General features: G+C 48.2%; 2 protein-coding genes across 10 annotated transcripts; one reads left to right on the top strand and one right to left on the bottom strand.

Moving 5' to 3' along the window:
* Positions 1-29,463: 29,463 nt before the first annotated feature.
* Positions 29,464-32,746, bottom strand: rnf114 (ring finger protein 114). Its single transcript, XM_084681188.1, has 6 exons — positions 32,546-32,746; positions 31,912-32,062; positions 31,717-31,823; positions 31,355-31,469; positions 30,080-30,187; positions 29,464-29,566 (listed from the first exon to the last, which is right to left on the bottom strand). Exons 1-6 carry the CDS (start codon positions 32,680-32,682, stop codon positions 29,501-29,503), a joined length of 684 nt encoding a protein of 227 aa, XP_084537314.1. The 5' UTR covers positions 32,683-32,746; the 3' UTR covers positions 29,464-29,500.
* Positions 32,747-33,919: 1,173 nt separating this feature from the next.
* spata2 (spermatogenesis associated 2) lies at positions 33,920-52,224 on the top strand. 9 transcript variants are annotated; one of them, XR_014732065.1, is made up of 11 exons: positions 41,432-41,890; positions 42,201-42,269; positions 42,426-42,478; positions 42,578-42,828; positions 42,925-43,115; positions 43,201-43,309; positions 43,912-44,012; positions 44,466-45,336; positions 48,606-48,764; positions 49,336-49,485; positions 49,613-52,224. XR_014732065.1 is itself a non-coding variant. In XM_084680259.1 (4 exons), exons 2-3 carry the CDS (start codon positions 35,890-35,892, stop codon positions 37,835-37,837), a joined length of 1,656 nt encoding a protein of 551 aa, XP_084536385.1. In that variant the 5' UTR covers positions 33,932-34,379; positions 35,406-35,889; the 3' UTR covers positions 37,838-37,842; positions 38,107-41,144. The 9 variants fall into 9 exon arrangements, 2 of the variants coding, with proteins under 2 accessions (XP_084536385.1, XP_084536383.1); XR_014732070.1 differs by having other exon boundaries at positions 43,912-45,336; positions 49,613-49,664; positions 49,807-52,224; XR_014732067.1 differs by lacking the exon at positions 41,432-41,890 and adding an exon at positions 33,920-34,379 and having other exon boundaries at positions 43,912-45,336.
* Positions 52,225-59,926: the final 7,702 nt, after the last annotated feature.

Raw genomic sequence — 59,926 nt, 5'->3', positions numbered from 1 at the left:
GCACTCACCTACAGTAGACATCAATAAACATACACAGACTCCTCGGCAGATACATGTAAACACACACACACCCAAACATAATAGGCACACACACATATGATAGATCTACACCCATTCAAACACATGCACACACACACGCGCGCGCACAAACGGGGACAAGATACCAATAAGCCGTGGTTCTTCCTATCCCCTACTCACTGTCTGAGGGGATGGTGGTCATTTGTGTTAACATCATAGCATTAGTTAGAAGATGAATTGGGAAGTGGTGCGTTACCGTCGGTGTCAGTTGCAATTCTTTTCGGGGTTCTCAGCATGAGAACCTGAGATGAGAACCTGAGATGATCCTCAGAACAGAGGAACATGTGGATCAACACGCAGTCACCACGTGTTCACCTCATCGTTTTGTAGGATCTTCCTCTGTAACACACCCCTTTCCCACCCCCCCACCCCTCTCTCTCTCTCTCTCTCTCTCTCCTTTTCTCTTTTTTGTACTCCCTCTATCTTTCTCTCTTCTGCCTTTCTCTCCTTTCCCCCCTTGCTTCCCCTCTCCCCACTGCCCTCCCCCTCTCCCCTCTCTCGGGCTATTCCTCCCTCTCTTTTTTTCCACTCCATCTTTCTCTCTCCCCCCTCTCTCCACTCCACCCCTTCCCCCCCTCCTCCCCCTCTACCCCCCCCCCCCCTCTCTCTCTCTCTAACCCGTGCAGACAGTAGCGGGGTCTTGTCGGGGTGATTCATCTCTGTCAGGCTGCTAAAATGATAACGCCAATTAAAGCGGAGGAGTAATTGCCCTCCGCTGCCTCTGGTCTCTGGTCCTGGCAGCCCCCCCCCCCTCTGGGCCCCCTCGAACAGGAACGAGAGCTGGGGCCCCCGAGGACCCTTGGAGGGGCGGGTAGTGGGGCTGGGTTGGGGGGCGGGGGTGTTGGGAGCTGGGTCTAGGGGGAGGATTGGGGGAACGATGGGGGTGTAAGGCACAGGGGGGAGGGGCGGTGATTTGTAACTTTTAACCTCCACTGATCACCGATGGCCTTGACAAGGGGAGAGGGGGTGGGAAATCAAACACACACACACACACACACTAGCTTACATAGACAGACTTCACACGCATGCACACTCACTCACGCCGAGGCACTTAAAGTCGCGCACGACTGGACACACGCACACGTGTACACGATTCCATGCAACACACACACACACACACACACACAGGCGTACAGTCAAGGTCGCAGGAACAGGACTTATGGCATGCTGACTCCCACTGTCAGGAGGCTAACAGGAGGTGAAAACACCCTACAGCACTGAACTGTGACATGGTTAGCTCAGCTACACAACTAGCTAACAGTAGAAGTCCCTTCGTCGATTCGAAGTCCATTTGTGTTACATTCTGTTGTAGGATGTTGTAGAGTCATACTTTAATATGTGGTGTAAGATGATTGAAACAATTCTTAATATGTTTATAGTCTGAACATTTCAGATTTTCAAGCTTACCCTCCCACACACACACACACACACACACAGTGCAGGCTAACTATGAGGCCTCTGTAACATACAGACCAGCTAGCAGCAATGACAGCCCACACGCCACAGCACACTTTTGACACAAACTGCACGCGTGTGTGTTTGTGTGTGTGTGAGAAAGAGAGTATGTGTCATAGCGGCCGTGCTCTGTGTGAGTGCGTGGGCGGAGGGGTAACCAAGGCCAGAACGCGTGGGTGGGCATTAGCAGCGCCGTTGTCGCTAACTCGAACCACATGCTGATCTGTGACATGTCGTGTGGAGACCAGAGCACAGCCCTGAACCCCTTTGCCCCCTCCCCCAAGTCCCTCAGTCCCTCCAGAACACACGCGTGGGGGATCCGGAAGTTTCCGGTGGGCGTTGGCAATATGGAGGCCACCTGTCCATCAGAGGATCTGCTGAAACCAGGACCACACCGTTCAGAGTGTCCCATCATCTGTTAGCGCCTTCATCCACTGCTGTACTGTGGAGGGTGTGTGAGTGTGTGTGTGAGATTGTGTATCAGAGTGTGTGTGTGTGTGTGTGGAGTCAGTGTAGGCCTCACAGCAGGAGAGCAGCAGAGAAGTTTCAATAACGCCTCAATGAGCAGCGCTGCAAGAGTAATGACGGTGCTAGCCGCAACCTGACAATAATCTGCTGTAATTTCATAGACACAATTTATGCCCGCCACCCACCAAACGGTTTCAATATGTTCTGCATTATGAACCGCCCCTTCCCACTCAGCGGAAAAATAACAACAACAATAATAACAATAATAAAAAGGGGGGAAGCGAACATCGATCGTTCCGCGTTGAAGGCCCTCCGCGGTGTGTAGCGCCTTAGCGTAGCAACGTCCAGCGCTAACGTTGACTTATTGCGAAGGAGAGCGGCGCCAAATCCATAATTAGACTCCTTTTGTTGCCCCCGTTGTTGTTGAAAATGTAATTATGAAAGATGAAACACAGCCTTCAATGAGATGGCTGTGAAATAGCATAATTAATATGGGCTTTTGCGAGAACAATCCCCGCTTTACGGGGGCCCCCGCGACGGCCGTGAAATTAATTAAGTGTGCCAGGATTTATGGTCCACACTCGGAAATGAAGAGAATTAATCGCAGGCTGAAGATGGATGGTTGCTTGAAAATGATGACGCCCAGAGCCCTGAGAGGGGGCTGTAACTGCTTTAGGGGGGCAATGTTCAGACCTGGGGGGCCCTGACACGATTACACACCCCCAACCAGCAGATGAGGCAAGGTTTGGATGGTAGAACTAAAAAAAAAAAGAAACTAGAAAAAAAACATGTTTGGCCAAGTTTGGATTGCGAAATTGGTTCCCACCTCGGTCCCACCTGCGCCTAACCAGCACGCCCCAACAGACTTAAACCGTGTGTGGCTCCACAATGGAGGGAGTCGTGTCTTTGTTTAAATATCAATTAGCAGTGAGATTGAGAAGGTGCCTGCGTAAGAGAACCACGGTGAGTTGTGCGTGGGTTTTTTTTCTCTCTCTGTCTTACATGTCGTATCCTAGCACTCCTGTCTCGTTCTCCCTCAGCGGGTTTGTCTTACAAGAAATACCCAACCAGCAACCACGTGTAAATAGTTCAATCCTAACAGGATGGCTGGCCTGTTAGCAAGCTAAACTGCTCCAAAAAGGACAAAAATCCCCAAACTGCAGAGGCCTCCAGGCACAACCGTATCTGGAACCTGATTCATTTCATCCACAGCACCGTTGTTCCATCTTCATCAGCAAAGCCAGAAACTGTCTGGCTCATGTTTTATTTTCCACCAATAACCACACCTATCATATCGAGTATAAAAAAGGGTAAAGTGATTCAAATGAAAACGATCCATTTTGTTGCTTTAATGTTGCGGATTCTTTTGCCTGAGAACATGTGTAAGTTGTAGGTCTGTGGCCTCGCATGATTGCACCAGGAGGAATGTATCACTTGAACCCAGCCTGTTAGCTGATAGCCGAGTATCGCACATGGGTCCCAACTCATTATATTTCTCCTCGCTACAGCTATCCAAACTGTGCTGTCCTACTGGCCCCCCATGTCCGGTCTCTCTCTCTCTCTCTCTCTCTCCCTCTCCCTCTCTCTCTCTCTCTCTCTCTCTCTCTCTCTCTCTCTCTCTTTCTCTCTCTCTCTCTGTCTCTCTCTCTCTCTCTCTCTCTCACTCACACACACACACACACACACACACACAGAACAGATTATTACCAGTGACCTACTCTGCCCTGAGAGACCAGACAACCTCTAATCCCGCCAATACCCTGCTCCCTGTGTTTGTGTGGGTGCGTACGTCTATGTGTATATGCATGTGTGTGTGTATGTACACTCATACCTCTGTTGTTGTAACGGACAGCTAATTACCCACCTCCCCTATCCCTGGACAGCGCCAGAGAGTCTGGGACAGGAGGCTGTGGAAGCTGGGCTCTTCTCGGTGGTAATTAGCCCGACACACACTCACGCTCACATTCACACACACAAGATAAATGAAGGCTAGGTGGGTGTCTGTTGTTGGACAGTTGATTGGGTAGGTACTAAAGGGGGCGTCCGGGGTCTCCAGAGCATGTCCGTTCGGATAATTATAGTGTGTGAGTGTGTGTGTGTGTGTGTGCGTGAGCGCTTGTGTGCGCCAAGGCGTGTGTTTGCGTAAGGGCGCTCACACACTCCCACTGTGGAAGAGCCCTCGGCCCAAATTGCCGTCTCTGGTCTCATTGTCAGAGTGATTATGAAATATTGTTTAATTTGCCGGGCGGTGGAGTCTGTGGTGATTTTGATGAATCGGGCCTTTTATTTTTTCATTCACTTTATTGTCCTGTGGTTAGGAACAGTGTATTGGGACCAGCATTTGTGCGTTGGGTGTGTGTGTGTGTGTGTTGTGCGTGAGTTTTCGGGAACGTTTGTTGTGAAGAAATACTTAATGAAACAGAAATATTTTCATACGCTCAGCTTGGAGGCGAGCAGCGAACCTGTCTGGTGCCGGTATAGAGACACTCCCAGCGTTGTGGAGAGAGGATGAATGAGAGCACTGTCAGTTCGCCACTGAAAATCAAAGAACTATCCTGGTCCTGCACTCGCTGTCCAGTACAAAGAGACGTTTTGTTGAGTGGTTTGCGTAGTTTCTGTCGTTTGTGTCGTTTCTTGCTGTGCCTGGAATTTGTGGAATGCGTGCAGTTTCTGCATTTGTGTCGTTTTGGTCAGGGCGTGGAATTTGTATCGTTTGTGCGTGAGCTGTACGGCAAGAAAAGGAAAGAGGAGGCAACTGGCAGACACTACATTAGTCCGCGGTGACGTGTGGAGTAGATCATTGAAATCATCAAAAGCTCATATGCATTCTGCTGTCCCACTGATCCATACTCAGTAGACGGGGCGGGGCGGGGCGGGGCGGGGCGGGGCGTGGCGGGGAGGGGGAGGCAGTGGAGGGGGGTGAGGGTGGACAGGTTCAGAGGGTAGGGTGGGGGTGCCGAATGATGGGAAGGAGAGTTGAGAGGGATAGGCATGAAGACAGGAGAGAGAGAGAGAGAGAGAGAGAGAGAGAGAGAGAGAGAGAGAGAGAGAAGGCAGGGAGAGAGATAGACAAAGAGAGAGAGGGAGGGAGCTATGAAGAAGAGGTGGAGTGAGGGAGAGGGAGAGAGAGGTTGGGAGGTAGGGAGAGGAAAGAGGGAGAAGAGAGGCGGACGGAGAGACAGCGCGAGGGAGATATGAGACAGCGAGGCAGAGCAGAGGCCCACTCTAATTGATTATATGGCTATCGACAGGGACCCAGAAAAACAGGCACTCACTTTCCCCTTGATTGAATTAAACACCTTTTATGGGACAAATCGATTGGGCGGAGATGATGGGGGGGAGCGGAGGGGGGGGGGGGGGGGGGGAGGTTGAAGGAGGCCGGGAGGAGAGATGCAAGCATTATGATATGTAGAGGTAAGATCTGTCTTTGGGGTCTGCGCCATACTGCCAACACACACACACACACACACAGGCAAGCGAGAGGTCCGATGCCACGTTGTAATTCAGGCAAATCAATGCTTTTAAAGCATTTAGCCATGCCTAGTAATGAAGTACTGTCAAAATAGGCCTGCCCAGCAATATATGTGGTGGGCCAGCATCAATCATCATTACAGGTCCCGGTCATGACAGAGGAGAGGGCTGGTGGACGGATGAGCGGACTCTACACCTCCATTCTCTCGTTTTATAGTTTGATCAAAGATGAATAGTAAAAAGGCATTAGATGTAGCCAGCGTCAGAGCCAAGGAAGCGTTACTAGCCAACAAACGTCAATACTCGGGCCAAGCCGGGACGCACACAGAGGACAGCCAGTCAGGGGAAGGGTGAGGGGCATCTCCCGTCCGGAGTGATTTGCACCCCTCTCTTCCTGGCCATCTGGGCGCGCAGGAAAATGTAGGGAACTGGAGAAGAAGAAAAAGACAAATGGGTCGTTCAAAGTTTGGGGGGGGGGGGGGGGGGGGGGGGGGAGTGCAGCCCAGACCGTGAGAAGATTGAGGTGGAGGTCGGCCATTTTCCCTTGGACCTATCAAACCCGGGGTGATGCAGATGCAGGATAGACGAGCGTTGACGTCACGAACCGCAAACAAGTAAGGTAATCAATACAAGATGATCCGTTTATAACCAGTTTCTTAATTAGGACACACCGATCTGATCCACCCCCGCCCCCCCCCCCCCCCCCACACACACACACACACACACACAGAAATGTATTGGCTTACATAGACTCCCAATATCTAGTTAGCCTACTATGACCTCACTTGCCCACAGAAAGCCTCCTTTGACCCCCACCCCCCCAACCAAGAGTGACCATTCCTAAGGATACCCACACACATCCCCACTCACACGGCACAGACACACACACACACACACATGGTTGTCCATTGGATTAAGGGTCCACTATGACCTCATTTAGTTGCTATGTCCCCCCCCCCCCCCCCCCTCAGTTGACCCTCCCCCACCCCCCCCCCAGTCCCGCGAGGGGGGCTGGGGAGGGGCTCGGCCAATCAAAGACACACTCCGACACCCCGCCAGAACCATTTCAACTGTCTAATGAGGGTTGTGTAACACTAATAAAAACCATTAAAGAGCATTTAAGGAGAGCGGAGGGGTATCGGGTGCAGGCTCGTGGGTAATCGTGTCATGGCCTATTAGTATTCAAGTGCGCTTTGTTGTTTTTTCCATCAGGGCTGCGTTCACAAGCGCCCCAGGTAGGCGGAGGGGGACCGACGTGTTCCTGGGATCGTCGGTGCCCGAGGAGAACAGCTTTAGAATCCGTCTCGTAAAGACCACTCTCATCTCCAACTGTGGATGGCAAGGAGTTACAGGGGGGATGTGAATAAATAAGCAAATATTGGAGTGTGTTGAGGGGGAAAAAAGTGACTTGACAGTATTACACAGGCACTCTGTTTAATACCCAGCCATAATGCCACCGGGGGAACAGACCCAAGACTTTACTCTCTTTTATTGGTCATTCACTGGGATTATGGACACATCTCCTCCATTACCTCAGAGAGAGAGAGAGAAGCAGGAGTCCTGCTCCCTGGGGAATGGCAACACACACACACACACTCAGGCGAGTGTAATACAGAATTGGAGCACACTTGCGCGCGCGCATGCAAACTTGCACGCACGCACACGCACGCACACACACAGAGCATGATGAACACAGGTCTCTATGAACCCTTTTACCAGCAAGATAATGAAATCAATATTGCATATAAATAAATGGCCCCAAAACAGATCCATGATGAAGTGTCGAGGAGACTTTAGATCACTGAGGCTGTCTGGGAGGCCAAACCTGGCTGTATATCTGTCTGGCCCTGGTCCTGCCCCCCCCCCCTCCTCTCTCTCTCTCTCTCTCTCTCTCTCTCTCTCTCTCTCTCTCTCTCTCTCTCTCTCTCTCTCTCTCTCTCTCTCTATCTCTCACATTGTCTCGTTCTTGCCCTGTCTGCATCTCGTTATCTTGCTAGGTATCTCTCTGTCTCTCTCTTTTTCTCTGTAACTGGTGGGCACCTGGCAGTTTTGACTGCCTGAAAATCTGGATAAGAGCATCTGCTAAATGACTAAATGTGAAAATGCTTAAAAAAAAACAAAATCCCTGTCTCTCTTTCTCTCTCCCTCTTTCTCTAGTTATTTCATTCTCTCTCTCTCTTTCTCTCAGGGTCTTCTTTGAGGTAAAGCAACCCGTTTATTATGAGCACATGGTGGCCACTTTCTCACACACACACACCTTCAATCAAGAGACGAGGGGTTCATGCCACGTCACCTGCACACACACACAGACCCAGACACAAACACACACACACAAGGAGACACACATCTGTACACTCGTCTGAGTCTTGACAGCAGTGATGTGATGAGGTTGATGGATGGGAGAAACAGAGGGAGGAACTGGACAGATGAATTGGATTTGTCCAGTTTGGGGACGTGGCGGGGCGGAGGCGGGGACACGCCGGAGCGCGGCTTCAAACGCCTCGGACGCCCGTCTCCAAGTAAATCAATTACAGATCGATAAGGCTTTTCAATTTGCATGAATCAAACATCTCAGACGCTCCACGTTCTGCCCTCCTCCTCTCATCCCCCCTGACCGACTGTCTCTCTCTCTCTCTCTCTCTCTCTCTCTCTCTCTCCCTCTCTACCTCCCTCTCTCTCCCTTGCTGTCGTCCTATTCTGTCGCGCTCTCGTTTTGACCTGTGACAGAAATGAAAAGCCAAGCTCCTCACCTTCCTCTCTCCTCCACACTGCCCCCACCCCTCCCCCCCACTCAGCCCCACCCTGGTGTGACATTGCCCCGTGCCATTTCCAAATCTCTTGGGACCTGGATCCTCCACCAGTTCACTCAGGCTCACCTGTGCATCAGAGCAGGCTTCAGGCGACCTTCCCAGGGTAAGGTAATGGCTTGATGTAAACGCAACCCTTGTTTGTTGCAAATACCAGGTCTGGGTCAAATACATGCAAGACATCACTCAGTATTTCGCATATATTTAGCATATTTGGGGGGGGACTCCATATTTGGGAATCAGATGGCTGGGCGGTGAGGGAGTTCGGGTTAGTAATCTGAAGGTCGTGGATCGATTCCCTGCTGTGCCAAATTACGTTGTGTGGGCAAGGCACTGCACCCTACTTGCCTTGGGGGGAATGTCCCTGTACTTACTGTAAGTCGCTCTGGATAAGAGCGTCTGCTAAATATAAAATCTATTTGAATATGATATATGCCATTGTTAAATGTAATACTTTATTATTAAGTATTTGAGGTGTGTTCAATTTTCTTCATTTATTGTATTTCCTTTTTCTTTGGATAGTTTTCTGTTGATTATGCACATCGGTGCAGCGACTTATTGAGAAAAAGAGATGAAGATATTATTCCCTCACAGGGGAACCAACACAGCTGTCACTCAGTGGTCCGTCCTAATGTAGATTCATGTCCCTGCTTCCTGGTTTGCTGGTGAGGCAACAAAACACACACGTGTCACTTCCTCCAGACGAGGCAGAAAACTGCGACGCGTGCCGAGGAAAAAAGGCTCGTTTTCGTTGAACGCCTCGACGAAATCATCAGCCAAAATGCGTGTTCAAACGCTTGTCATTTAAAGAGATTCAAGATACATGAGCAGCGAAACACGAGCGGGAAGGGGGGGGGGGGGGGTTAGCAGCTGCCTGTCGGTGTCACTTCTGAGAATGAGTCCCAACAAATCTTGTTGTTTTATGTCGGCCATCGCTGGGCACCTCCGTAGCGTGCCTCTAGTCATTAGAGCTGATACTTAGTGATTGACACCCAGTTAAAGTGCACCTTCGGTGCGTCGCTTATCACGACCCGCACACATACACACACACACTTGTACACGCATGAATATTTACTCACTAAAACACACACACACACACAGACACACACCCTCTTAAACCCCAATGTGGGCATAAATTTCTCCAGCTGTGAACTCCTAAGACAAATAGCCAATAAAAGTGCCAGGGGTGTTCAGACACACGCATTTCTGACACAATCAAATCAATTTCCTCTAAGTAGCCATGAACATGTTCTCTCTTAAAAGGCGTGAGAGGGCTCCCATTACTGCGAGCCCCTGGCCTCCTCCTGTCCGCTCCCCCACCCCCCACCCCCCAAGGCCTCCCCAGGGGTCAGCGCCACGGCCTAATCTGTCTCCCCAACCCTGGACCATTCATCTCCACCACTTAGAGGAATATCAGGGACAGAGCTGCGTTTAGGCCCTTCTCATCACAGGACAAGCCCCATTAATCAGTTCCGGGCAGATCAGTGACAAAAGGAGGGGGTGGGGGTGGATGAAGGTCCTGGGAGCAGCTCTACTCTAGGGCCCAGGCTGCCCTCTGGGCCTGTGGAGGTCTGGGGCATCAGGACAGATCAGGCCCGGGCAGACAAGGACTTCCGTTGTGGTGGTGTCGCGTCATTAATAATCCGCGTTGCGGACTTGGGAATACGGGACGGAACGACCAACGTCGGTCCATCTCTGTCCTGTCCTCTCCACTGCTCCCTCTCTTTCTCTCTCCTCCTCCCTCTGCCCCCCCTCCCCATTCTAATGCAGCTACAGGAGAGACTCCAAGGGGGGGGGGGGGGGGGTACTGAGACCACAATTAACGTTGCTGTCCCCACCCATGGAGTTGGTTTGTAATTGTAATTGCCCATAACTGCTACTTGCATATAAACATCATGTAGAATCCCCCCCACCCCAACCCCTGTGCCCTGACGCCCCCATCCGTCACCCACCCACACACACACACACACACACACACACACGACCCCCTACTCCACCCTTCCATCTCTGTCTGCTAAACCTTGGACCCCCAAGCTTACACTCATGGGAGTTGACACTTGTCTGCTTGCAAATCCAGTTAATATTCAATGCCTCATTAAAGATTAAAGAAGGATCAGGAGCTGTAAAAAAAGAAAAAAAGAAGAAGAAGAAATGAGTAAAATCACCCACATATGAGAACACCAAATCCTCGCCTTTACCTTCAGTTGTTCTTTATGAGGGGAGATTTGTCCCTGTGGCTCCCCTGGTCCTACTTCGGCCCAGCGAGGGGTCTTCAAACCGGGGTGGAGGGGACCGCCTCCACCGTGACCAGCCCGGGTCATAAACGCAGCCAATCATGCCTGGGATTGCCCCCCTGAGAGAGTGGTTCATTTCCACTGCTGAAATATTCAGGAGTTGGAGTGTGCCCTGAGAGACTGGGACCGGGGGGGGGGGGGAGGGAGGGGGGAGGGAGGGGGGAGGGAGGGAGGGAGTTCCAACTGCCTTGCACTATGTATGGAGCATGGGGGAAAGAGGGCTGTAATGGGTGGAGAAAGGCAGTGATGTTATTGGGTGGGACTGGGGGAGTTCCAGATCGGCCTATTAAGAGAGAAATAAATGCAGACACACACAAACACAGACGCTTGTCCCGTGAGGTTTCACAGAGGTGCCATTGGGCCTCGTCCTCCCAACAGGCTTTCTCTGACATGTTTCTATCTCTCTCTCTCTCTCTCTCTCTCTCTCTCTCTCTCTCTCTCTCTCTCTCTCTCTCTCTCACATTCACTCTTTCTCCCTCTCTTTTACAATCACCATTTCTCCCTCTTTCTTTCATTCTTTGTTCCTGTCTTTCTCTCTTTCTCTGTGTCTGTATGACCTGCTTAACCCCCCTCCCCCCCAGTTTCCCAGGAGTCTCCTACCCCCAACCCCCCCCCCCCCCCCCCCCCCCCGGTACAAACACAATTTCCGTAATGTCATTTACACGGCGGAGCAAGGGGACAGAGTCCCGGCTGTCACCATGGCCTCAACACCGCGCCAGGAAACACCAACCGACACATGACGGATTCTTCGGTTTGTACAAATGGACAGCTTCCCCTCGGCTCTTACCCCCACACACATGCACACACACACGGACGCCCTCCCCCACCAACCCCTCCATCTCTTTACCTCCACCCCCGCCCATCCCCTCATCCACCCTTCTCTGCCCTTCGTCGTGTCTCCCTTCCTCCACCCCTGTCTAACCCCCATACCCCGACAGTTACACGCCCCTGCCACCGAACACACACACACACACCACCACTGTGAGTGGCCTCTCTGCCCTCCCTCCATCCTTCCCCATGGCAGGCTGGGTTCAGACGTGGATGCATTATTAAAGTGTGTGTGTGTGTGTGTGTGTGAGTGTGTGTGTGCGAGGGGTCAAGTCATCTCGTCACGTCTAATCAAGTCATGTGGGCGTGAGGCCCTGGGTGTGGGGAGCGAGGACTCATTCATAGATAGGGAGGAGAGAGAGGATGAGGGGAGAGAGAGGACCTCATCCATGGATAGGGAGGAGAGAGAGGATGAGGGAGAGAGAGGACCTCATCCATGGATAGGGAGGAGAGAGAGGATGGGGGAGAGAGAGAGGACCTCATCCATGGATAGGGAGGAGAGAGAGGATGGGGGGAGAGAGAGAGGACCTCATCCATGGATAGGGAGGAGAGAGAGGATGGGGAGAGAGAGAGGACCTCATCCATGGATAGGCAGGAGAGAGAGGATGAGGGGAGAGAGTAGCTCATCCATGGATAGGGAGGAGAGAGAGGATGGGGAGAGAGAGAGGACCTCATCCATGGATAGGGAGGAGAGAGAGGATGAGGGGAGAGAGAGAGGACCTCATCCATGGATAGGGAGGAGAGAGAGGATGAGGGGAGAGAGGGGACAGCAGTCAGTTCTCATCTTTTCTCCTCTACTTCCTTTTCCTCTGACTCACTGCCTTGTATACACATTCACGCACGCATACGCCAAAAACATACTGCATGCAGAATGTGTGCCGTTTCCTAATTCTCTAAAAGGAAAAACAAATTGGACTCCTTTTTTTGTATGGCAGTGTGGTTTAAATTAAGGGATTAACGTTTTTTCTCTCTCTCTCTCCCTTCGCCCACCTAAATAGAACTATGATCTTGCTTTTCTTCCTGGGGTTTCCTCGGTCAACTGACTCTGTTCATAAACAAGTCCCTCTCAATCAGCCAGCCAATCAGTGACGCTGACCAGGCCAGTGAGCAGCAACACACAACCTCTCTGGTTGTGGTCATATCCCTACGCCAGTTTAATGGTATCATGACAGAGTAGACCGCCATGGGATATTAAATTTCCAGCACCCACTGTTAGCTCTGTTAGAGAAGGGGCTTTGCCAAATTCCATCAAAGTGTGCAACTGTGTATTAAATGACTGTTTAGGGTGCAGCCATCATTTTTCAAGCTATAACCACGGTTTGTGGTGTGTGTGCGTGTGTGTGTGTGAGCCCAAGGCCAAGCCTCCCACTATCACTCGGAACCACCATTGCTATTGATCGACTGAAAGTGTGTTGACACCTGTTATTGATAGTTGCAGAGTCAGATGGGGGCAGTGAGGAGGGGGTAGGGGTGGGGTGGGGTTAGGGGAAGAGGGGAAGAGGGTGTAGGGGCGCAGTGAGGAGGGAATTAGGGGGTACAGAGAGGAGGGAGTCGGGGCTGCGAAGGACAACTCAGTTCATAAGGGTTCGTATGGTTGCTTTCCTTTTTTTTTCTTTTTTTTGGGGGGGTTGGAGGGGTGGGCGGGGGGGGTTGGTTTATGACGCGTGGCTAGATGTACACACAAGCCGGTATCGGAGGGACTCTGCCCACATGGGCGACACCCAGACAGGCAGCCAGACCTGGACGCGGGGCCTGGACGCGGGGCCTGGACGCGGGGGCCTGGGCTGGGGGGCCTGGGCTCGGGGGATCTGGGCTGGGGGGCCTGGGCTTGGGGGCACAGTGGGCGGTGGCCAAGACAGATCCAGGGTTGATTCCCGAAAAAAAAGAAAGACACAAAAAAGATTCCATGTGGGTTCTCCCGTAAGGAAAGAATGGAGCCCTGAACACCACTGGGTCCCTCAGTGAGTGGGAAGATGGGAAGCAAGAGAGAGAGAGAGAGAGAGACAGAGAGAGAGAGAGAGAGAGAGAGAGAGAGAGAGAGAGAGAGAGAGAGAGAGAGAGAGAGCTGGTTAAAGTTTAACTAGCCCCATCCTGTTCTCTTCACCCTCCGTCAGCCAGCCAGACAGACCCCCTCCTCCCACCCCCCCGTTAGGGACAGCAGTGATGGATAGCCCTTGTCATTGTGCCCTGTGTGGGGACTGGGCTGGACAGGGAGCGGGGCTCCTTGTTCATCTGACCCTTCCAGCCATAGTGGACATTATGACAACCCACCACCACCCCCCACCCCACCATCCCCCCCCTACACCCCCACCTCTTCTGAAGGGAAAAAATACAAACGAGAAAGGAAGAAGAACACATGGCGTGTAACTAAACTGAACCGCCCACGCCGAGCGACCTGGGCCTCCTCTCCCCTCCTTTATTTTTGATTGGGTCTGTTTTCCACCCTGCACCCTGCCCCCCCCCCCCCCCCCCCAAGCGCAATAACCCCCTCTATCGGAATGCCTCAGAGGCCGTGTGTGTGTGCGTGTGTGGTGAGGTGAAATAAACACAGAGAAAGTCAGAGAGAAAGCTGGAGGGAAAGAGACAGAGAGGCAGAGAGAGAGAGAGAGAGAGAGAGAGAGAGAGGGTGGGGGGGTAGGAGAGAGAGAGAGGGGGGAAGGAGAGAGAGAGAGTCGGCAGCTGTGGAGAGTGACAGGGCCCGGTGTAGATGAGTGATGATGGGAGGAGAGCGGCTGGTATTGACCAGTGATCAGTCACATAGCCGTGGTCACTCTCACTCACTCCGTCTCTCGCTCCTTCTCTCCGTTTCTCTCTCTCTCTCCGGGGCTTGCTTGCTCTCTCGTTTTCTCTCTGTTGAACTGCAAAGCTCACTCTCTCTCTCTCTCTCACTCTCTTTCACTCTCTCTCACTCTCTCTCACTTCATCTCACCCTCTCTCTCACTCTCTCGCACTCAATCTCACTCTCTCTCATTCTTTCTCATTCTTTCTCACTGTCTCTCACTCTCTCTCACTCTCTCTCACTCTTTCTGTGTCTTTCTCTCTTTAGCTCTCTCTTTCACCTTTTGCTCTTTCTGTAGCTCACCATCTACTCACATGGATCACTTACATTTTAGTACAATATACAGCATGTATTGCATGTATCATGTATCACCTTATTCCAAAACAAATTCAACAACATCTGGCCAAAAACTCGATCACAAAATGTCAACGTAATTGTCGACGTAATCAGAGACAATAACCTGCTCCAGATGTGTTGTTCCTTGTAGCTTCGGGCGCTGGTCTCCTCAGCCCCTGACTTCCCTGGGGCCACGACGGACGTGCTCATCGTTTGGGTGGAAGCCAGTTGTCACATGACCCCCGAAGACAGAAAGCCGAACGTTCATTTGCCCGCGCCGCCTCCCCTCCAGTCGGAGCCAGCTTCCCTGAGGGAGGGTCGGCCAAGTTCATTTCCCCCCGCGTCGTTAAGGGAAACCCGGGTGTCACGGCCCTCACGAGCAAGCGTAATGGAGCGGAGGAGAAGAGGTCGATTTTAGCATTTGTGGAAAGATCACCGACTCACTCCCCCCCCCCCCCCACACACACACACACACTCTCTGCCCTGGCAATACTGGGGTCATGTCCAACCATCTGGGAATGGACTGGACTTGGGGGGGGGGGGGGCTTTGAGTGAGGGGGTGGGGGCCCGTGGGTGAGAGCCCCCCATGTGCAGACGTGTGTGTGAGTGAGTGAGTGTGGTGGGCGACACACACACGTGCGCGCAGCACCACTCGCAGCAGCTGACTGGAAGAATATGTTTGCGTGGGGACGGGTCCGCCAAGACACATCCATCACCGGGATCCAAACAGGGCTCGCGCCGCGCTGACACGGGGTTAACAACTTGACACAGAGTTGGGCGTGGCCTGCGGGGGGGGGGGGGGGGGGGGGGATGATGATGTGAGCGTGTTTGTGATGGGGACGCGAGGTCCAAGCGCTCCTCGCGACGCTGTTTCCTTTTTTTTCGCCGCAGCGTGGGACGTGCGATGTGCACCCGGAGGAAGAACAATGCTTCCTCCGCCGGACAGAGAACTTCAGACGGACGTGTTTGTTCTAGATCGTCACACCTCCGTCCTGGCTCCCTGCTCGAACCGGACCCCAGGAGAAAAGCACGGGCAGAGGTCCTTTCTTGACCCGAGCAGAACTTCAAGAGAGAACCACTCGATCCAAAAAGGAAAAAGAGACATTACATTTACATTTAGCAGGCGCTCTTATCCAGAGCGACTCACAGTAAGTGCAGGGACATTCCCCCCGAGGCAAGTAGGGTGCAGTGCCTTGCCCTAGGACACAACGTCATTTGGCACGGCCGGATATCGAACTGGCAACCTTCAGATTACCAGCCCGATTCCCTAACCGCTCAGCCGCCTGACCCCCGACATAGATTGGGTCTGACCGGTGGAGGAGAAGACACCAGAGGTGGGATGGAGGGATGAACCGATGAGTGAAGAAGGTGTGATGGTGTGGATGGAGCCGGGGGGGGGGGGGGGGCTGATGGAGACACAGGGGAAATGTAGCGTAATCCCAGCCCGGGCGCTGTTGTCAGGTGGGGTTTTTAACAGAGGGGCCATTTTAATTGCACTTAAAGCAGAATGGCAGAACATCAATCTTGATGAGTGGATCTGCATCACCGTTCTCCCAAGCCAATCTATCACCATCCAGGCCGGATAACTCCAGACACCCCCCCCCCACACACACACACACACACAATATACACCCCTCCCCAACCCATCTGCACGTTTCCCATCATATACTAGTACGAACACACACTTTTACAACTCGCATGCTGTCGCATGTTTAAACCCCCGACTGCACTAGTTTCCATTGCAGAAAATGATGGTGCTGTAACACAAAGAGGCATTTAACGGAAGGCTGGTGGCTGGCGTGTGTGTGTGCGTGTGTGTGTGTGCGTGCCTGTGTGTGTGTGTGTGTGTGTGTGTGCGTGTGCGTATGTGTGTGTGTGTGCGCGTGTGTGTGTGTGTGTGTAAGGTGTGCTGGAGGCCCAGTCTGTGCCTGTCAGGGTCACAACTGAAGATGTCAGCAAGCAGAGATGGAGGTGTTTTCACACTCTGCCTGCTAATACCACAGCCCAGTGTGAACCACCCCCTCACCCCCTCACCCCCTCACCCCCTCACCCCCTCACCCCCTCATCCCCACCCCACCCAGTGTGAAAACTTGTTTAGAAAAGTACGTGCTAAACTCCTCCTTCAGAGTCAATGGGCCTGTGAAACCAGAGTGTTTCTCAAATCTGACATGGTGAGACGGCGCTGTGGTCCAGCAATTTGTGGGACTCCCGCTAGCCGCTAACCGCTACGTTACAAATCTAGAATGTTCCTATAGGACCTGAGTGAGGACACAGAAACACAGAAAGTTTTGATTCTTATTCATCATACCATGCTTCATTTAGAGGTATGCCACAGCACAAAGGCCACTGTCCCATGGAATAAGATCAACTAAAACAAGTTAGTAGGGTATTTCATTTAAAAGCGTTTCTGGGTCACAAGATGATTAGCCTCGTCAGTGTTCAGAGAGAAACTCCTCCTCCAGCGGTGTGGTGTGTGTGCGTGTATACATGTGAGCATGTGTGTGTACGCGTGTGTGTGTATGTGTGTGTGAGCCTGTGTGTGTGAGGGGGAGCATTCACCAGTGCCATGAAGTATCCCCAGTCCTAATGATCCCTTATTAATGCCTCCACTCCGGGCCCCCCCTGCTTCTGTCTGCATTAGCAAGGATAATAAATGGGACTCTGGCTCCACAAACATCAACTTTTCATGACCCACATAACCAACCTTGTCAAATAAGGATGTGCTTAGCGCTCACGGTGGTGACAGGGGGCTGGGGGGGGGAGGGGGGTCAGAGAGAGGGAGAGGGGACGGCAGGATGGAGTGAAGGGTGCCATGAAAGAAAAGTGCACACCGTCGGGCAAGGTAAGAGCCAAATGAAGGACAATCCGGGAAGTCATTATCCGATTCCTTCTCGGGGATGAGATATCTGGGAAATGCCTCAGAGTTTGGGAGCAAAAGGGAGAGGGGGGTGTGGGGGGGGCTTGGAGGACCGAGGGAGGAGAACCGGGAGCAGGATGAGGGGAGGGAGGGAGGGGGGGATGTGGGAGGATGGGAGTGACCAGGGGGCTGCTCTGCTAAGCCGGGGATGAATGGGGAGGCAAGATTGAGTGGACAGCCTGAGAGGGCCCGGCTGAAAGGCGGCTCTCTCCGCGACATGATAACTTTGATCCACTCTGTCGCCACACACCCGTCAGCAGTATTGCCCGGCGAGTTAATGCTTCACTCGGCTCCCAGCGTGAGGACGTCACCCCCCCCCCCCCCCTCCCACCCCTCCTCCAAACCCTCCGCCCACTCCGCGCCCGTCCTCTGTTGAGCCGTCCGCCGACTGTACGCGATCAGCGAGGCCCAACGCTCCGCGGCGGGGGTGAGGAAGCCGTTTTTTTGGAGCCGATCTGGAAACCCGTCCGGGGCGCCGCGGAGACGTCGGCGTCTCGAAGCGCCGTCGACTCCGAGTCCGCCGTCTCTGAAATCCAATTTCAATTACGGACGAGGGGAAGAACGATATACAATGAACGAAAAGGCCGTTATCGTAATCTGCTCATCTGGATTCTTTCTGTGTTTTTTTCCTATCAATCGTGGATGGCATTGTCCCGTTCTGATTGTAACAAGACATGGTGCGCCACATTGCCTCCCTGACTGATAACTGAATCTGGAGGGAAATATGTTTGACACGTTGCTTTTGTTCTGGCTCATTAACTAATGGGCCAAGTATGGCGAGATCAGATTAACAGTAATTAAAATGACAAAAAACAGGCCGACAGTCTTAATGCCCCCATAATGACGGCCTAAATGTAGCTGAATGCCACCCCCGCCCCCGCCTCCTTTTCCCTCCCTCTCTCTCCCTCTGTATCCCTGCCTCCTCTCATCTCTTTCTCTCTCTCTCTCGGGGGGCTCCGCTGTGGGTACGCAATCATTAACCTGGCCCTGTGAGTGTGATTTGCTGATGGAACACTTTGCCATTGTCCTTCCTGTCATCGACAGGAAGTCCCCGTTTCCCCCTGCCGTCGTGGCCGAGGAGGGAAGGGTGACGGGCGACGGCGGCGACGCCACACCTCGCCCTCGCCGGCTTTCCCTCCCTTTTTCCTCTCGTCCACTCGGCGCCATTCGCTCCCGATAGTCTCTCGCTGGTCGCTCGCCCCCTCCCTCCACCTCCACCCTTGTGTTTTCAACGGTGGCCATTAAACATTGATAAACGGATCGACGCCGAAGATTCCAGATAGGAGCCAGGTTGAATGAAATGCATTGTCATCGTGTGTGCATGAGCAGAACATCATAGAATGAATACTCTGAGGGACAAACTCAAAGAACAGAAACATACTGTATGGCGTGTGTGTGTATATTGGTGTGTGTGTGTGTGTGTGTGTGTGTGTGTGAGCACATGATTGAGTGGTCGTGCTCTGTCACTACCAGTATAGAGTTGACGCTTCCTTTACATGGCAGATGCAAGGCTCCAGTGATGTATCAGAGTCAGCCAAAACCATTGATCAGTCCCAGGGTTAATCATTGCTCGGGCAGCCCAGAGGAGAGGGACTGCATGGGGAGTGGCAGGTTAGGAAAGTAGGAGGCTTCACCGCAGGAGGCCCCAGGACTCCAGTGGGCTACAGTGTGAAGGAATGTTGCAGGGGGGGGGATCTGTTTGTCTGTGTTACTGGATCTACAAGACGAACTCGCATCGTCAGTCTATCATGTCTCTCTCTCTCTCTCTTCCTCTCTTTCTTCGCCTCTTCTCTCTCTCTCTGTTCGTCTCTCTTCTCTCTTTCTCTCTTTCATCTCCTCTGTCTCTCTTCATCTGTTCCCTACTCTCTGTTTCCGCTTATCTCTCTCCAACTCTCATCATCAGTCTATCATCTCTCTCTCTCTCTCTCTCTCTCTCTCTCTCTCTCTCTCTCTCTCTCTCTCTCTCTCTCTCTCTGTCTCTCTCTCTCTCTCGCCCACCTTCTCTCTGTCTGACCGGCCATCGGCTGTTTACGAGAGTCCCCAGAGCGTGCACGCCGCGAGAGAGCGTTTCCGGTGCGGACTGGTGCGCGTGTGGTGTGTGTGTGTGTGTGGGGGGGGGGCGGGGGGGGGGGGGGGCGGGGGGTCGACCGGGAGCAGCAGCTATGTAATCCCCTTGAATGGACAGACATCCGAAAAGCGTGCAACGTGAATCCGGATCTGCGATGTGTCTACTCAGCAGGGCCCATTCAGCCCCCCTGAGCCAGGGAGTTAATAATTCAAAAGAGAGCAGGAGAAAAGAGAGCAGGAGAAAGAGAGGGGGGGGGGGGGGGGGGGGATTCGCCTGAGTGACAACAGAAAGAGAGGGAGGGGGGAGACGGAGGGAGCGCCAGAGAGAGATATAAGCATGGCGGGGGAGTGAGGGAGTGATAAAGGAAGCGGGGGAGATAATGCAGGATGTAGAACAGGGCGGGGGGGGGGGGATTGTTATGACTGTTCATTGTGACGTCACTTTTCAAATGATCTGCCGTGTGTTCGCCCTGTTGGATGGACCATCTCGTTCTTTTTTTCTCTCCAGCTGAATACAGTCGTGCAGCACACACAGTGGATATTCCTGTTGCTCACTTTGACCAAATCATCATTTGTCGCTTGTGTGGTTTCACAGAACGGACCAATGGCAGCCCAGCATAGGCTCAGCAGTGAGGTGAACCTGTTCACTGTGTAAAGGAAGACCTCAGACCCGGGGGAAACTCATGATGGGATTTGTTACTGATGCAGAATCTAACTGCTGACCTTTCCCTATGACAATATGCGTTTCTCTCTCTCTCTCTCTCTCTCTCTCTCTCTCTCTCTCCCTCTCTCTCTCTCTCTCCCTCTCTCTCTCTCTCTCTCTCTCTCTCTCTCTCTCTCTCTCCCTCCCTCCCTCCCTCCCTCCCTCCCTCTCCCTTTCTCTCCCTCTCTCTCCCTCTCTCTCTCTCTCTCTCTCTCTCTCTCTCTCTCTCTCCCTCTCTCTCTCTGTCTTTTCTTCATGCCCTTCAGGCCCATCCTCAGTAGCTACACAGTCTCTTACACTTTCCCCCCCACTTTCACCTCAACGAGCAGCAATGCCTCCATAGACTCTGGCTTCCTCTCCTCCTCTCCTCCTCTCCTCCTCTCCTCCCCTCTTCCTCCCCAGTCCCCTACACCCCATCATCTTCCTCCAGCACTTCAGAGGCCCGGAGGCTCCTCTCCCCAGAGGGCTGGAGGGGATCTGGATGGGGATTTCGGGGCCTCACATATTGGGAACGGAAAGTCACCGACGTCATTGAGAAGCATAAAGGGCCATGGGGATTACGAAACAAGTAACAACAACAAAAAACGGCTGCCCCCCCCCCCTCTCTCTCTCTCTCTCTCTCTCTCTTCTTGCTCTCTCTCTCTCCCTTCTTGCTCTCTCTCTTCTCTCAGGAGGGAGGAGGAGCAGAGCAACGAAAGTCTCCCGTCATTCCAAGAATCTGCTGATGGCGCACATGCATATACACAAGTTCGGAGGGACAAAACCGGCCCTGTCAGGCTGATAGAGCCATCACTGGCTGCCTTTCATCCTGGGTTTAGTCCAGGGGCATCCCCCCTTTCACCTAGCCTCTGCCCCCCGACACTTGGCAGGCAGGAGTGGTTAATGTTTAGCCGGGCGGCGGTGACAAGACTGACAGTCCTCGTCTGTCTGAGAAGAGAGGATGACAGAGGGGGAGGCCATCTAAATGATGCCACTTATGGGGAGGGGGGGGGGGGATGGGAGGTTCAAATAGTTGCACGGGATGGGTGGAGGGGGAAGACAGCTGGCTATGTCGCTCCCCTCTTCCTCTCCCGTCCCGCCTTGGCGCGCGGTGCGAAAGGTGACATCGCCGCGCCGCGAGGAGTGACGCCGTTGTCATCTGCACGTCGCAAGCTCCCCCCCCCGCCCCCCTCCCCCCCCCAGCCCCTCCCCCCACCCCCCTCAGCCTCCTCCTTTACCTCCCCGTCCATCCCCGTCATCCGTCCACCAACGCATGTCCCCACCCCCACCCATCCCCAAACCCACCCCCACACCCCCAGCTCCCCACCCCACCCCACCCTGGGCTCTCCCAGTCAGCAGTTTGATTCAGTACCTGCTGGCTGGTTACTCATTGAGCCGCGGATGCTGAGGAGGTGGCTGGAGGCCTGCTGCTGCTGCTGCTGAGGCTGGCAGGGGAGGGGCTGGCAGGGCCCGGGCGCGTGACTGACAGATGTGCATGTGTCGTCCTTTCCGCTCCTGTAAGAAGGCAGAACCAACAGAAAGCCCCGGAACCCCACAAAGCACAGGAAGTGCTGGTAGGGGAGGCCCAGTAGCTCGAATGTGAATGGACCACTCCAGGGGTAGTTAATAAACGGGAAACGTTGTTGGACAGGAAACAAAATGACAAACCAATGAAGAAGCTTCTCCATGTAGTGACATTCGAGCTTCCTATTTTCCTACGGTCCTAGAAGTTGCCGAAGTAGATACTGATAATCATTTGTTAATAGATCTTGTAATTGTTTGAAGAAAAAAAATGTATTGGATTGTGCTGCTTGAATTTTATCTGGAGAAAAAAATGGTCCCTGAAAAAGGGAATGGAATAATTTAGCTGATATTCCAAATGAAACTTGTGACAAACTCAATAACCATGCGTATATTTTGAACATATTTGCATGCGACCATAGTGGCTCAATGTAGGGCCTGTGTTGTTCTAATCATACTTCCAATCAATCCTGGTTTACTGGATACGCTTCTTGTGTAAAACCACCTTCTACCACCTTGTTCGCCTCCTCGAAACATTATCGCCGTAAAGCGTGCTTACACTGTCACAATCTATCCAAAACCACATGATGTGTTTAATAATGTGTGGCACTCAGTGCACAACCTCAACACAGACTGTTCTGGAAACAGGGACACATCACAAACAGGGTTTCACCAGGAAGCTTTTAACGAGCACAGAGTCCACAGGCGACAAGAACACGGGAGGCAGCGCGCGTCACTTCGACACGCGGCACCATCGACACGCGGCACCGTCGACGCCACCACGTGGGCTTTTCATGCGTGCGCGCCTGCAGATGGAGGTGGGGTGGGTTTGGGGTAAGGGAGGGGGGGGGGGTAGTCTCCCCCCCACCACACACACACACACACAGAGATTTATCTGAAGTTAATGGAGAAGGTGCTTTGACTGCTGTGACAAGTTAAGTAGAGGGAGAAGGGCCATTGTCTTCCAAATCAGCTGTCAGCGGCTTCTCCTGTCAGCAGTTTGACTCAGTACCTGCCTGGTTAATGATCGAAGCGCTCCGAGCTGGAGGTGTATGGCCCTCCGACGTGCCCCCCCCCCACCCCCCCCCGCCCCCACCCCCACCGCCACACAACAGGACAGCACCTGATTGACAGATCAGCTAACGCTGGCACTTTTTTTTCCAAAGAAAGAAAGAAGGAAAAGGAAAATATACTGTGACTGGTGATTGAAATTAAAGGGGAGGGGGGGGGGGGGAAGGAGGGGCGCCAGGGAGAGGTGGTGTTTGTGTGGGTGGTATGGAGGGATGAAGGGTAACGAGCTTGACTGAAAGTGTTTTGCTTGTGTGTGTGTGTGTGTGTGTGTGTGTGTGTGTGTCGTGGGGGCGGGAGGGGGGATGCAGAAAGAGAAGGACAATGAGGATGTAAAACTTCATGTGCTGTATGTTCTCTGTGGTTCACAAGCAACTCTTTCCCTGAGGGCAAAGTATGGACTGGCGAGAGAGAGCGAGAGAGAGAGAGAGAGAGAGAGAGAGAGAGAGAGAGAGAGAGAGAGAGAGAGAGAGAGAGAGAGAGAGAGAGAGAGGGAGAGAAAGGGAGAGGGAGGGAGGGAGGGAGGGAGGGAGGGAGGGAGGGAGAGAGAGAGAGAGAGAGAGAGAGAGAGAGAGAGAGAGGGGGAGGGGGAGAGAGAGAGAGAACAAAAATGTGTTTATGAGGAGATTACCATGAAAGCTGAGACAAGTGCAGACTTCAATGGTTAGCATGATATGGTACCTTGCTGCTAGACTGTCAAACTGTCAACAACAGCACACAAACAGCTCGTACGAGACAAAAGACTGATATTCATGACTAGTCATTTTAAGTTAAACTCTTGGTTGACGTGGGTTTGTCTCTGTCTCCAGAGCGGGGGCGAGCCGAGCCAGGCTAATCCTGGCCAGACCAGGCCAAATCAGGCAAGTCTGGCGTCTATTCCGCAATTTCATTCAAGTTGAACTGAACCGGTGTGACTAGGTTTATCTCAGTGACATCGCATTCAAAGTAGGCACGGAAAACACGTTATTCCGAATAATCGATGTGAAAATGAATGCAGCCAGTTACAACGCAGCCGTCCTCTCTAATGCTTCTTAGTAAAAGAAAGAGCTCCCATCATAACAGACTGGTTGTGTCTGGCTAATAACAGGAGACAAGATGAGGTAGATATCAAAGCAGCCTCTAATGGAGGCAGTTCTTCCCTGGGGGGGGGGGGGGGCCAGAACCAGGCAGAGTGAGACTAGAGGGAGGGAAACGGTCCCTTTGAAAGTGAAACGGCCTCCCCTGTTGGTCACGGACGCAGCTGCAACCCCCGTTTGGTCCCCCCCACCCCCACCCCCCCCGCACCCTCTCCCCCTCCTGAGCCCCCCTCCCTCCCCCCCCCCCCCCCATGGTCCCTCCGTGCATACCCGTTGAGACTCGATTTCAAATGGAAAAATTAATGGGAGAATAACAGCCCGGGGCCTAGCTCCCCTCCACACGCACACTCATGTCTTAGTCGGTCTACAGGGGTAATAGAGGGAGGGGGGTGAAATTTGGCTCCATATCCCCCCGTTTTGGCCTGCTATTCCATTGTGACACACACACACACACACACACTGGGGATGTTCCTTCCCTTACACCTCAGAGGGCTTAACTTTCAAATATTAGTACAGGGGCTGTGCGGATATCAAATAAATAAATAAATGGGGCAGCAATGATGAGCAATTCCCTGGATAGTACTGTCAATGCCTTTCATATTCAGTTCCACTTCCGGGAGAATATTTCTGCAGTTACAGTGATTTGAGAACTTTCCAAGCTTTTAGCGAGCAAACCTTAGATTTGGAGACGTCGTTTCTCGTGTTTTATTGTATTCAAAGAAAATAAAAATGTTCCTTTGACAAAAGAAGAGGAAGGGAGTTGATACTGAAGCAGAGTGAGTTGCTTCTGTGCAAATCCTTCATGAAGCAGTTGAGATCTTTCCTAAAGTCAGAATAGGATAAAAGACGAGACGTAAAAATCTGTCACAACAAGTTGCATGTTAGCGATGATCCATCTAAAACAAATAGCCCTGTATGCGAGGACCTGTCTGACTATGAAACAAGGCATATGCACATCAATAATGTACAAAATACTGGCAAGTTCGAGTTCTGAATTAGTAGAGTTACTATATTTTCCAGACATGTAATAGAGTTGTGGTGTCCCACAAGTCAGCTTTGACAAGTGCATTTATAGTTTAGAGAATGTTAAAAGCAAAATTGAGCCAAAGCGATTGAGAGAAACTGTTAGACACCAGCGCTCTCAGGTTAGGGACAAGAGCAGAGTGTGTGTGTGTGTGTGTGTGTGTGTGTGTAGGTGTGATGTTTGTATGTGTAGCTGGGGCCGGAGTGGGTGGGGGGGGGTCGGTAGTAAGGAGTTTAGGAGCGGAAGAAGAGTTTGTGTAGAACTAGTATTGATGTTGGGGAAGCCCGCTGGCATTTTCTGTTCAAACACCAAAGAGGACTAACCTGCCGAGCCCAGGCCCCCATGCCCAGGCCAGCAGGATTCCCGCTCGTCCTTTTTCTCCTGACTTTGAGGAATTCTAACGGTGAACAAACTCCCAACGCTCCCTGTACCCACCCCACACCTCGCCACAGATACCTGGCTCAGCAAAACTACAGAGAGAGAGAGAGAGAGAGAGAGAGAGAGAGAGAGAGAGAGAGAGAGAGAGAGAGAGGGAGTGAGAGAGAGAACTTTCCAGGCACTCTGAATATACCTCCAGTCACGCCTGCATGGGGAGCACAGCCAGAGAAATTATTCTTGTATTCAGCCTTGAAAGGCTACTTGTAGTTCATTTCCTGTACACATATAGAATGGGGAAAAAAACTATGATAGAACCAGTAAATATACTACTATTTTGCATTTGTTTAAAATGTTAAAATTTTATTACATATAATGTCACTACAGTTTAACAATTAAACAGTTTAACAATTGTATTTGTATATAATTATGGGAAAAATGATAATTTTAAAATAATTTCAGTGTCTTAGTATTTGTTGTGACCTCCTTTTCTTTGCTGTAATAACAGTGTGCATGGATTCCACAAGTTTGTGCAAAACCTGATTACCCTTGTTATCCCAGCATGATCTGACAATGTTCCTTAACTGCTTCTTGTCATAAAAAAAACAATTGTACATACGCTTGTTGTGAACTTCTTTCTCCATCTTCAATTCTGCCAGGAAATGTTCAATGTGGTCACAAACCTTTTGACCTTACCGTATTTTAACCTACTACTCTAACTTGCCCAACAGTTTAGTCTCTGCCCACACACCGGTCTGTGTGAGGCAAACGAGTAGGCTAGGTCAGAGTCAAAGATGTGCCCCCTGACATCACACCCTGGGACACACATCAGGTCAAAGCTCTTGAATGTGCGGCTGGGTTAGCACAGAGCCACCCCCCCCCCCCCCCCACTCACACACACACACACACGTCACACACACACGCACACATGCTAGAAGATTAGCTCGGTCCCCAGGCAAGTTCCAGACTGGAGACAGTCAGTTGAAGTCTCTCGACAGCTGGTCGGCACCTGCGACGGGCCGAGGGAGAGAGGTCGGGTTCAAACGAGAGAGGAAACACGAGGAGGGAAAGCGAGAAAGCGAAACAGGGAGAGATAGAGAGATAGAGAGGCACAAAACAAAAGGAACGTGCGGCAGAAGGGTGTGAGGGCTGCCTGCGACACACTCCTGAGAGCAGCCTCCGTGGTGCTATACCGTGTCTGCCAGCGAGCCCACGGGGCCTTGTAGCGCTAATTGCCACCCCTACACAGCCCGCAGACTCTGCACACTATCTAATACTCGCATCAAAGAAAGCACACGCTGAACTTTATGAAATTTTGATTCCATTTGCTCACTTCTCTTTTGCTTTTCTCGCCTCGCTTTCTTCCTATTGCTAATCCCCACCTTGCCCCCCCCCCCCCCCCCCCTTTGCCGCCACCAAACAGATAAGACAGACTGCCATGTTTTCAGCTCCACTTCCTTCCTGCCCAGGAGCACTGGTGTATCTCGTTAGTTCTCTCACCAGCCAACCCTTCTCCTCTCCTTCACACAGCATCTGCCAGGAGCAAAAAATCTGATCAGGTCTTTTTTTTCTTTCTTCCTTTTCTTCTTTCCTTTTGTAAAATAGAGAAGGGGAAGAGCAAGAAAGGGGGCAACATCCAGAGGAAGTTTGGTGGGTGAGACGGTGCTATTGCTAAACTAATTATGGTGAGCGTGGATGAGAGACTGAGAGGCAAGAAGAACCTTCTATCCCCATGGACGGAGGAGGGTTTCATCATCAACTCGCCGTAGACGCAACAAACACGCACGCTCAGAGACAGAGAGCCGGAGTTGATTTCTACGTCCCTCTTTCAACTCCACTCGATGGCCCCGCCGATACGGATCGCGCGGCGGACGTTGGCGGAACAGCTGCCTTTGCGAGCGTTGCCAAACCTCTCAACAGAGACGCCTGCTCTCTAATGAAGACAGGCTGGGACAGTTCCTGGTGGAGATTGATGTACCACCTACATTAGCTCCTTCCACCATAGCCCCTCTCACTCACTCTCTCCCTTCCTTCTCCCCCCCCCCACAAACACAGCTCTTCGAGGTCATCAATCAGAACTGTGTTGTTTCAGCCTCCACCTGTCTTAAACTCAGGTATAAATCACACAGGCTGATTTCAGAGGGCCGGTGTTTAAATAATTAAAGAGCTTTAATTTATCAGGATTTAGCACCCCCGAGACAGCAGAGCTGACAGTCAGAGAGAGAATGAGAGTGTGTGTGAGAGTGTGAGGAAGCGAAATGTGTTACTCTATCAGTTCGACAAGTAGGCAGTCATGTTTTTTGTTTTGTTTTTTTTAAGTACAAATACGAGCTAACAAAGACAAGAGTCGAGTCTGAATTTATCACACGTGAATATTTTTTTTTATTGGAGAAAACAAGATGACAGTAGTATGGAGGACGGCGCGGGAAGCAGACGACCAGGGGGCCCTGTCATCACAGGCAGAGTGTTAGACAGAGAAACTGAATGACGGAACACTCAATTGCCTGACAAGAGGTTGATTAGAACACCAAACGTGTTCCTTCAGCCTGTCTCCCAAACTGTATCACAGAGAAAACGGACGAAACATTTGGATCAAATGTTTCGGTTTTGTCAATTGTAATATTTGCTTTATTGTACAAGATTAAGTCCAAAAGGAAATTAAACTGTTGTTTCATTTGTTAACATTTGTTTTCATGGCTTTAATGCACCACCACCAACACCATCAATTGCACAGACCGCCACAGATGTTAGGGTATTATTCCCTTCAGGCAGGGAAAGAAGGAAGCTGATCCAGTCAGATGAAGTTCAGAAACAAAACTGCAAAGTGCTGTTACAAAATGAAACAAGACCGCCTCTGTTAAATAACAAAGGTCTCACGATAACCATGGTTGGTTTAGATTATCTGAACTCTGGGCAGGATGTCCCAAATCACGACGTGAATGTCCTTCACGTCGAGTTCATATCAACTGTCCCGGAAAAAAAAAATGACATCCAAAGATTTACAACGAGGAAAAAAAAAGTCAACTTAACAAATTGTAATAAATTAAAACAAAACCAAAAAATGGAACTGGACTAGCGATAACCCCCTCCCAAAGTGTTGTAAGGTGAACTGTGGTGATGCTGGGCCTTGTCCTGGAGGGGTTCAGGATGAGCACGCCCTCCTTCACAGAGGAGTCTGTCTACGAGGCTGTCTTGCTACACAGACTGGATGCTGGGAAGGCCAGCGATAGTGGATGACGAATGGGAACGACGGACCTCTGCTGCCCTCCTCTGGCCGAACCGTGGCACCTCGCACAGCTGTCCCAGACGCCTTCGACTGCCCCCCGAAGCACTTGTGTCACAGCTAAACGGAAGTTCGGGGGTTTCGGAAGATTCTTACTGACACAGTCCCAAAAAAGATTTAGTCGGGAAACTTACTGAGGGGAAAAAAAAAAAATCCTTACAAAATGAGCTTTTACAATGGAATACAGGCACACTTTCTACGCTCACATACGAATCCTCCAGCACATCCATTGATCTTAGTGGCAGGTCTAAGAGCTGTGCCAACCCTGAATGACTGCTTCTTCACACCCAGAGGACTACATTTAATCACAAAACATCCACATTGGCTCTTCATATAAGAGGCCACATTTAATGACAGTAGCACTTCAGTATCGAGAGGAATTGAGTATATTGCCGCTTGCTTGAAAGCCCATATGTTTTTCTACTGGGTAGTTTACAGTGTGTTCAAAAGTAGCCACCTAGTGGTTGAAATCCCTCACTACAGCATCGAGTATGTTAGAAACAGAAGGGAACTTTTCAGGCGGGTGACACTGGGAGGGAAAACTAAATGGGGGGGGGGGGGGACCCTCAAAGGAACATGATTTAGCAGATTAAGAGCAATCTAGTATAACAGGGGTGGGGTGGGGAGCTTCTTTGGAAGGAGATCAGAGAAGTGTTTTGCATTTCCTTCGACACCAGGAAGCACACAAACAATTCAGCTGTTCGGGGCTGTCGGGCCAGGTTTCTGGGAGTTTACTGTTCACAAGCCATTACGATTCCACAAGATTTACATCGGCATGATATCGACTATCGTTTCGGCCAATAGATTTCAGGCTAGGATTGTCTGGATGGCGTCTCCCCCCCCCCCCCCGTTGCCTCTGAAGCTGATTGCCCATGGTAACCCTCCCCCTCTCCCTGTTCCACAGACCTGTGTGCTTTGAGAACAGGACCCCTCCCCCCCCCCCTCCCCCCGCCGGCTGAACGGACACGGCTTCAGTTCTCCATGAGGGAGCGCTGCAGTGCCTCCTGGATCATCGTGTGCTCATCTGTGGAGTAATCCTGAGAGACAGAGAGAAAGAGAGAGAGAGACAGAGACAAAAGAGAGAGAAAGAGACGGAGACAGAGGGAGAGATTCAGCTCACTGCATGGACAGCAGGACCCAGACACAGACAGTGCACCATCACACGGGGGAGAGTCTGGGGAACAGTGGGAGAGACTATCAAAAGATATATAGCTGTGGACTCGTCAGTCTCTGGGGCCCTGTGGACGTCATGAGGACCTGGGAGCCGGCCCGGGTCCCAACCTGCCTGCTTGTCGCATGGAGCCCAATGGAAAACAACCGAGGGTCTTCCCGAGATGCTTCTCGTGTGACCTTCTCAAAATAACCCGCTGTTTCGTTCAGTCATTTCAATTCACACGCAAACCAAAGACCTCTCGTCAGACGCACAACACATGCTGTGGAGCCAGCCCGTTCGGGGGGGTGTGTGTGCATCTTTCCCCCCCCCATACGCTCCAGATCAGGGCCACGCGGCCCCGCAGTGGGGCCTCTGCACGCCACTTCTCCACACTCACCACGAACGTGTCGTAGGAGAAGGTGTGTCGGATCTTGAGGTGCTGGAAGAAGTCTGCGCTCCTGTAGTTGGGGTCTCCCCACGGCATGGAGGCACAGATGGGGCACACCTGGAGAGGAGCGGCAGGGAGAGAGAGAGACAGAGAGAGAGAGAGAGAGAGAGACAGACAGAGAGAGAGGGAGAGAGAGAGACAGAGATAGAGAGAGAGAGAGAGAGAGAGAGAGAGAGAGAGACAGAGAGACAGAGAGGACCGCTAATGAGGATCGCTGGGAAAAAACATGCCCGCTCCGGGAAGGGAGGAGGTCGGACAAAGTGACGCAGAGCGCTGGCAGATCTAGGGCTGACCTTGGCCAGGTGTGTGACGACACGTGCGTGACTACATACTGGAGGGGGAGGGAAATTGGAACACAACTGTCCACTTCGTTGACACCTAACAAATAGAAGTGGTTTGGAACAAGCTGTTTTTTTGGAACAAGCCATCTCTCTCCTTTTTCTTTTTTTTTTTTACAGTTTGATTATCATGACACACTCATGTTACAATTGTTAGATGCATGGGTGTACAACTGGTTAGTATAACTCTACTGGGAGTTTTCCAGGTTATATTGTCTAGTGTGACCCAACTGTACCACTCAACACTGCTTATCTGATAACAAAAAATAAAAAATAGATCAATCTACTGGAAAAATCTCTAATGTTCTCTAGTGCCCATTCCATGGGGCACCCTCATATTGTGAGAGGGAGTGACCATACACATAAAGAGTTTGTTAGAGTTTAGTTCATTGGCTGCTGGGCACAAGAAATGCGTCAGCCATCTTGGACAGGGCAGATTCCTGGTTGCGTAGCATCAGAATAAACAAGATGCCAGCAATGTGCAGCATATTCCTGCTCATATCGGTGAACAAGCAAACAGGGCTCGGGGGATTACTTTTCACAAGTAACATATAACATTACCATACTATTGGTTTTTGTGATTTTTTGGGGTGTGAAAAGAATAACCATGTCCTGTATCACAGCTACATGTATGACCTTTACAGCAAAGCAAACCGCTTGAAAATCAGTTCAGTATTCAGTTCGGTATGATTAATTCAATGCGCTGACAGCTAATTTCCCCAGCCAAACAAATTACACTGAGTGGAGCGGTTGACCGTTCCAAGATGGCGGCCCCACGGCTCGTCAGCGCCAGTAGGCAGTAGCGGTCGATGCGGCGTCTACTCTTTATCATGTCTATGGGAGTGACTGTCTGAAGGGAGATGAGCTCATAAGAGAGACTTCCTACCACATGACGTGTGTCCCGGGCATGCTGGGAAGTGCAGTGCTCAACCAGGCCGTCCTGGTCGAGGTTCTGGCAGTTGCAAAATGGGCAGGAGAAGGTGTAACGGTTGGGCACGGGACTGGAAGAGAGAGAGAGAGAGAGAGAGAGAGAGAGAGAGAGAGAGAGAGAGAGAGAGAGAGAGAGAGAGAGAGAGAGAGAGAGAGAGAGAGAGAGAGAGAGAGAGAGAGAGAGAGAGAGAGAGAGAGAGAGAGAGAGAGAGAGAGAGGGAGAGAGATAGAGAGAACGTTTAATTCTTGACATTATTTGACCTGAGGTGGTATACAAACAACCCTGTCAACCCAGCCCAGGGACGTCATGAACCTCACCTGAGGATGGCAGGCTGGCTCTGAGCGGTCGTCCTCACACCCTCTTCGATGTACTCTTGGTATTTAGGACATGCTCCGGTGTGGCCTCTCATCTGAGACAGAGCCACCTGGGACATGGTAACAAGGTGTTTAAACCTTCGCTCTCACAACAACAACAGTAGGTCTCCGTCTCGTAACGTAGCCTCTGACACCTACCTGGGCTCCACAGCCTTTGCATGCGGCCACTGAGGAGTGGATGAGGGCCTCGAGGTCCGTAGCTTTAGCCCAGTGGCCCAGGCCGGCCCGGCACACAGCGCACACGGGCTTCTGAGGCCGCAAGCACTCCTGCAGGCAACTCTGACAGAACCTGCGAGAAGTGTAGCACGGCGAGCAACAATGACGTCTCGTTCAGACAACGCTTCCGTATCTATCACACACATATTGTTTATTGGCTGTAAATGTATTATTCTGTTTAGTTCCTGAAATTCAAAAGAAAAAAGCCTCCACCCATTGAGTTATGGATTTGTAGTCCTGATACATTTTTGAACTACACATCCCATATGTACGGCTATATCGTTGGTAAACAAAACTGAAAGTATGCCAGCTATATTTAGTGGAAATAATGTAGCTAATCGTAAATGTCGGTATGTTTAAACCCTGATTAGCTACAAACATGATAAGAATACATTGACAACAAGGAAGCTAACTCAGTTAACTACCTCTGTTTAACTTGGACGATTTACTACTAGTACAAGGTTGCTAGCTAACAACACAACATCATAGCTACAGTAGCCTAGCTAGCCCGGATAATCGAGCTACCACCAGCAATCTATCTCCACCCAAAACTTACGTATGGCCACACTGCGTTGTGACAGGGCTGTCAAAGATTTCGAGGCAAACTGGGCAAACAAACTCTGTCACATCCCTGTCTCCAGCAGAAACATTTTTCTTTTGCTGTGCAGAGCTGAAGCTTCCTAGCATCGCCATTTCTTCCCCCTCTGCTTTTCCTCTGTTGTTAAATCGAAAGCGATCCAGACTGTGGAGCTGTGGAATTAACTGACGTCACATTACAGACTGTGTTGCCAGATTGAGTGAGGGTGTCTTTTAGTGTGCTACTGCAGGTGTATCTGCAATAACGGACTACAGACAACGCGTTGACAGTCATCTGCACAGGCTGAGGCTACCATTAGAAAGATGTTCTTTCTTACGTTCTATGTAGTGATTCGTATTTGTAAAAAATAAATAAAAAAATAAAAAAATAAAAGATTGACATATTGTTGAACGGCTTTGTACTTGTTTCAGGCATTTCTCAAAAGATATATAATTGTTATTACCATTTTATTAATCATCGTATGTCCTTTCAGCTATTAGAGCTTTTTTACAACCCCAAATTTGACAAATATAAGGCCTCACTAGACCTTTGTTCAGAGGGAGTCTGAGTGTGACATCCAATATGCTTCATGTATAAGTATCACTTTTATCAAACTAAACCTCAAGCACATGATGCTCATCTTCGGAGATACAAATGTGTATGTTTTAATTGACCATCAAACCCCTTGTGTGTGTACAGAGCAGAACTGTTGAGGTGAACTGTGCATTCGTGTCAGCGCCTCCTGAACGAGGATGCCAGGTGTGACACTGGACACTTCACCTCGGAGGCCATCTTCAATCTCTTATTCATGACACAGCAAAGGCAATATTAGTACTCTTTTGTTGTAGCTTGTCCACATAAGATCCATCATAGCAGAATGTGTAGAGAAGGTCATGGTCATTGGAGAGGTGAGGCCGTGTTGGTCCCATCAACTGTTTCCCACAACCTCTCTGGTCATCAAACCTGGTCACCAGCAGCCATCGTCAGTAGAGACAGGCCGTGTCTGAAACAGCCACAGTCTCCACAGTCACACTGATAACCCTCAAGTCTGGACGGATTTGGAGGTGTCGCAGAATGTCGCATACAAGCTTTCTTGTGATGTGTTTTTGGGTTACTAGATATCACTCATTCTCAGCTTATAGCTCTGAGCTGAACTGAAACAGACTTTTTGAGGCAACTGTTTGCTCCTGCTTCTCCTATGTATTCCTTTATTCTCAGAGAAATGGTGGCTGTTCTGTTTCTCAAATTCATTATGACGACACTTCACAGTGGATGCTTTCCCACACGACCCAAGTGAACCGCAGGTACACCTGTTGGGTCTGCGAGTACTGCGTAACCCCACCCCGTGTCGTCACTAATGTGGGGGTCTCTTACTTTTCTCATCCTCCATCCGTGGGCTGTGGTAATGCACCAGTGGTTAAATAACTTAAAGAAAATCATTACAATGCGGGATTTCATCGAACCTGGCAACGTTTCACTTGCACCAGCACAGGAAAAACGGAGGAAGCATTGACTGAACGTAAAACTGAGACTACGTCAATGAACTACCAGTCAAGGAAAACAGGTGCCGATAGAGATGATAAAACTGTGGATCATTTAGGGGCTTTTGCGGTCCGAGAAATGGTCATTAACAAAACGTAAAACAGGAAAAGCTTATGATTTAAGTTACATTTCATAAGCCGTCGTACCGCTGCTGTCAGAGTATTCCGCATGCGCATTTCGGTGACGGGAATTTCCAGCAGTACTCACTGGAGGAGCCAACCAAGGCTGAACGAGCACCAACCACCAGCTAGCAGGCTCCATAGCAGGAAAGGTAAGACGTGATGGTTGTTGCGTCTGTGACAAAATCTAGGGTGTAATTAGGAATACGGGACGTAGTTCCGAAAGGGGGATTTTCACTTGCCCGCATGAGCACATTTGGAGATGATGGATGCAGGACAAGGAGGCGCCGATTAATTTATCCGTGCTGCTGCTGCTGCTACGCGGAGGGAAATGGGCGTTCACTGCCCTGGGCTGGAGTGGGGGGCCCATGCCAGTGACAGCCCAGATTGCTAGCTAGCAAGCTACATATGCTTAGCTAGCTAACACTGTCGAATTGCTTAGAGAATACAATGGCCAACTACTTAATACGATATATATTTGTTTGAAATGTCTGTCACAACAAGACTGTCTAACCAATGATCTGGGTACATGGCAATCGTTACTAGTTCAGTGATGATGCGCAGCATAACGCTGGATTCCATCCTAGTGATGATGTAGCTAGCTAGTGTAGCTAACTACACTTAAACCAACCTCTGCACAGTATATCCTTTAATATAAATGTTACTTCAGCCTCTGTTAAGTATCATTCGGTATAGAGTAACTGTCTTGGGTGCTTATGGTACCGTTCACAGGTAGCGAGCCATATGCAACGTTGAATGTCAAAAGCTGGGTGAAGATCGTGCTGGAAAATGATGTAAAGAGAATGTCTAGATTAGCTCGCTCTGCATAATTAAACGTCTCGTTTGACGTAAATCAAATTGGAATTCTGTGCCGTGTTATATACGGGTAGATAGATGATGTAGCTGCAAGATGGACAATGCGATTCTGCAGAGCAAAGCAGGAAAGAAAACGAATGCATGTCCCCTATCCAACCCACACACTGTACGTTGTTGGTATGAGTGGGTGTGAGTGTCTGTTTCCATCTATCTCACTAAACATCTCCCTTTTTCGGCGCTGGTGGAATGAATGTAGATTCAGTGATGAGGCGTCCTCATGGGTGTCTTGTGCCAGAATCGCTTTTGCACACTGCTCGGCTCTGCACGTTCTCTATGTTCACGTCGTATTCTTGTCATTGCAGCTTGTCGCTAGCGATGGAAATGCACACTGCTTTGGCGTTGCCCCTGCCTGCTCAGTGACCTTAAACACTCAACAGACTCACGCAATTGAGCAAGAAGGACATCGGGTGGATGCCCATACAACTCTCGAGGGCCTGAGCCTTGAGGAGCCTCTTGACCACGCTGAATTAGGAATACAGCCGTCTGGTCACAGTGAAACCAAGCCAAGATGCCCACAACCCCCGGCCACCCCTTTTAAAACAGGAGGCACTTCAATTGAGTCCTGTGTCATTCAGAGCATGGTGGCTGCTCTCTGATTGGGCCCTGAGGCTTGTCCCTGTGCCTTAACCCCGCCTCCAGTCGTCAGTGGATTGTGTGTGTGTGTGTGTGTGTGTGTGCCCCGAGATGGCGACAGGGAGGGCCGCGTGAGAGAGGCGTTCCTGGTTTGGGGCATGCGAGCAAAAGCGCGAGGGCGGTCTCACGGCTGACTTTGTCAACTGCCGCCAAATGGATGCCAAGCTGCGAGAGGACCTGTTCAGGAGGTACGTGGCGTCCCTGGAGAGACGCCTGGAGGACGGAGGGGGCCGGAGCGGGAGCGGGGGCGCCCCCGAGGGAGCCAGGCAGGGGGACGGCGAGGCCCTCCTCTCCACGGCCACGGCCCTGCTGGGGGCCTACCAGCCAGACCCCGGGCAGCGCTTCCGGATGGTGCGCTTCTACGAGGTGGTGGACAAGGCCCTGCGCTGCCAGAGGGGAGGCAGTCTGCGGGGCCTGGAGAGAGCCTTTCACACCCTGGAGACCTTCTGCACCAACCTGCTGCTCTTCCCCTGGAAGAAGGAGTTCCGCTGCATCAAGGTAGGCTCTCCTCCACAGGCCCGGCGAGACCGCTGGAGCTCGCACGAAAGGGCTGGTTTGCGCTGTGCGAGACAAAACCTGTTGTGTTGCTCTCAAAGCTGAGCTTCCCGTTTTTGTGCCATGATATGAGTTTCCCTTTTTGACATAAAAAAAATAAAATATATATACATATTTTATTATTTTATTGTAGTCTTTTTTTTTTTTTTACAAAAAAAAGATGCGTATTCGGCATAGCGCTCTTGCTTGGTGTAATTCCTCACCCGACCTGAAGGTGTCCTCTCTGGTGTTGCAGACCTTCACCGGCCCGTATGTGTACCACCTCCAGTCGGCCGTGTGCGACGCCGACCTCCGCGCCCTCCTGCGCTCCATGGGCTACTCCCGCGACCACGAGCTGCAGTACCACGTGCGCGAGCACCCGGGCGGGCCGGCCCACCTCCGCCAGCTGGCCTTTGAGCTCTTCCTGGCCCAGGCCGAGTGTCGCCTGCTGGGGGAGGTGGTGTCTCTGGCCCGGGGGACCGCCAACGAGCTGGAGGCCCTGGAGCTGAGGAGGGGCTGCCGGGACGACGCGGCCGGCTGCGCCGAGGCGCTCCGCCGGCGGGACAGCCTGGGTGCCGACGTGGCCCGGCTGTCGGTGCGGCCGGCGGACGCCGAGCGCGCCCACCCCCCCCACCACCTGAGGCGAGGCGGGCGGCCGTCCAAGTCGGTGGACGTGACGGACGGGGCGGGCCACTGGCACGCGGCGGCCCACAAGCCCGTGCTGAAGGCCTCGCTCAGCCTGAGGAAGGAGCCGCTGTTCGTGGACGCCGAGGAGGACCTGAAGGACGAGATCCTCCGGCCCGCCGCCTCGCTCTTCTCGGCGGCCGCGCCGCCCGCCTACAGCCCCGTGGCCGACTTCTTCCCCATCCAGTCCCCGCCCTCGGGCGACCCCTACTCCTCCTACCACCTGTCCTCGTTGGACGAGATCGACCTCTACACGGAGAGGGGCGGCGCGGGCCTGGGGGGCCGGCAGACCCCCTCCCGCCCCCCCTCCCGGGACGCCAGGGACGGCTGGGTGCTCAAGGCCCACGGCGGGGGAGGTGGCGGCGGGGTGAAGTGCCAGGGCTGTGGGCTGGCCTGCTCCAGCCTGGCGTCCTGCCAGAGGTGCGACATGATCCTCTGCCCCGCCTGCCACGAGGTGGACCCCTCCCCCTGCTGCGGCCTCCAGGACTACCCCCCCAAGTCGCCCCGGCCCCTGGACGGCTACATCCCCGTCAAGGAGAAGCTGTCGGTGTACTCGAACGCGCACTCTCACCCCCTCACCCTCACCCACCCCCAGATGGTGGAGAAGCCTCTCATGGTCACCAAGCTGTTTCCCAGCAAGTCGGTCGCCATGGCGCCGCCCATGGGGGCCAGCAGCGCCGTCCTGGGCGGCTCGCGCTGCGGCTTCTGCAACAAGCCCGGCGCCTCGCACACGTGCGTCAACTGCTCCAAGGTGTCGTGCGACACCTGCATGGGTGTGTACGCCAAGGACGTGTGCACCCGGAAGAATCCCCAGCACAGTTTCGTGCCCAACCATCAGCTCAACTTCAAGTCTGGCACCATATCACACCTGGTCTACCGATGAGCCAGGTGCACAGGGAGTCCTGTTCCAAACCCCGCCTCCCCCCCCTCCCTCTTTGTCTTATCTGTCTCTCTCTCTCTCCGCCTTGCTCTTTCTCTGTTTCTGAAAAATCTTCAGAGCTCTCCCTTTTTTTCTCTCTCTCTCTCTCTCTCTCTCTCTCTCTCTCTCTCTCTCGTTCCTTCTCTCTCTCTCTCTCTCTCTCTCTCTCTCTCTCTCTCTCCCCCCCTCTATCCGCCCCCTTGAACTTTGTACATTCTCTGTCTTATTATCAGATGCCGGGCCCTGGGACGCGCCCCTGTCCCAGAGAACCATGTCAGCTCAACGCTCTGTACAACTTCTGGCCTCTCCCATCCCCATTGCCGCCATGCGCTCTTAAGTAGTCAAGTGATGTTGTAGTGCTTCCCAACCCCTCGAATCTTGTCCTCCTTCAGAAAACGAACGGGGGGCAAGAAAAGAAGAAAGAGAGAGAGAGAGCTGCACGCCCAAATGAAGGCCGTCCGAACACGCGCGCGCGCACACAGACTCTGCCTTTGGCTTCTGTGGTGAATCTCGTGTGGCCAAGACTTGTGAACTTGCATTGTGTTCAAATGGAGGACGTTTTTAAAACTTGAAAATGATCACCGGGTGGAAACAAAACTAACAGAACAGTAACCTTACACTGGAATTCAATAGTATATATAAATATATATATATATCTATATATTTTTTAATCGTATCTTTAAATCTCAAGAACAATGTGAGACTGTTAGAAATGGGAGGGGGTGAATATGGGGTTATAAAGTGTATCTGTTGGAATGGCATGGGGTGTCTTGAAAGGATTAGAGACAATTGTCAGATGCCCTCGATTCTATTTAAATGAGAATGCCTTGTAAATGTACCCTCTAATGTTAATGATGGTGTCTGACTGAGGTTTACATGCTGCTGTTGAAATATTGCCTGTGGAGACGGTGTGGTGTTTTATTGACTCACTGGTAAAATAACTTTTGTTCGATTGGTTTCAACCCCTCTCTCCTTTGTTCTCACTTCTCCAAACTGACAGATGGTTTTCCGTTGACTCCAGTTTTGGTGTTTCGGGGGGGAAAACCTTCGTCAGAGGTGTTGAGGTGTTAACAGAACAGCCACTCGGTGTCAGATCATCCTAGATCCATGCTACGTCATCGCTGGTTGTTTCAAGAGGAGGGTTTTAAGTCAACCAGCTAACTTGATTACAAAAAACAAAAACAAAATCCCAGGAACTTTATGACATGTATTGTTATGGAAATAATAATCTTGTAGCTGTTACAGCTACTCATTCAACATCAGCAGTCTTTATATTCAAAAATAATTTCTCCCGCACCCCCTCATCTGAAGATAAGTTAAATTCAGCAATCATGCTGTTTGGAACACATCCCAATTTTTGGCAGCATTTTCTTTTCACAGACAATGTGTTTATTACGGCCTACAATCCAGCATTCAGACAGCATTTATGACCTGACACAGTTGACCGGTCTACCTCAAATGGTTATGTTGGAAATTCAACCGAAGCTCCGCCTCCCAGTTCAAAACCGCCCTAGATTCCCTGTCTTGTTCTAATAGCTTCTAGTTTCCCTTAGCTTACCGAAGACAGCACTGTAACAAAATGCCTTATGAACTTAGCACAACTGTGTTACCCTGCCATAGAGAACTCTGGTAGATTGCCGTCACCCCTTTGCTCTTAATTGTCATTTGAGCCTTTTGTCAACGGACCGTGTGACGTAGCTTCAGGGCTTTACGTCAAGCACGCGTGTCGTGGGGGGCATTGCAGCCAGGAACTTGATTAGACCCTATAGTGTAGCCGGGAGGCCAGTATTTGGAGTGACCCGACCGAGACTCGCGTCTGTCTGGCAGTGTCGTAGGGAGTTGTGCTGTGACCTCATCCGCTTGGTGTGGTGGTCATCTCTGGCGTTGGCTGTGTTGTGTTGCATAGCTGTTTTGATGGTTTTTTCTCCTTTCTGGTCTGTGGTCAGCTCATTCCCCTCAGTCTGGGCCGGCGACAGAAAATAGAACAAAAGGGATACAATCATGTCTACCGCCTTTTATTTTATTTTTTTAAGAGGTTGAGCAAAGTGAAAATGTTGAGCCTGTCTCTCTCTCTCTCGCTCTCTCTCGCCTCAAATCGCTAACTGAAGAACACATCAAATAGGGCCGTTGTTGAAGGCCTAACACTTTTGGGTGCGTCTTCATTGTTGAATGACTGGCCTTTTTACGAGTTGCCGGACATATTGTATTCCGAATCCCCAGGATGTCGGCAGAACGGAAGCTCCTCAACTGGGGAGACTCGACTCTGTCACCTGACCCTCGCATTGTTTTCCTGTTTTTGTTTTTTGAACAATCACCACCAGAAGGCAAGCTGGGCTTTCTGTTTTGTAGCTGGAGTCTAACGATTGTAGTGAACGGAAAATCGCTGGACGACTTACTGAGATCCTCTTTCGATCTGGCGAAGGACCTTGCTACACACACACACACACATCTATGCGTTTCTATCACCATGTGACCTCCCGTGGGCAGAGTCTGGTTAAAGACTAAGGGCTATCGTTGCAGTTCTGTGACTGCTGAGGGTGGTCGTGCGTCACCAGGTCGCAGAACGGCTGACCAGCAGACCCCCGGCGGCCCCTTGTTCCGTCCGTCCAATCAACGTGTCGGACTGGAACCGTCCCGAGAAGGGGTTCATTCGGGGGCACGTTCCCCAACGAATCTGACACTGGCACTGGCGTTTTCTAGATCTCGGCCTTGAATGCACCGAGCCCATTTGAAACATTGGTTTTATTTATCACCCCCCCTCCCATCCACCCGACACTTCCGTCCAGTGGGGCTTTGCACGTGCGACAGAGGATGAACACTCGCGCTCCTTCCATTCCATTGAAGTGGTGCTGGTGTTTTTGTATTTGTATATCTCCCTCAGCTCCCCCCCCCCCCCCTCCCCCAGGCTGCATGCTCTATAGGCCCACTTCTCCCCCCCCATCTGCTCTCCGTACCTCGACGGTCTCACACCTGCACCCCTTCCTGCTCTGTACCCCTCCCTCTCTCTCTCCCTCTCTCGCTCAGGCCCCGCCTCCAACTGTTGGCACTGTGGAGCACTGCACAGCGTTTGGTTAGAGAGTACCAGAATCTGCCCTTTCCCCCCACACACCCCCAATATCAGTTCACAGGAATACAGGAGGTAGGGGAAGGAGAAGGGGAAATAGCCAAAATTGTTAGTAGGTGGAAAAACTAAAAGAATATATAAACGTACATGAATAAATGAGATTTTTTTTCTAAATAATTTCAAGAATAAAATTCTGATAAAAATCAATCCATATTTACTCCTTTCTTGCTCCTACTGTTTATTGATTTTGTGGGTTATGTATTGTAATTCAGAGCTTGGTTGACCATATCGCTGCACGTGATGTATTGTTCCTGTCTTACCAGCAGGTGGAGCCCTCACATCGGAAAGAATCACAAGCTGTAAATGAGAAACACTCACATGCATACAGTACATACACATGAACAGGTTTACACATACACATTGTTGAACACTCACAAATTCACACATGCATCTGTTGCATATTACAAACAAAAGTGTTGACATGCTTATGTGCAAGTGTTTTTCCGTTGCATGCCCTTACATGTAGATGTGTGTGCTGATATTTCGGAAGTAGCCTACAGGAGCCGTCTCCGTGCAGACATCTGTCAAACCCAGTTGAGCCGTTCAGAGAGCCTGGTGGCCATACGTGATTACTCCAGGGAACATGTTTCAACCTCTCTGCAGTCTGGTGGTGGATTTTACATCACTCCAGCCAACTTGGCATTGCACATGGGGACCTAAGTCCCTGAAACCCCATTTCCTAAACTTCCGAACAAACAAGTTGTTGTGCGTAGTTTCTAGACTAGAGGCAGTTTGGTATTGGAACCCAAGGCAGACGATTTTAACTATGCTGGTTTTAAAATGTTTCAGCACTAATTTGAAGGGGTGTGTCCACATACTTGTGAGCATGTAGATTAGCGTTTCTCTGCTATACAAACCTGAATTGGGAATTTAGGACATCCTAAACCAAAAAAGTACGGTGACAAATGATTGCAGCAAGGACCTTAAAGACAACATAAGATGTATTTGCTTTTACAGGACGAGGGCCATTCATATAGTAGGCTTTCTGGTTATTTTTTTACGAGCGAACATTGTAGTTAATCCTGGCATTATTCAACGGAAACTACCTTAGAGAATCACCAGCCATATGCTAATGTGCGAGACAACTAGCTGAGAATAGATTGCGATCTGTTGCAAAATATGCTACATTTTTGGAGGAATACTGTTTACACCGATACAACAACAATTTACTATAAAAGCGCTTGATTTATGTCTTCTTTACAGGATGTATCATGTCGTGGAGAAAAACTGGTTGGGATTTTAGCCCAATGCTGGACCTTTAAAGAAAATGGGGTAAGTATACTTTAAATCTATAAGAGTATCATGTCACCAATTCTTCCAAGTTGTACATGACATCTGTTTTTGGATTAAGTTTATTCATTTTAATATCAATAGCAATTTGCTAAATACTATGTACATAAACTGCATTCCACTTTCATTTCTGTACAGATGATTCTACCACTGCCACACGGCCTAGCACTGTGTCCCTGGGAAATTAGATGGTAAAGTGATGAATGACTGTTTATAACAGTGACAATCATTGTATGAGCCATAGCAACCCTAAAGGCTGTTTGCATGACTTCAAACTTTTGCATCATCAGATGCCATACCCCTAGTTGTCAAGTCTGGTCTGGTGGAGGAGAACCCATAGGGGGCCCAGGAAAACAGCTGGAAGCCAGGCCAGTGCAAATATAAGACAGTCCAAAAATACTCAAACCAATTACAACTCATTGTAAGGCACTCATTGTAAAGTTGTTCTGATCGTGGGGGAAACATATTTGTTTAAATGTTGTCGTACTAATGCTTTGTATACCCCATTCAGCTGTACCATCTTAGGCAAAGACCATTCAAGGTAACATTTGTTATTTACATCAATGTTACAGCTAATCTAGACGAACCACAATGTATGCCAATCATGTAAACTCGTTTTACTTGTCCTTAATGACAGACACATTACAGGTTATGCTCCCGAAGATGGAGACATTGGAGGAGAACCAACGAGAGGCTCTCCTATTCAGGCGACGACAGGGCAAACATGCTGAAGAGGTGCCAGTGATGGACCTACAGGTGGCCCAAACACAGGCTGAACTCCAAGACCTTGAGGAGCACCTCAAGGTGCTGGAGTTCTGTAACAGAGTGGTAGGTGTTTGGAAATGCCATGAACTATGGCTTACACGCAGCGTTCAACGTTCACATTGGTGCTGACAATAAGTTGTAATTGCAGACGCTGTGACGCTGTGATGAAGTGGAAGACGGGACTGGGAGAGAAGGCTGTGGAGCTCCTCATAGCAGAGACACTCAAACGCCCCGGCAGCCCATTCAAAACAAACCAGGTGAATGAATCATGATTGCACCTTTCATATCCAACCTTTCACATGGCTATGTGACAAAAGACTACAATCCCATGATATTTTTTGGATGAAGTATATTATTTTAGATGGGATTTTCAATGACTTGTATAGCCCCTTTCACACGTGCCATTATGTTGATAGGACAACGTAACTGTGTTAGCTGAGTGGCTGTCACGCTGCATCTCATGAGGAAAGTTCGTCAACGTAGTAGCCTAACGTTTCCCTCTCCATGCCACTTCTTACGGTGTGCTGTTGCTCAGCTAGTGTGAATCTGTGCACGCTCTCCTATTCGAGATAGTATCTCTGTCACGTGTACACGGCTCCCCTCAAAAAACCCCAGTCCCCAGGTGAAAGCCCGCATATATTTAGATTGGGATAAAAGCCACGGCGCGCTCATCTAAATATAGGCCAAGATGAAAGGAAGAACTCCATTCGCTAAATTTAGATCCGAGAAAAGCCACATAGATACATTTGGACCTGGGAGATGAGGAGAGGGTTTTATAGGCTAGTCTTTATTAATAGTTGATGCCACTGACAATTTCGGTGAAAACAATAGTGGCAAGCCTTCGCATCTCTTGTCTCAGCATGTTTGGCTGTGGTGCCGAGGGAGCTGCAAGTTTATCTTCTCCTAGACGGGAACTGCTGAGATGGAACTGATGCTGTCAGAGGAAACCTCCAGTGTCAGGTGAGTCCAGATAGTCGATGCTTCTTGTCCATCCCCCAAAACGTCCAAGCATACACACAGTGTATCATAGGAGATAGATTAGGATTTTACGATCGATTTGGACCAGATCACCAGGATTGTCTGTAGGGAGTCAGATGGCTGAGCGGTGAAGGAGTCGGGCTAGTAATCAGAAGGTTGCCGGATCGATTTCCCGCTGTGCCAAATTACGTTGTGTCCTTGGGCAAGGCACTTCACCCTACTTGCCTCGGGGGGATTGTCCTTGTACTTACTGTAAGTCGCTCTGGATAAGAGCGTGTGCTAAATGACTAAATGTAAATGTCTTGGTGTCGTCAGTGCTAGCGGTTGATTTTGGATCCGGACTCTTGAGTGAAAGCTCTCCAGATCAGTTTTGTCTTGAACCAACACGTGGCATGCCAAACAAACGTGCTCTATTCTGGCCCGGGTGTCTGGAAGCTTCCCTTATAAGGCACCAGGGACCGCAACATCCCATGAACACTTGCTGCAGGCTCAGCTCCAGGAACACGTCCATCGGGGGGCGCCATGGAGACGGTGAGGAGGAAGAAGATCTGCACCGTCAGAGGAGGGTGTGTGTTTGTGCGTTTGAGAATGTGGGCCGACCAATATTCTGCACCCCCACACACACGCACACACACACACACACGCACACACACACACACACACACACACACACGCACACACACACACACACGCACACACACACACACACACACACACACCCCTAGGGGATGTCAAGACTGGACAGATGAACAGTTCGGCAGCCTCTCCCAGGCTGAAGGAGGACAGCGAGATAATGACACACCCTACAGCTTTGACCCTTTCAGCGGAGCCTGCACAGTCAGCATCGGCAGTGCCATGCTATGTGTTGGGGAGCGAAGCCGAGAGTGAACTTAAACGCAATTACATTTCATTAGGCTGCTCAGACCGATATTGGGACAAACAAACTAATTAAACGCGCCGAGGCCTGACTCTCCTGTTTAACCTCTGTGTTTTTCCCGCATTTTTTCGCTCCAACTGAATTAACCCCATTGTTGTTCTCGGTGTGTGTTTTTTCTATATTTTGTTAGTTTTTGTGTGTGTGTGTGTGTGTGTGTATTTATTTATTGGTGACTGTATTTATCTTTGCAAAGACCTACAGAAATCTGAACCCAGATGTAAAACCATGGTGGTAAACGGTGTTGGAAGATGAGAGCAGAGGCATGGAGAGGTAGATGGAGCTGGAAGATTTGACTTTTACTCTGCCTCACCTTGATGATTCAGACGACACGCACACACTCAGACGGGGTCTCATTCTAAGGTGGCAGATGTGAGTAGGAGCCTGCCTTGTGTAGGAGTGCTCCAAGGACGTGTGTATGTGTGTGGAGGTGTGCGCGCGCCTGACTGAGAGGTTGTGTAGAGTGCTTGGAGTGCACGAGTGGTTCTTCTTGCTGGGTAGTTGAGTATTAGAGGGAGAGCTTGACTCTGAACCCTTGTGTTTTGTCAGAGTTCAAACAGCCCTTGACAGCAACACCCACACACACACTTCATGACAGTAATGACATTATATTATCATCACAACAGCATGATTGTACACATTCGGAAAATAAGAAGAAAAAATCTCTAGCTGTCAAAGTGCTTTATTTGTCACCATCTTACAAATAACATGCCAACATCAGGACAGTGAAGTCCCAACATTTACTAGCATAATATAAAGAACTAGAGCGGTTACAATTTCTGGGGAAATTGTAGGGTGTGCTTGCTTACTTGCGTTGGTTGCAGGGGTCCATATTTAAATTACATTTCTGTATATTTTATATTAAAATGCATAGCCTACTTATTATTTATAAAGATTACATAGATTTAAAAGCATATTTTTTTCTGCTCGTTTACAACTCAAAATACTAAGAGTGAAGAGTAGAATGAAATAGTTGTCTACTCATTTCCCCTGCAAGAGGGAATGGTGATCAGCAACCTCATAGTTGAATCAAAACGAATACATTTGGCAGACCAGTGTAAAAATTGACCTAATCTCTATGAATTAAACGTAATTGTAAGTTTTTCCCTTCTCGTAATATTTTCAGGCATTTAGCCTACTCATGTTGCATTCATTTAATAATAAAGAACCCCATTTAAAGCTTATTTAACAACGACGTTACCAGCAGCTATCTCAGAAGGAATCGTGATTCAAATAGTACCATCTGCTAACTGAAAATATGCCCCCAAAAACGTAAATAAGCTTGACATTTATTTGTGGGAAAATCACTCATTCATAAAAATGTCAGTAAAAGCGACCATTGTCAGTAACAAGGCAAAATGCGTTATAGCCCTGCTGTGTGGAGAAGCTGCCCCGGTAAATTGTAGGCTACAACTACTACTACAGTAGACTGTCTTGGTAGCAATTGCGTTGGTTGAATTCCATTTAACGTTACTTCCGTTGTACGTTCTAGGCTGAAATGAATTATTTTTGTGAACAGATTGAAGTTTAGGCTGTGGCAATGAAGTTCAGGTTAGTAGTCACTTGTCAGCTAGTTTCACCTATTGAAAGACTTTTGATTTAAGTAATGGTAGTGCCGAACATGTGCCGTTTGACTTCCTACGTAGGCTACTGTACTGTAAACAGCTGTGGAGATGTTTTTTTTTATAGCTACTGTACTAGACTAGGCTACAGTACAGCGTTGCCGTGAGCTACACTGGTTTGAAACCACAGGTAATGATAATTTCACCAACAAATCGTTTACTTATAATCTAATGTCATAATAAATCCTACAATGAAAATGTAATCGTGAGGAATGTTTATTTTAACGATTGAAAACAGATGCATCATAGACCGCTGTAGTATGTGTTGCCCGGACAACAGAGGCTAATGTCATGATGCTAATGCTTCAGTGAAATAGTAGACTACTGTTTCCGAAAGTAGATATAACTACTTCCTTATATCAGCTTATATTGTTTTTGATATCACAAAGTAAAATTAGTAAATAGTTATCACCCTGTCCTATTTGCTTGTGGCGTTTCTGCAGCTCCCTTGCAGTAAAGCAGTTAGCCTAGCTATCTCCCAGAAGTTAACAAGCTGCTAAACTAATGTTCTGCTAGAGGTAGTTACGCGATATTTCTTGACGTTAGTGACGTCAGTAGCGTCAGTGACTGTGGCTAGCAAGTTAGCCACTGTTAGCTTCACTTTTGCCACAAAAACTTAATTAAAACCTAAACCGTGCAACGGTACATAAATCCCAATAGAACCAACGCAATCGCGACCAAGACGAACCTTTTGACATCAACGTTGTCTATGTAGTCCAAATATTGACTGAGCCTTAGGGGCGCGAAAATAAACAATAATAATAAATAATAAATATATATGTGAGATTACAATGGTTTGTGCTCGCCGAAGGCAAGCACACCCCAATAAAATCAACATAGCATTTTGAATAAGTAGAAAAACAAAACAGAAATTTACAGAGTGTAGGAATGGGGAATACATTGTTAGTTGATCATACTGTATGAGCGCGTTGTGTATAAAGAACCAAACAATATAAACAGTAATAAACAAAAAAAACTGCATGGAGAGTGCGGAGCCATTGTCGGTGAGACCTTCCCCTACAGCGCACTGGACGAAAGCAAACTTGTTGCCCGGTCAACTATCTAGAACTCAGTTTGCAGGTCAAGAAATGCCTGTTAAATTGATTATGTATATGTTTTATGCCAACAATAGCTGAATATTTCATCAAATACTCCTATGACATGTATAATAAATGCCAACAAGATATCAGAAACAAGCTGAACGGAATAATGGTCAACAAGTTGATTTTCTTCCTCCATATTTTTCCCCAGTTTAGGGGCCTTTGCAGTGCGACTATGTTAAGTCTATAGCGAGCAATGGTCTATTAACCGGAGAACCCCTTTGTGGCCATATCAGTTTCCAGATCCTGGTTAGTTCTGTGCTTCTGTCACAGTACTCTCTCTGTGAAAACGTTTGGTTGATGTCAGGTTATTTGATAAACAGGCAGCTTGGTCAGCACTTTCACCGTTCATTAGCCTCCTCATTATCCTCTCCACATTTTCTCCTCAATGGTTTATTCAGCAATTGATTTCCAGTTCTTTGGTCCAATGCCAATCAGCATTCTCCTCTTTCTCTGACAGTCAGAATACATTGCTGCAAGTGAGTCAATTCCTACTGCAGCTGCGCGCACATGGACTCTCATAAACCTGCATTATTGCAGATTATTCATGAAAAAAAGTTGTCATTGTTTGTACAACGCATATAAAAGTTGTAAAATGTTGTTGTTATTAAAGCAGAAAGGAAATCATTTGTTACGGGTACAATCAAGGCAAATGTATCAAAGTTCGTAGAACAAAGAAACCCCAGGACAACAATAGGACAAAATGAACATGCTCACTAGGCTGGTTCTTATTCTGTCCTGAAGAAATACTTAAGTAAATCACAACACCTCTCTTCCTGATGGGTGGCCATACATATAGATAAATCAGTTCACCTAACCTCCACAATATAGGCACCTGGATGCTTTGGCAATGTTCACTGTACTCAACGTGGATCATTTTCATGTTTCGCATCAAACAGCAACACTGGTCTCCCTACAGACTCGTCAGTGGAAGAGAACAGTCTCCACCGGATTGAGGGCAACATCGCTGGCATGCTAGCCGGGGTGAGAAGCAGCTGAGAGCATTCTCCAGTCAGCAAACACAAAGAGACGAATGCTCCGAGGACGGCTGGGAGAAGCCTCTGACAGGACGTGCATGGTAAACAGAGTGGTTCTCATGCTTCGACACGACATGCGCGCCCATGATTACTGGATGAGTCTGTGTGTGTGTGCGCGTGTGCGTGCGTAGAAGCGTATGCGTCCGGCAGAGCACACTGTAGTCAACGGCGAGCAATCGACCGGCACTTGCATAATGGCAGCCGAGTACACAAGAGGACTTTTTGCGGAGAAGAACGCGAGACTGCAGGAATGTCATTAGGAAAGGCTGTGCCTCTCAGTGCACAGCTCCTTCCACTACATGGAATATGCCGCGCACATAGCGACCTCGAAGGTGTCTCGTCTCCTCACGCCAACTCTCTTGACCATTTCCTTGTTTGAGTCCGTGTTTCGTTTGCGTGTGTACTGTGTCACACGCAAACGTGTGTGAGACCTGTTGGTGTACTCGCCATGTTGACACAATGATTGAACAGGACAAGTTGCCGGATGGGGTTCCGTGTGGGACACACTCTGCCCACATGGATGTTGAATGTTGTTCAAAGAAGACATGCTATATCTGTTGTCTGATTGTGTAAGTATCTGCCTTATCCCCCCCCCCCCCCCCCTCTATACAGATGTACTGCTGTACTGGTCACTCTGGTTATCATCACCCTGCTGACGTTGGGCAGCAAGTTATCTCATTCCCCCAGCAACCCCACTTGAAGGCTTTCCTGTCGGCAAGGGGACTTGCCAGAGCAAGGGGACTGCCAGAGCAACGCCACAGGGTGCGTTTTGTGGTTGTGTGTGTGGGTGTGTGTTTGAGTAGAGACCAGAGCAAGTCTGCAGGCTGTGGACATATCTTTTATACAGTCGTTTCTTATTCAGATCTTCTTATTCTCCTTTCCTATGTAGGAGAAAGGGGTCCCATTAGTGTGCGCAAGGATGCCATTAGTGTGCGCAGAAGGTAAACGAGAAACAGGAGTCAACACTTGCTCATTCGCAATATCCTTAATCCAAAGCAATCTATGAGGATAGCATTTCATTCTACTAAGAATGATGACCAAAGCATGTTCAAACTTCTTTTCATTTCTTCTTTTTTGGTCCAGTTTGTAGAAGGTTATGGTTAAACATTCATCAAATACTTAAACTTCTGGGAACCATGCTGTGAAGCCATGTGCTTTCAACCCCCCAAAAGCCGTTTGCTGGGTGCTATCGTTATCCAATGGAGATCGAAGAAGCAAGTGTGCTGCAATCACGTGTCGCAGTAGGGTACATCTATCTGCACCGCATGTGGTCTGTTTTGTACGAGCACTGAAAGAGAGCAGTGGAGGAGGAGTGGAGGGGGGGGGGGTCACAGTGTGCGTCTGTGGCTATAACTGTAATGAAATGTACAGTATACTTCCAGATTGGAGTGTACGTATCGACAGGCTCGAGACGAATAAACTTCACAAACCTGACACACAACAATGGAGAATAAAGGGCTAGATGGATTGTGTCTTTGTGTTGTGTTTTGGATGGTGCCTGCGAAATGGAGAAAAAAAAAGAAACTAGAAAAAAACTAGAAAAACATCTATTTTCCTGTGATGCACTGTTTTTCTCCTCCCCAGACTTTTGCAAGTCTTTCGACACATCAGCCCTCCAACGAACAGGTTGGTTCTTCAGCCTGGGGCCTGACCTTAAGCAGCACTGAGATTCAGTCCCAAAAAATAAGGCTGATAAAATCCATGTAGCCACTGAGCAGCATTCGAACCCAGGTTTGCAAGCGAGTCCCAGTTTCTATCATTTACATCGACGTTCTTTCCTAACCTCTCTCCTTCGACACGCTCTGGGGAGCAGGCTTCGCTTTTCCCATGGAGGAGGAGCCTTTATGGGAATTTTGAAACGTACGCTCTCCCTAAACGTGTTATTATTCAGGCCATTAGCATTTCGTCATGCCTTCTTTGAAGACTAATACATTGGATTCCCAATGTTTTGGGGGTAGCGTATTTGGACACAATGCCTTTTGACACCACGGATACAGAGTCAAATGATGGCCAGGCCTCATGCTGGCGTGTATGACACGCGTCAGCATCGGTATACAGCGTTGCGTTCCGACGTAAGGCTGATGAAGCTTGTTAGTTGTGTCAGCATGACAAACGAGCGGCGGCTTGATCATCTGACAGACTGGGGAATGAGGAGCCTTCTTCCTTCGGTCTCCTCTGTCAAGTGAACTTCCTTCTTCAGCTCACGGAATAACACTCTCCTGACAGGGAGATCTCTTTGAACACACTTCTCAGACCAAGGAAAAAAGATCTGAGAGAGAGAGAGAGAGAGACAGAGACCGACTGACACAGAGCGAGAGATAGATAATAAGAGAGACAGAACATTTCTTGACCTTGCACTATTCGGGTTATAAGGTATAACAAGATACCCAGGTTGAAACCGCTGAAAGAATAAATATTGTTTTCATTCATTTTTTCTATGACATCATTCTAGGTTTAAGAGTTTCCAAGACCTATGCACTGACTGACAGTCAGCACCATCATTAAATCAAGCAGGATTGACACGCTTACCCTACAGTCAAGGCACTTTTTAAAAACCAATAACTTATCCACACTTTGTCATTGCTCAGTGCGACACAGAATAGTCGGCGCCCTTTTGCCTCCACCACCCCTGCCATATGTAGGGTTACAATGGACATTTGAATTTCTTTTCGCAAACCATAACTCACTACATTAAGTAATATTTTGTTTAGCATTAAAAAATAAATCACAGTCAGCTCATTCTATAATACAGTCTTCTGGCAACAAGATATGACCAATAAAGACAGGACTGTAGATTGTGGGATGGAATCAGGAATCTCTGGATAAATGAGTTAAGTTCGGAATGTGGATGGAAACTGTAATGATCAGAGACAGATAAAGCAGTAGGCTTTATTGAGAAGAGGAGTCAGAGAGGCGGGGTCAGGAAACGAACAGACAGAGCGACTGGGAACATCATGTGAAAGGCTTGAATGGAAGGCTATTTATAGACATGCGTGACAGAGTAAGGGAGGGAAATGACTCAGGTGAGTGGGCTGCAGTTTCTGAGACTGGGAGCGTTCCAAACTCTGGCAACTGGGATCTAGATATGGAAGCCACAACCGTCACATAAAGTAAGCAAATATGTTACGCTTGCGCTTCTGTCAATGCGCTTCAGAGGGAGAAAAAGAATGCCAAACCCACCTATTATATTTTATTTAGCAGTCCTTGTTGCAATTTAATGATTCTAATAAAAAGGCAAAGTAATCATGTATTGCCATTGTTTGTACAAGTTCATCATCACTGCATCAAAATGCATGAACAATGTAATATATACCCTGTTCAGTGCCTGTGATGCAGCAGGTGATTAAGATGTCAGTTAGTTGATTCTGTGTTAGTTTAATTGGACTTTGTGCACATTTGCAATGTGCCGGCAGAATGTCTGCATCAGTAAATACATGAATTCATGTGACAAAATGACTGTTACTGTGCAGGCCACAGTGATCTATACTGAAATAAAGTATCCACTTCATTTTGTCTCTCTGTTGCCAACATTTCATCCATAATGAAAACCCTTTGAAATAAGTTGATTCAATGTTAAGCCTGCAATCACCACTTCTCATCTGGCCATATTGGGGTTGTAAATACAAGTTAGATGACAATATACCCATATTTATTTGTGAATTGTCAATTGAAAGGTTGTCCAGCAAGAAGGCCCAAGTACTCGTTTTATGACGTCTAAAGCAATGGAAACCAAATAGGCTACTCGTTGTGTGGGTTTGTCTACAAAGCAACAAGCAAATAACCTTCCAGCTATACCCACTGAAATAAAGTACTTTAAATGTTGTTTTTCCGCACGTTAGCCAGCCTGAATTTCATCCATTACCGTAAGAAGTCCCTGCCCACCTGGTCACGCTTGTCTGTTACGGATTTCTGCTTGTACATTGACTGCCCTGTGATTAAACCTATCTTGGTTCCCTCTTAGAGTCTGTTTTTGTTACAGCAGTGCAGTAAACATGGTCTTGTATTTACTGTATTGCATTGACATAAATAATAGTGTGCCTGTCGTAAGCCTGTTTTGGCTCACTATATATCCATGGATAACACATACATCATTTTGATTCGCAAGATCAGAGGCTAGTGCAGTGCTTAACGGAGCTCAACCAGCTGAACATGGGATTCAAACATCGTCAAACGTAGCACTGCAAGTCCTTGGGTTTTGCAATAGACACGAGGTTCTCAAACTAAAATCCCAATATAAAACTTGCACACAGACAGACAGAGATTTCTCGCATCATAGTACCGGTATGGATACTATCACCTATTGCAGCTTTAAATGGAAGTGCCAGCCCAACTAGACGAGGCAGTAGCTTGGGTAATAAACTGGGCTTACTTGCCTCTAAAAATACTAACAATGTTTTTATTCTTAAATTTCCTCTGCACAGTTTTATGTTGAAAACATGTTTGGAATGAAAAATACACATGCATATAGAAATAATATGTCAACTGAATTAAACAAGATCCCGTAAAGCTCTAGGCCTATATTTGTCTTCCTTAATCAATTTGACACATGACTCACACTGATTTGCCACCCTCAGAAATTGATGTATCATGTCTTTTATATTTTTTGAGAGGACTGCATTATGGAAATGTTGTTCTGTTTCAGCGGTGATAGTAATGAGATATGCTGTTTATGCATAACTTTTCAAAATGCTGAATAATCAGTAGTTAACCTTCAAATTGTTAAACTTTGTTGTTAACCTGCATGCAGCCCGAACTGAATACATGTTATCACAGCTTAAGTTTTCCCAGAATTTGCAGTAAGCCCTATATCAATAATGACACATTTGACACAGCTGGTTAGTTTTTCCATGTACTCATTGTCATGTTGACGGAGCTGTTCAAATGTGACTGGTTAGTGGTAATGAGACAAAACTATATTATGTAGCCAGCATGTGCCAAATGCGTTAAGCCTTTAACATTTCACTCAGTGATATTTACCCTCCAATTTTTATGGACATTTTTTTTATAACTGCCCTGATGAGCAAGCAGATACACGATGGAAAGAATGTTTGAGTTATTAACCAAGTGATATTGAACATCCAGTCATGAAAGGAAAAAAGAATCTGTGTTGAGGAAAATAAATTGTTCAGTCAGGCGTACAATCTAAAATTAGAAAACTGTTTAATATATTTTTACTGTGAAGTGCTTTACATTGAGCTGGCTGGCTTGGATCAAGCTGCAGCTGCTGTTTAGCCCAGCAGTCAGTAGCATGGCCTCTCTCACACTCAGGTCCCTCACTCTGTCATTGACCTATCACTGTCATCGACCTATCACTATCATCGGCCTATCACTGTCATTGACCTATCACTGTCGTTGGCCTATCACTGTCATCGACCTATCGCTGTCATCTAATCTGTTTCTGACTGAGAAGCAACAGATTGATGGAATTGAGTAAAAAGCAAGCCTGCCGAAGAAGATGGACTGGTTGAGGGTTGGAGAACCCCCCTTTTTGGGGGGTTTGTTGGTCTTGGCTTAAATGAGAGCAGCATGGTAATGGTCGATTTTTGGCCTAACTTAGATACATTTTTAAGATAGTAAATCAGGTTAAAACCTAGTTTTTGGTATGCAGTGATGTACATGTTTGCAATAAAGTTGGCCAGTCAACAAAGCCCATAAGTAGTCCACATTTGATGGTGGAGACTGTGGTCACATTGCTAGCTAACTTTCAAACTAAACAGATCCTTTTTTTTATTGATCCCTTTAGGTGCACAGTAGTTTGCCAGGAGGGAGAGGCAGGGCGAACGAAAGAGGAAAACCTCATGAAACCATATTTGTTATAACAGCTGAGCTCGCAAAATGGTCTATGATACTGTAAAATGATGGAGTTGGCAACCTAACTACATTTGTGCCTATTCATCGTGTAATCTTTTGGTTCACTACCATAGAAACAGAAATGAAGGGTCACTCACAAGCCACATTAAAGATGAGAGCTCAAAGCAAAACAAGGAGCTTCTGAAGTATATTGGTGTTTTTGTGACGGGATTAGCAATATGCTGACGAACTTTGCCAAAGGTTAAACACTCTGCAAACGTGAAATATCCTACCATTTCCATGACAATGTGGAAGTTATTTATAACCAGTTATTTGCATATAATTGCACCATTTGCATTGAAGTGGTTATCTAAAGCCGGGATGAAAACATTGTTAGGTAGAAGATGGAATCCATTGAAGATTTTGTAGTGTTTTTCAACTTTCAATTAGCACTCTCTCACTTCTGTGCAAATTGAATTTATGTTGTTTACATACACAGGATTCAAGTGCAACACACAGAGCTACTTAGATATACTATATATAATTAAGCAATAATTTTTTTAATTTTTGCGCTGATTTTAGAACAGGTAAAGGGAGTTGTTAGGCATGACGCGAAGCAGAGCTTTTCTAAAACTGTTACTTCATTCTTCCGCCACTACAAATTATATTTCCTAAATAAATTGTTGCCACGCAACAGCCTGATGGACACCTTTGCCGTGTTTTTTACTTGAAATTTGTGATGCGCGGTAATACGGAATGGTAAAGAATGTTATGAGGACAACCTGTAAGGTTATGCTGGATTTTACAACGGCATAGAACGCGATATAGCCAATTACAATCAAGGATGGGAACAACCAGTTTTAGAATTTACAATTTACACTATTCCACACACATTTCCACAGTGCCTTTTTTAAATTATAAAAGGTATAGCTATAGGTATAGTAGGTATAATATATATATATATAGGTATAGTAGCCACACAGTAATGATCCTCAATAGCAGGCTCAATATAGGTACACTACACACACGTAAATATTTAAATAGGTAAATATTTGTCTAACAAGCATTGTGTACATTTTTTGAGAACAATTTTCTCAGGCTTTTTTTACCCATGAAAATAAAGAACATATGTACCAAACTGACCTGTAGATTTACCAGGACATATGGAACAATCAGTTTCAGCTGATTTGTCATTATAGAGAAAGATATTGTAGAAGTCTTTTAATCCCAGATTCCATGTGTACTTATGTATGTATTATTCACACTTGATCTAATTAGTTTCTGTGGGACTAACTAAGGAATAACTAATAACCCTGCAAATATTATTTACCAGTTTCAATCGATTTGGTCTAGATCCAATCACAAGACAAAGGTTTGCCAGTTGTTTGAATTATAGAAAACAGGTAGTGAATGATGTATGGTTGTTTAGAGGCATTCATTCGATGTCAGCCCACAGACCATGCAAATATCTCTGAAACTTTTTCTCTCTCTCGTGTCTTCTGAGATCCTTACAAAATCTAGCAACAATTAGCCACCACATTTAACTAACTACCCAATTTATTGTTTTGGTAGCACTTTACAACAAGGGTGCATGAATCATCATCAGTTAATACATAATTCAGAAAGTACTTAATGATGCACTGATCATGAACACATCATTTGGTAATAGGGAGTCAAATATGATTTACTATTAATTAAATCTGGAATCATGTATCAATTCCTATTGACATTAACACATTAAGTGATAGGTGAGTTAACTACTTTAGTTAATCGTGCAAACTATGACTGTTAGTTAACTGTGTGAACCAAAACCCTGAGTTAACAGGGTAATTCATGTGTTAATTTCTACAATGGCGGTATCCATGGATTGAGACGGTAATTAATAATTTGTGAATAGTAATGTGCCTCCTCAAGTAAAGTCACAACATGAGGTACATTCACTAATCATTAACTAATTATTCACTCAACTAATACTTACTGTCTTTTCAGAGAGACAACTTTTAAATAAACAGCAAATGTTTAATCCTCGACAAGTCTGCAAACGCCTTTGTAAACCGAGATTTGTCCCAATCAAACACGTTGAATCTGGAGCAGACGCCATGTTGTCAGAGCAATCAGCTGCACTTGCACTGGCGACGTCACTACATCTCCAAGGCAACATATCAACAACTGTGGAGTTTCAATAACAAATACTTTATTTTGTGAACAGAACAACTATGGCTGAGATATCACAGAAATTAACTTTTGTATTCTTTAAAATGGGAAGCGATTGCGGGGCGTTTGCGGACCTGTGCAAAAAACATATTTGGTTGTTTTAGAGGTTTTTAACTCAATTTAGGCTACTTTGTTGCCGAGCAGATGCCACATCGTTAAGGTCAACGGCTTTTTGCTACGTCCGCAAAAACGTTTATTGACCTCTGCGAACAACTCTCTGGTTGGTTAAAAACGTTTATTTACCTCTGCGGGAGGTCAATAAACTAATACACTGTTCCTATTGGTCCAGAGACATTCTCAAAAGTCAATAAATCAGTTTATTGACTTTTGAGAACGTCTCTGGACCAATAGGAACAGCGTATTAGTCCAATTATTACACTAGTATATAAGAAACTCTATTATGAGTTGGAAGCCTGCATTACAGTCAAAATAACTTTGATGAATTGATAACTACCATGCCGTTTGCAAAACGTTTTATTTCACTCGAACAACACATGCAAGGCCACCTTTCTGAGAAGAAGTCCACTCGAAATATTGACCAGATCTTCCGTAGAAAATGTCTGGCTGCAACAGATCCTGGATTCTGGACCGATTCATGACGGTGAACTTCTATCTTCGAATGTTAACTTTCCACTATACCCTAAGCTCAGCATTATACATCATCTTGAAAAGGGTGAAAGCTAACAGAGAATAATTATGCATTTGAATGGTAAAGGCAAACTACGTGGAGCTGACTGACCTCACTCATACAAACTTAACAATGCTTTTTTACCCATTATAGTTAGACCTAGACTAGCTAGCTAGTCAGCCAGCTGACAGGCTCTAACCTATCTATTTAGAGACGCTGAGGTGATTATCGAAATGATAAAAACTGTATATACTAAAATGAATGTGGCTAGCAATTTCGCCAAGCAAAAAAACAGAAATAGGTTACCGCAGTTTGTCTCTAGCCTGGCTGCCAGCCCAACTTCTCCCGCCCACAAAAAAATGTGTTCGGGAAGTTGGGTCTGGAGGGTCTCGTATTGGGGAACAACTACAGAAAACCCAGCATCGGGATGGACCAATGAAATTGCCAGGGCGGGCTTAGTACGATGATGGACAGATGATCAACAGTAACGTAATCAACAACGTCACGACGAATTTAACCCTTGGTAGGTTTGGCGACTTTTTATAGTACAAAATAGCTGTCAATCAAAAGGAGATGCAGTCTTTCGACAGACCCTCCAATCATCACGCAGAAGCCCAGTGTCCAGGCCAGCCCACTCCTCTATTCACCTCCAGAGACGCTGAGCGTCCATGGCGGGACATAATCGCAGCATTTATCCAATGTGCCTATAGTCTAACACTGAAAAATCTCTTCAAAGAAGCTTCATGATGTCCATTGAAGCTGGGCTTCAACAGGGAAATGCACTGTGACGCTAGGGGAATGTATGAGAAGGAAATTAGTTAGTCGACCTGCTACTATATGCATTTGATTCTGAACTAATTCGTCTTCGAGATGAACGTGTTTTAACACATTTAACATTTTAACACTATAGTAAATATTTTACCATACATAGGAGTTCACCGTCATGAATCGGTCCAGAATCAAGGATCTGTTGCAGCCAGGCATTTGGAAGATCTGATCAATACTTCGAGTGGACTTCTTCTTAGAAAGGTGGCCTTGCATGTGTTCTTCGAATGAAATAAAACGTTTTGCAAACGGCATGGTAGTCATCCATTCGTCAAAAAAGTTATTTTGACTGTAATGCAGGATTCCAACTCATAATAGAGTTTATTTAAAAGTTGTCTCTCTGAAAAGACAGTAAGTATTTGTTGAGTGAATAATTAGTTAATGATTAGTGAATGTAACTCATGTTGTGACTTTACTTGAGGAGGCACATTACTTTTAACAAATGATTAGTTACCGTCTCAATCCATGGATACCGCCATTGTAGAAATTAACACATGAATTACCCTGGTAACTCAGGGTTTTGGTTCACACAGTTAACTAACAGTCATAGTTTCCACGATTAATTAAACAAGTGAACTCACCTATCAGTTAATGTGTTCATGTCAATAGGAATTTATACATGATTCCAGATTTAATTAATATTAAATCATATGTGACTCCCTATTACCAAATGATGTGTTCATGATCAGTGCATCATTAAGTACTTTCTGAGTTATGTATTAACTGATGATAATCTATGCATTAGTTAATGCATTAGTGAATGATAATTCATGCACCCTTATTGTAAAGTGTTACCATTGTTTTTATATGGGCCAAAACCATCTTTGGAATTGATTCTTGGTTGTCTTAATTCGACCACAAAAGGTCCATCATTTTCCTTTCTGTCACACCAATTACAGTAATATGATCTTCAAATGACAACAAAGTTACCATTTCTTATTACTGATTTGTGGTAACAGTTACACAAAACAATTTACCCAGAAGTGGCTCAACATGGAAAAATGTATTTGTAAAGGTCACATGCTTGGGGACTTTTATACATTTTTTGAGCATTTATATCTAATTGGTTAGATAAATATAAGTGTATTTCCATTTCTGCTGGAAATGCCTAAAGAGCCAAACCATTGCATAAAAAACCCCACTTGAGTATGCTGTATATTAAATTGAAACATGGTGAATGCACTTTCATGTGCTAAGCTATCATTCTTTACACACACTCTGGCATGCCTTCGGCCACAAACACACACACACACACACACACTTCCCACACAGCTCCCAGTGCTTAAGAGCAGTGTTATATTAAGCTGTCTCATGATTGATTGAGATAATCTAATTTCCCAGAGAAGCTGGCAGTTTATGAAATGCATATTTTCCTTTATCCCAGTGAAATATGAGGCAGGTACGGCCCACGCCTCGTAAGCTGCAAAGGGCCGAGCTGCCAGGAGCAACAATGGCTCCTGCATCCCCCTCTCACGTTCTCTATCCAACTGTCTACCTCCCTCGCTCTCTGATTTCCCCTCCATCTCTTCATCTCTTTTCCTCCTAGTCCCCCTCCCCCCCCTCTCTCTCTCTCTCTCTCTCTCTCTCTCTCTCTCGCTTTCTCTTTCTCTCTCATGTACTCTCCTCTGTCTATTTGTCTATTTTTTACTTATGGCCTTGCAAATCTGTTCTCGGACTCAAAGGGGGATTTTCCCAGCTCTTTGTTTTTAAGTGTTTGCGCTCGGCCATGTTTTTATATGTATTTTT

This window comes from Hypomesus nipponensis, chromosome 18, assembly GCF_054491055.1.
Source record: "Hypomesus nipponensis isolate SF chromosome 18, ASM5449105v1, whole genome shotgun sequence".
NCBI lineage: Eukaryota > Metazoa > Chordata > Actinopteri > Osmeriformes > Osmeridae > Hypomesus > Hypomesus nipponensis.
Note: the sequence above shows the minus strand (reverse complement) of the source record. Positions and strands in the feature narration are given on the sequence as shown.

What these genes read in the sequence shown, in the direction of transcription:
- rnf114 (XM_084681188.1), bottom strand. Translation starts at nt 32,682, where the DNA reads ATGGCGATGCTAGGAAGCTTCAGCTCTGCACAGCAAAAGAAAAATGTT. An exon ending in ACAACGCAGTGTGGCCATAC is followed by an intron (nt 32,063 to 32,545) that starts GTAAGTTTTGGG and finishes CACTTCTCGCAG; the next exon opens with GTTCTGTCAGAGTTGCCTGC. An exon ending in AGCCAGCCTGCCATCCTCAG is followed by an intron (nt 31,470 to 31,716) that starts GTGAGGTTCATG and finishes TCTCTCTTCCAG; the next exon opens with TCCCGTGCCCAACCGTTACA.
- spata2 (XM_084680259.1), top strand. Translation starts at nt 35,890, where the DNA reads ATGGATGCCAAGCTGCGAGAGGACCTGTTCAGGAGGTACGTGGCGTCC. An exon ending in AGGAGTTCCGCTGCATCAAG is followed by an intron (nt 36,235 to 36,526) that starts GTAGGCTCTCCT and finishes CTGGTGTTGCAG; the next exon opens with ACCTTCACCGGCCCGTATGT.